At 35.1% G+C, this 72,089-nt stretch overlaps 1 long non-coding RNA gene across 1 annotated transcript; it reads left to right on the forward strand.

The window, feature by feature from the left end:
- The first annotated feature begins 4,264 nt into the window (after positions 1–4,264).
- Positions 4,265–43,484, forward strand: LOC306803871. Its single transcript, XR_013774732.1, has 3 exons — positions 4,265–4,321; positions 13,688–13,763; positions 43,239–43,484. It is a non-coding gene; the product is annotated as an uncharacterized lncRNA (long non-coding RNA).
- Positions 43,485–72,089: the final 28,605 nt, after the last annotated feature.

The following is a 72,089-nucleotide window of genomic DNA, read 5'->3' on the forward strand; positions in this document are numbered from 1 at the left end:
GTTAGAGCCTAGCAATAGAAGTGAAAAGTATCACAGATAATTTCCTTTTCTGTCATATGAATATAAAATAGTTGCAGTTCAAATACTGAATGTCTGTGGAAGACTGCATTTCATAAACCTAATCTGACAGAACACATCTTGGGACAAACCATGTTGGGTTTCAGTGTATAAAAATTGATATAATGTTAAGGTTTTCCCCCTTTCATTTCAAACAATGTGTGGGTAATACATAAAAAAAAAAAAAAAAAAAAAAGTATGTAACATATAATTGAATAAAAAATCAATAATTTTTTAAAATGGCTTTTAGCATACTAAATAAACACTCATTCAGTGAAACATATTAAAACATTTTAGTGTCTTCCCCTCTTATTTATGAAAAGATAACAATTTCTTCCTAGTCACTATTTTTTGAATATTCTGTCAACTGAAAAGAATGCAGTTCTCTTATCAAAATTTTTGTAGGCATTGTCAGTATTCAGTCTTTAATAATCTGAGAATGGTCAGAGCAGTCATATGGTGTTGTTTCTGTTCTGTGGGTGCATAGATAAACATGACATTATTGTCACTACTTGGTTTCTGCAGTTAGTCACAGACAGGGTTTGGAAGCTGCCTTCCAGAAACATTTCAGACAGCAAAATTCAAATTCAGTAGAAAATGCAAGTCTAGTCGGTGAAAATATCATTAAGAAAACCACATTAAAACCTCTTTTGAGCAGCACAAATTATATAAAAAATGAATTGTGTAGGCCATAGAGGTGCTTGTTGTCTTAAATGTTAATGGAGCAAAACAGAAAAGAGTAAAATTTTAACACCTCTCTCTCTCTCCTAACTGTAGAAGTCACATGGGAAATGTGTCAGCAGTGAATGATGATTTCTACTATATATTTTTGCAAGAAATCAGATTTTCACTGATTCTAGAAATTCTAGATTTTGAAAGCATTCATCTAGAAAAGAAGGAAATATTGATGTACTTCATCATCATCAAGGAGAGAAAATCTCTAAAAATATGATTTTCTCCCCTTCTTAACATACACACAAATGTCAAGAGAAGCAAAAAAAAGCAATCATTGATTTCTGACAGCAGAAATTGTCCCAAATAACTTCAGTTATTAGTATTTTCCTTCATGATTACTTACTTTGATAATTTTACGGTGGATTGTTGTTTGGTTGTTTTTGCTTGGGTTTTTTTTTTTAATGCCATAATGCCTAATAATGTAATATTACTCTAAAACACAAGAAAATACCTTTTAAGTTTCAGATATTGCAATTAAAAGACTAGGTGGGTCGTTAGAATTTTCTGATATGCTAGAACCTTTTGTAGGGATCAAACCTTGAATTGTGCATGAAAAAGACAATTTTTTATAAAAAGGTGAGGCTTGAAAGACAATCCACTTTGATATATTTTTCTGATCAGATTTGCTATATGAAGCATTACACTACTCCCTTATCTGCTCTGAGAGGACTCCACAAAAAGAGAAAAACAAGAAACACAAACCAATATATATCTTGTACTCACAAGAGCAATTCCCAGAATCAGGTGTCAAGGCAAATAGAGATAGTCAAAAAATTGTGGGAGTGAGAATTAAATTTGTGATCTAATGAAAGAAGGTAGAAAAAGTTCAAAGAAACAAGAAAGTAAATAGCAATTAAGACAAAACTGTGATGAAAACTAAAAATTAGGAAAAATCAATGTATTTTTCTGTAACGTATGGAAACAGGATTTATCTCAATGGTTCTGAAGTCAACTCTGCTCTGGGGAAAGTCTCACTGCATGCTATACCTCAGTCTCTTAACCCATCACTAAACACATTTTTTCAAAAAAGGGAATAACACATTTCCTCCTTGAGGGCTCTGAAATGAAGGAGATGAATCTACATGCATTTCTTTCTGTGCAGTGGTTTGTGTGCTGATTGAAGTAGACATGAGGAAATTGGACCAAATGGTGGTGTTAAATCCATTAGCAAAATGACATGTTCATATGAAAACAAAAAAGGCCTGAACTTTAACAGTTTGTACAAGGAAAAAATGTACAACCAGGACAATTAACTCCCTTGTGAGTTATTATCCTACTAAGTATTTGTTTAAAGTTTCACCATATGTAGAGACTTGGCACATGTTACAACTTGTGTTCAGAAGTTATTTAACAAGTGTCGTCCTAAACCATCTTATAATTGGAATTATACTTATTTGATAAATAGAGCTAATTTAACAGAAAAGCTCTATTCTTGGACATGGATTTCTTTGTAAACCACAGGATTTTAAACGTAGAGCATGTGATAATTTTCAACAGAAAAGATATTCAGGTGTAGAACCTACTTCAGCAGACCTCATTACTGAAAATACTTTGGAGAATGACCTGAATCCCTCCTTGCATATATTTCCAGAACTGCATACATAATTCTAGAAACCTATTTCTAGATTAAAAAAAATGTAACTGTTGAGGTGTAAGAGACACATAAATACTGCAAATTGCCTCACAGTAGCTTATCTTCTCCAAACAGAAGATGTTCAGGGCTTGAATGTTTCAGCTGCTGGTCCCTTGGGAAGCCTTTGCTGACACCAAGGGAGCCATTGACAAAGGCACTGTCCAGTCTGGGCTTGAGGGTAGTGAAGCTGTTGATGGTTTTGTGAATACTCTTTATCATGCTTACATCATGAACTTTGTCGAAGAGGGCTGGAAAACAAATGGAAAACAAAATTGGGAAACTGTGCCTGCATGAACTCACTCTCATTTCTGCTACAACAGAAGGAGCCCTTGGTGCTTGGCCACAGCACCAGCCACCCCAGTGATGGTCTTGGTGACCACCCTGTCAGCTGTGGAGCCCTGTGTGCCCCTCCCCATGGCAGGGCTCTGCAGCATGGCTGGGGTCAGGCCATGGAACATCTGGTTTGATGAGGAGAAAGGTGCCACAGTCACTCCTGAAATGGAAGCAGCAGGGATGTGCTGCTGAACAGCTCCTCAGGCTTGCTGAAAACCAAATCCAGCTTTGGACAGAGGTATGGACAGGAGATTTGTTATTCTTCTATCTGATGTGCTAGCACCCTGACAATGATTTTGGTTAAAATTATGTTTGGGTATTTTAGTTAGCATTTTTAGAAAGATTTTGAGTTATTTTTAGCAATTCAGAAAATGAATTTTGCTCATAATACCATATTTCTGCCTATCTGTCCTTCACTGTATCTTACTGACACATGGAAGATAAGTTTCAAGGAAATTAAGTCCTTATGAATTTAGTGAAAATAGACAAACATGTAAAAGAAGACACACTGTCTTTCTCACTGACAGGACCGTTCTGCTAATTAATGTCATTGTAAGATACAAGATAATCCATATAGGAGGAAGATATTATAAATGAAAGCCACAGAAAAGGACAATCCTTAGGTTCAGCTATCTATTATGTGAAACTTTAGACTGCAGTCAGGTCATGGTGATGTTGACAGAAGCATTCCATTTTGCAGGATTTCTCTGGAATCTGATACTTGACAGAGCTGCACTTTTTGGCAACTAGCTGTGTTAATGATCTCCTAACATGAGCTCACTCCATGCTGTCTCAGTCTTGTAGCTGGCAATTGCCATTAAAGGGAATTAGGTGATTGCTAAGGCTAAGTGCAATGTGGTGTAAAACATCCTTGTTATTATAATGTCGGTTTCGAGGTTACATCTTAAGCCTTTGGCAACAAGCCTGATGTGCTGCATAAACAAAATGTCCTATTTGTAGAAAACACACAATGTCTGCTGTCAGAATCAGCCTGTCAACACATGAGCAAAAGTCAGGTAGACATAATTCAAAAGTAACCTAATTTATTGTACAGTAGTGCTGTTTTATCCCACTAAATCTATGAAATGCTATGGCTGCCAAAAAAAAGGGCCTTCACACAATGAAAGAGGCATATTTCATTACATTTACTATTTTCTATTTTCTTGAAGGAGGATTTGTGTCATGGATATTTGATTGTGCATGGGGACTGTAGAGGAGGAGATCTATACACAGCAGACAGCTCCACACTAACTTACGTATCCACATCTAAACCATAAAATAACTGATGCTATTGTAGCTGATGTTATCTTCAGTGTCATTCAAGTTCAAAAATGTTCTTGGATGTTGAATAGCCCTTGTACCTATGGCACCAAAGGGTGTAAGCCCATTGCTTCTTCTTCCAGAGACACTGCAGGATCTTTTTGTTTCCTACACAAGCACAGTTAATTTTACTATAAGAATTTATTGTTGACTTGCCTGTTATATGAATTTCTGTCTTTGTGGCTTGGCATGCTTCACAGATCATCTGTATTGAGAAGCTTTTGTTTACAGGAGATTAAGCTGGTGAGTCATGAATTATGCTTCTTCATCTACCCTAATGTGGCATGATTTCTAGTTGTACCCAGACAATACAGTTCTGTTTAGAAGAAACTGAAAAATATATTGAAAAGGTGAGAAAATATCCTCTACATATCCAGTTAGACAGTGATTTCAATTTCAGGAAAAAATAAAGATGGTACAACAGAAATATTCAAGCCCCTGTGGCAATATTCATGTATACAGTGCCATGCAATTCTGAGCCAAGCCATTATTATCAACTAAGGCAGATTTGAAACACTTTGCAAGTATTTAACTAATTCTGTTTCTGTATGTTAAACATAAGAGGTTCATCAATAATGTAATTAATAGATTTTAAAATCACCAATAAGAAAACCTACATAGGTTTTCCTTAGCTATCCTAAGCCCCCTGTCACAACCATATTGATGAAACTTGTGGTAGTCATGGAATTATAATCATAGAATCAGAGAATGGCCAGGGCTGGAAGAGACCTAAAAGATGATCTGGTTCCAACCTCCCTGCCATGGGCAGGGACACCTTCCATATCAGATAGCTGAATGCCCCATCCAGCCTGGCCTTGAACTCCTCAAAGGATGGGCCATCCATGGCTTCTCTGGGCAAGCTGTGCCAGTGCCTCACCACTCTTAGAGTAGAGAATTTCTGCTTAATATCTAATCTAAACTTGGTCTCTGAGTTTGAAGCCTTTTCCCCCCTGTCCTGTCTCTCTATGTCCTTGCAAATTGTCCCACTCTGTCTTTCTGGCAGGCCTCCAGTCTCGTGGGTTCTCCAGCCCTCTTCATGACCGACCTCTTCTGGACTCACTCCAACAGGTCCAAGTACGTCTTCTACTGGGGCCCAGACTAGGATGCAGCACTCCAGCTGGGGTCTCACAAGAGTGGAGTAGAGGGAGAGAAGCACCTCCCTTCTCCTGATGGTCACACTTCTTTTGATACATTTTGATGGTTTTCTGGGCTACGAGCACACATTGCCAGGTCATGTTGAGTCAACAATTGAACAACATCCCAAATCTTTCTCCAGTATTAAATGCAGATGAAGAAGATAGTACAGTGCTCAGCCTTCATCAAGGAGATTATTCATTGATATTAGACAGCGTAGATAGCATGACAGTCAAGAGCATCAGTCTGAATTTTCCTGAAAACAAGTGAATCTCCAGTAGAGCCATGAAAATTATACCTTTGCAAAACACACATGCACCTCCCCTACAAGACAGAAGTATGAAGATGGTTAGAATTTTCTTATAAGCTAAAATGTGAATATCATGTCAGGTATATTATAATAGGTTTCATTGTCTGGGTATAACATATCAACCAAATTACAAAGTCATCTTTGCACTTTTAATCATGATTGCTCGCAAGTAGATAAATATGTAATAATCTAAATATTAAAATTTTCTCTTTAAATATAGAAAAACTTCTTTAAATTACGTTTCTGAAATTTGAATTAATTTCTAAATTCTTGGGGTTTTTTGATCCACTCAAATGTGGAAAAAAATTCCTTGAGTTCATACCAACTTAATTTTCATAGAGAACTGAGTGATAAAGGGGTCAGCCAATTGGTGGGAGTGAAGCCCCTTGGTGGAATGTGCTAGATCACACCATTACAGTCCCCTTGTTGAGAAGGAGCATTCTCACCAGCCCAAAGACACACCAAAGGGTCCCAGGAGAAAGAAATCTCTCTCTAAGCTGATACACTTTTAGTCTTTATTTTTTGATTTCTCTTTTACTCATTTCATAACAACACTTGCAACAATCCTGTGTCTTTTCAGTACCAGTTTGGCTTGAGAGCAGCAAGATAATATAAAAAATAGAACTTGTTTTCGATTTGCTGTTTCCAAAGTTTTATCTGAAACCATAATATTTAGAAATGTTACATAGAAATATTTAGAAATCTAATACATTATTTCAGTAAGAAACATAGGATCTTCCCATGAGCATTGCCAATACTGATATCTTACATCTGGTCGTCTCCTGTGTCCTACTACTTTTATGGGTTGTAACCTCACTCTGAATTGTGTGTACATGACTTAAAAAAAAAAAAAAAAAAAAAAAAAAAAAAAAATTGTAGCTGAGGAAATTATGTACTCAAAAGGAAGAGGGCTAAGGAAGTGAAAATGATTTTGCAAGCTAAATGACAGGAATTGCAGTCTCCTTGCAGTAAGTCACAAACAGGATATAAGTTTACTGTCTTGCTTCTTATACATACATGCTTGTCTTTGAAAAGCTCAGCTTAGTGACTTTCTGCTTACAGCTAACTGAAATTGATGATTGACTAATTAATTCTCCATCCATGCCATAGAAAATTATTTAAATTTTCAGGATATTTTATTCATTTGAGTATATTTATGTAAATATATGTTGTCAAGGCAAAGAGAAGTTTTGTCTCAAAAACTCTGTGGATGTATAGTTAGGAAGTCAGATGTATGTTATCAAGATTTTGTGATTTCATAGTACATGGGATTAAATTAAGATCTCCAAAAATGTCCCACATTTACTGGATTAAAATATGCTTTATAGTAACAGACAATTGAAACAGTCTATGCAGGTTTATATGTTCCAGACTGGCCCATCCAGTTTTTAATCTAACCCCAGAGCATTCAAGATTTTTTGGGTGACAATAATAGTGATTTTATAAGTACCTCATGGTTTGGAGTCAGATGAGCCAAGCTAGTCAGCTGGAAGCCAGGGATGAAGCCTGTACCTGCCTACTCCATCTGGTAACTCTGTAGCGGTTATCAGTTCATTTGTGTTTACAGCACAAATGGGAAAACTTGTTGATGTTGCATGTAACTTTTTAATATGCTGTAGCATAGAGACTGCATAATTGTCACGTTTAAAAGAATGAGGTTTTAGTACAATTCTCCAGTAAAAGACAACTACTCTAGAAATAAGTTCCAACAGAATTTTCATATTAAAAACAACGTGAAAGGAAATAATCCCTGCAAATTCTAAAGAGCAAGTGTTACTTAAGATAAAATCTCTCCTTCTCTGGGTATTTTCCAGGTGCAATGAGAAACAACAAAACCTAGTCCAGAAATAAATAAAATAATTAATTGGTTTGTAATTACTTTCTGTGAATCATTGTGTGTGGCCAAGAATAGTCTTTCCATAACAGAAAGGATCCTCAACCCCACATGATTTGATTCTGATTGCACATTCAGGAAGATTGATATGCATATATATGAAGATTGTGTATAATTGTAAAAGGAAATGCTATCAATAAAAATATTTGCAGCAGTTATGCTAGATAATCTAGTTCCTAAAATACAATATTTCTATGTGAACAAAACAGAACTCATTTGAAAAACATTTCTCAGCCTTAACTGGCATAGGGAAATAAAAATGCACAAGATATCAAATGAGCTCTTTTTCTTTGTGTCTTTCCATAAAATTTAGCAATTTGAATAATGACTGCATCTTTTTCCCACACTTCATTATTCCCCTGCTCACCAATTACTTCAATTTAAAATTGGAGAGTAATTTAAAAAAATAAATTTAGATAAAGTCAATATAGCCTTCAACCTTAGAAAATGACAAGTAATTTTACTGCCCTGCAAAAATCAATGATTTAAATGTGACTATAATTAAACCTCTCTTATTTTTGAGCTTCAATTTCAGTAGAAAAGTATATTGAATATCAGTGAAAAACAATGGAAATGCTTGAGCCAGTTATGGAATTGGTCAACACTGTCAGCTTTTGCATTATAGTAAAAATTTACATATTTTGTCACAACACCACAGCACTGTGTGCCAATCTGCAACTTGCAGATCCTTAATAGTCCCTGCAACAAAATTATGCCTTTTTTTGCTTGTTTGTTTATGTATGGGCTTTTTTTAAAATTCTGGAAATTTTCTTTTTCTGGTGCTAGAAAAAATGATGGACAGCAGTCTGCACCAAAATTAGATGCTATTACCTAATAATTTCTGAGATTATGCTCCTTTCTCTGTTCTCCCTTAAGCAATGCTAATCAGAGCAAAAAAGTTGAAACTAAATCAGAATGGATGAAGAGAAATAACTGGATGCTTACCTTTTCTTTCCCCTCACAAATGACAGCAGAACAGAAAGCTACTTATTCCTGATTTACATGTTGGAAAGTGACTACCTGAAAATTCAGTCCTTAGTTGGTGGCTAAATTTATAAACCTATTCAACAATCTACAAGACCTATGCAAGACCCAGAAACCTAGGCAGAATTCGAGTCTCTTTCCCCAAACCCTTTCTTTTTGTTATCATCCCCACCTGGCCTCCATGAGACTGCTGTCCCAGTAGGAAGCAGGTTTTGATTCAGAGAAATCCCACCCTTCAGATTCCAAGGTAGAGCCAAAGCACCTTGAGCTGGATGTGAAGCTGGTTCAGTGTATTTATCCCCCTCTGTGTGTGGAGAGCCTGGAGGGAATCTCCACTGAGGAATAAGTTACAGACACTCATATGCTTTACACATAAATATCACTGAGAAAAACCTTGCTCTTTTTTGGATATGTTTTTCTATATGTCAGGGGACCTTTATTGCTAGCTGAATATACATTATTTTCTCCCTTACCACATAGGTGCATGTGACATATTTAATCAGACAGAATGTAATAGTGTCAACTGTTCAATGACTGTGGGTTTGGATTAAAGCAGCAAAACTAGTTTTATTTTCTATAGGTCAAGTTGTCTTGTGCTGAGAATGAAATAAGCCAAATTGGCCAATGGAAAGAATCTATTCTGAAACAGAAAAGTGTCTAAGAGGCTTTTAAAACTAAAGGAAAATACACATATATACCCTTATATGCAAACCCTTGGTAATGTCCCATTAAAAGTACTATATTTTATGTTCTGTTAATATTTAAAACTGCTGTCACAGAGGAGTAGGCTAATTGGTAACTACAGTTCTGTGGGTTTTCAGTCATTTTGCACTGAGTTGTCTTTACATTCACTGTTCTATTTCTCAGTATGGAAAAAATATCACATATGCATCCAGACCAATAAACACTTTTATTTGTCTTATTAACTTACCCATGATGCAAAATGGACAAATTAATTATATATAGTAAGTTAACATTCTTAATTGTTTTTATTAATTTTCTGCTTTTGAGTTCTTTTGGAAAGAAATATGTTCATATCTGGAAATTATATCTGGATATATAATATATATATTGTAACATATAATATCTATAATATCTGGAAATTTTTGCCTAGTAAGCAACTTACTGTTGCTTACTAATCTTGCCAGTTGCTAATTTAAAAGCAGTTTCTTACTTGTTGGAAATAGAAAGAGGAGGCCATTTCAAATAACTTGCTATGCCTAAACAGTGTTCACATAACCCTCATTACACTTTTTATGAAAAAAATCATGTAGACACTGTACTGAAATCTGGAATAGATTCTGTAGATCAGAGTTCTCAAACTTTTAAACATTCCCACATTCGTGTGATGTTTTAATGAGCTTTCTGTGGAGGTGACTTTATTTTTTCTAATAACACTATGGAGTTGGGTTGCACTAGGTCCAGAGAAACACTGCCATTTTTTATAATCAGCATGTATTCTGTGTGGATCTAGCCTTTTATGTCTACAGAATAGGTAATAATTCAACACTCTGTTGGCCATGCAAAGCATAGAGATAAGGATAGGGGATTTTGCACTGACAACAAAGCAATTTATTTTTACTTTCATTTGACAGTGTCTGCTGTACCCATGTATGCATTTCTCTGTATGCATAACAGAACACACAGATCTAAAGAGAATAATGAATTCTAATGTACTGCATCATTAAAAGTGCATCTCTCAGACATGATGTCTGTTTTATATGCTTCAAAGCAGAACATAGTATAAACTTCAGTATAACCTTTCATTCAGTTTTACAGAATAAATTTGTATTAATTAACCAGTGCATAAATGAAATTAATTCCATGTGCTGTGGCCAATGATAATAGATTTATAGCAATGATTCATTTAACTTTCAAAGCCTCTCTCCACCCAGAAAACCAAGCCTATAAAAGAGAGTTGGAATACTCTTGAATTAAGAATTTTCAACCTCTTTTAAAATAAGTAATCCTAGAGACAAGTTCTCAAGAAAAGACTTTGTTTGCCACATCCTCAACAGGAAAGATTTCAGACATTTTTCGTACATTTTTACCAAATTTTAAAACTCTTTAAATGAAATGCAGTTATAACTGCATAACTGAAAGTCAGCTAGTAGACAAAAACCTACCAAAGAAACATAACCAAAAAAGCTCAGAACGTGAGATTTTTATTTGTTTTAAAGTTGTTTATGCCAACATAAATTAAGAATAATTCTACAGGTTTCAGTGTACTTTAACCAATATAAAATAAGCATTACATTTAAAAGAGTGCCAATATTTAAAATAATCAACTTCTGTATTGGAACTAAAAGTGTGTGATGGCTGAAAAGATCATTCATTCATTCATTCATTCAGTTTCGTGTTTCATTAAATAAAAGAATATCTGGTTCCCACAAATATTTATGGTATTATTGACCTTGAAATATTCTTGTTGTTCTCTGTTCAGGAAAAGATTTAATGCATTTTTTGGGTGTGGCCAGCTGAGTCCCCAGGTCAGTAATGATGCCATCCACAAAATCCTTTTGCCTTTGTGGACTACAGTCAGGCCAGCTCAGGTTTTCTGCTGACCTAAATTGCTGAAATTTTGGTTGTTTCCAGACTCATGCCAGCATGAAGAGGAACCTTGTGTATTGCAATGGAAAAGTGGTGGTCTTGTGGTGGTCACAGCTTCACAGGCACCCTATTATTTCCAGCCCTTGTCACAGGAAAAGAAAAAACCTGGAAAGAAGTGGCAACAATTAATCATTCATTCCCTCAAAGTAAAGTTGGGGATCTGATGTCCCCGAAATTAATTACACATAGTTCACATATTTTTATTTTCCATATTTTATATTGTATATTTTTTGTAAGTATAATGACCTGGAGTGGGAATCTGTTTAACCTTATGCTTAATCCAGTCTTTCCTACAGGTAAGCAGAAGTTATTTCTGGAACTGCTCCTCCTGGCTTATTCATACACAATACTCTTCTATATTTCCTATAGTCTGAAGTGATTTTCCAGATTTTCTGGCACTCCACAGTGTTGTTTTAACGCTCTGTTGGCAAATTCTTCTCAGATGGTTCCTTCTGTTTCTATCTTTCTGAAATAAATTCCTTTTCTTGTAAAAGTTGTCCTGTCTGTCCAGTGATATCCTATTTACAAATACGCATCTTTCTCTTCTTCAATTTTAACAGTAACGTTGAACCATATTACCACGACCTAAACTGAAAGATGATTTATGCCTACTGATAATGCCTAGAAAATTTCTGATTATATGTATAGTTGTTGAGGACTAATTCTAGTTAACTCATGCTGAGGTCAGTGATAAATATATAAGGAAGACTAAAAGAGTACATACAATCATAGAGCTCATGTTGGGCTACAGCTGAAAAGTGATTGAAATATAATATTAGTGGGCACAGTGGTGTAAATGTTGAGTAATAAATTTAAAATATTTAGCCCTTCATTATGATGTTTTCCTCATTGTCTTTGATTCTATCTTCAGGTTATCTGGTTTGATTTTAAAAAAGCACATTGACAGCAATGGATTGCAAATATTCATCTATGCAATGGAAACAGCCTGGTATTCCCTGGTGCATGTCTTTGGAGACCTATGACCCCAAGCATTCTTTGGATGGATCAGCAAATTTCAGTAGAATAACAGAAGGGGCAATGTCAAGCCACCAGCTTATCAATTGCTAGTTCAAATTTGGCTAAGTCATGTCTGATGGCTTCAATTTCATGACTATATGATCTGACCTGTTCAAAGTCCTTAATGTAATTTGTTGCTGATTGCAATTCAGGTCCCAGTGGAGCTGAGTCCAAGCCACAACAGAGATCACTCTAACTGACATCAAGTGTCAGTTTTCTTGGCAGGCGTGGATGGCAGGTCAAGGATTAACTACAGTGTGAAGACTCAGTTCCTTTCCCAAGAAAAGAGCTCACAGAGGATACTTTGAGTGCTTCAGGGAAAGTCTCATCTTTTGTCTTTTGTGAAGGATTTGATCATTTATAGCAACATGTTGATATTTACCACATGGTTCATCCAGCAGTACATTGCATTTCAGGAGATAAAATCACCTGTCCTCATATACACAGTGATATCTTCTGATTTTGAATTACTGTTTTGTTAACCAAGGTGCTTCCCCAAAATCTATTTCCTAAGATTTTTGTTTCAAATGTTTTCGCTGAAATATGTCTTAAGTTTTTTTCCCATTTACTAGAATCTTGGAAGTAACATTATGGGTTTTATCACAGTATGCCTTTGTATAATGCTTTTGTACTTTCATCTAAACATGTATTATATTGAAGAGATGTTGACTTTGAAGATCCCATGTATATATTGTTATACTCTTTGTAAGTTCATCTGTTTTGAGATTTAATTAATGATTATCCATACTGATGCTATTTTCTCAAAAAGTAGCATATCCTACATAAGGCGTTATGAAATCAGAAACCCAAGAATCATTAAATATTATTAAAATAGTGATATTTTGAAATAAAATATATGATTTCCCTTTATTACTATTCATTTTATTTGAATTTTTGTTAGTGCCTTTCTGAGACTGTGAGTCATCTTTCCATTTTTTTCCTCTCTGGGGAGGTCAGACATGAATGCATTCCTTTAAAAGGATTGCTCTTTCTGTTTGTTCCTGTGTCTGAAGAATGCAGGTGACTGAGATCACTAATGATTACCAAAAAATTACTAAAAATCACCATCTATTGCTTAAAAAGTTATAGAAAGAATATTACAGAGGCATTTTTAAACTTTTGCTTTTTCTAACTGGCTTCTTTTTGTTGTCTTTATTGCCACGGGTCACTTAAGTTCCCCAAATCTGTTACTAAGTCCTGATGATACAAGCAAAATACATCCTTGAAGAAAATTGCATAAGTATTTTTATGATAAGTTGTTTATTTAAAAGCCATAATATTTTTACAGTAGTCGGAAAACCAATCCAATGTATATACATTAATCTGTATGTTTATTGGTTCTTTCATTTCTGCCCAGCCCTTAGCCCTTTCTTGTCTTCCATTTGTGATTTCAGACCAGGGTAGCAGTATAACAGATTTTCCAGTTCTTTCTCTTGCCTGAAAACCTGAAACTTCCTTACAGTATGCAAGTTCTCATGGCGTGTATGCCTCTGCAAAATGAACTGGAGGATTTTTTTCAAATGGATAGTCACAATTAAATTGTCATGTGAGTGTGTCACTGCAAACTGAGACTTTTGCGGGTAAAATATAGACTAATTCTCCCTGATTTCTGCAATCATAGGATTTCATAAAGATGTGTTGGGAGTTTAAAGAGGAAGAGAAGGATACAAAAATGTGTAGGGAACAGGGGAACTGCAAGAAGAAAATTTGTCCCTGTCAAAGTTTGGAGCAGGAAGGTAGGCCATTTTCCAAACTTTCCTTTCACAGTTTGACAGATAATTTTACTTGTGTGCTCACCACAGTACGTATTTTGGGAGAATTCCAATGTTTGCCTCTTTAATAGTCCTTATAAGAGGGATAAGTGTGGCTGAAGTCCATTTCCAAAAGACCTGATAAGGTTCAAAACTTTTACCTCTTCAGCCAATGAAGTGCTTCAGCATAGCTATGAAATAATGTAAATGTGCTGTGAATTTGGCCAACCAATGCTCTGATAATGGACCAAGTCATCAGCACACTATGAAAAGGTTTCTGCACATCATGATCCTGACCATGAGCTAGAAGCAATACTTTTCTTGGTTTTAGAGGTTAAAGGGGTTTCAAAGGTGTTAAGAGATACTTTTAACTATTTCTGTTACCCAAAACACTTTTTTTTCAGAGAGATAAAAATCAATTTCCTGCATTCTTATCTATTGCCATTGTATTATTAAATGAATTAAAATTTAGATTGTCTTAAGTTTCTCAGAGTAAGCTATGAGAGTTAGACCTTATGTTCCTCACACAGAAAAGTAGCTGCTAACAAATTATTTTACTCTGCATCCCAGAATAAGGTCAACCATACCTGAATTTCAACTGTCTGATTCAGATTGTCAAAGAGCAATTGAATTTCTCTCAGCTTTCACCTATTGCTTGTGATGTTGCTATAATGTTTCATTAAACATTGCTCACAAATAAATTTACTGAAGAGATCTTGACCCTTTTAAATGAAATATCTTGAGATAAGATGTATCACTAACCTGAAATAGTCAAAAGGTGAATTTGACTAGTAATTGCAAGTCTCTTCTTTCCTTGTGTCCTGTTCCTCCTTCTATCATTTCTATGACTGTTCATTTATAAAGGCACTTAGGCAGATACTCTTTATGGCTGAGAGTATGCAGTGAGCCAAATGCAGTCCTCACATTGCTTAGAAAATGCAGTAATAAGTAGGAACAATAACAAAGAAAAAAAAAAAAGAAAAAATATCCACAAATTTTTTTAATGTGGCAGCATTTTTCAGAAAAAAATTGCTATATTCTCACAGATCACTCCAGCTATGGGTATGTTTGATTTATTGTGAATCTACAAAACTTTACTCCAGTAACTGTAAACATCTTTTCTGGCTGCTTTGCACCTCCATATCTTCAAAAACATCATGTACCTGTAAATTCTTTGTGCTCTTAGTACAGTGGATCAAAGAAATTCTTGATGCAATGACATTGAAGAAGAAGGAATTATATACAAGTTCAACACATCATATACTATTGCCTCCTATTCCATTTGCAGCTCAACACCTTCTGCAAAGTTTTAAAATATTCTTAATGTAAATATCAGAAAATAAAGCAAGGTTTTTTATTACTATATTTTGCATCCCTTATCTCAAACTTTCTTCACATTCACATTATGATCAAATTAAGTTTAAGAATTCCTCAGATAAAGAAAAGAAGACAGAATTAATTAAGTATGGAAAAAAACCTCTGAACTGGAGTCTATAAATATTTTTCACAGATACAGAAGAATATCCATATCATGTAGATAACCAAACTAAAAAAAGTTAAGGTAACAGTCTCACTGTGCAGCAAAAATATATAGAGCAAGTTTGATATTAGTGCAGAGGGGGAGAAAGTCTCCAGTACCTGAGATGACAGTTTTATAATTACACTTTTCAAGTTTATCTATCAACATTCTAGAGGCAGAATGAATGAATACCTCTTAAAAAGTAAATCTCAAAATTTTTTGCCTAGTTTCCTTAGAAATATTTTCTTTTCATGGATATTTTTGCACTCATTAAAACTGAAAAAATTATGAAAAACTATGAGTTTCATCAGATCTTTCAGAGAAACCTCTGGGTTTCACATCAGCCCTCCCCCTCTTGTGTGTCTCCATGCTCTCCCCTTTCTAAGCAGCACTCAACCTCTCTGACAATGAGTTCCCTCTGAATTTCAGCCCCAGCCTTAAGCACATTTAGTTTCCACAATAAGTAGAAAAAGACAGCTTCTTCGTCTACAGGCATCTCAAAAAGTCTTATAGATTTATATTTTCATTTTTCTTATACCAAGATTTGAAAGTCTGAGGATTAATTTCAATGCAGACAGTTCAAGGCTTGAAGATTTCCTGTGCTACAGTGTGCCAGGGATGAATATCCTTAAGCAACCCTCAGAGACTTTCAAACATTTAATTCCAAATGCTTACACTTCTGTAACATACTTCTTTATAATCCTTTTTCATAGTACAGCTCAGAAGAAATGGCACCAGTTTGTTACAACATGCAATTTGAAATACAGCACCCTGTATTTTCAATAGATAAATTTTGCTGTAATATGAAATCTACCTTTCCAGGAATTTTTGATTCTCTTTGCTATGGTATCTCACTGCATATGGTAAAGAAGGAGAAAAATCCTAAATAGATTGCTCTATTTTAAAAATTATTTTCTATTTCTTCACTTTCAATGTGAGTGCCACCATTCATTATTTTCCTTTTATGTGTAGCTATTTCAATTTAAATTCTTGCAGTAAGTACTTAGACTCTGGGAAGGCACCTGGACACTTTCCTGAGCAGAATTTGTTTTTCTTACTCTGTTTTTTCTTTTCTTGATACCAGCAAATCTGTGCAATTTCAAACACCCTGTGGTCCATTACTCTTGGGATGTACATGAATTCCACTCTGTCCTTCTGGCTGCTTGAAATGAGATTCCATGTGAGGAAATTTTCCCTCTAATTCCCACACTCAAGTAGAATGTGAACTGGGATTTGAGTTCTTCCTGGCCAACACTGCTCATTCTGTTCTTCATAAATTGTGTTGTTATTTCTAGACCACTTGTAATTGTATTTTTATTGGCCTTCTTCATATATGTTTTGTTTCCACATAGTCCTCAATTTGGTGTGTTGGCTTACCTTCTGATGTAAAAAGAGAATAATACACTGTTTTTTCATCCTCAATCAAATCCTCATGTACTTCTCTATCATTGGACAGACCCTAAGAATCTACTCTTGGGATACTTCATATTGTAACTAATTCATTAGTTGTAGTAAACTTCTCAGAGATCTAATTTTTCACTTCTAACTTAACAAGTCATTGTTAGGTGATATGATGTATTGACTTGGAAAATAGCAGCAATGTTTTGTCAGCCTTTAATAAATTTAAATATATCTGGATCCCAGTGTTGTACTCATGAACTCTCCTCTGTGTGCCAACTTTCAACATGATGCTGAAGCTGCTTTGCATTACAGTGTGACAGCAGTATCCTATGGATAGATAAGAAGGTTAGCTTTTGCACAGTGCTGGTTTTCCTGTCACAGTATATTGAGAAGCATTAATCCTTCTCACTTGAAAGAAACCATTCCTCTAATCTACATCTGTGTCATGTCAAGGTTTTTATTATTTTTCTCAACTTTTGGCAAAAAAATTATATACTTATTATATCATTATAGCATTTTAACTCTCTAATTTAAAATTACTTAATTATTAGGTTAAAATGTGGTTTTGTTTTGTTTTTTTTTTAATTTTTTATTTTCTAGATTACTTCTTACAAGTTCTCCTTATTAGAATTTCCTACTCTCTTTAGACTATTACAAAGTTTTTCCCAAAGTAAATCCTCAGAATACACACATGACATTTGTCTTGACTTCTTGTTGTACATTGCCGTGTATCTTTCCTGTCTGCTATTAGAATAGCTGACAAATTTGACTCCAGAATGCACTTCAGTGATGCACGAGGGAATGTTCCCATGAACTAGATTATGTTGTACTCCACTATAAACTTGGCTCAAGAATTTGAATACCAATCAAAATCTTTCCTACAGCTTAACAAGTTCATGCAAAAAAGTAGGGAAAAACAGATAAAATAAGACAAGTTTGTAATGATGTAATGATGTAACAGGACTGTTTGGGAGGATTTAAAAAAGAAATTCCACTCATTGGTCTGGCCAATGTGTAAATCAGTAGTCATTTGGGTGTAGGTCTGCTACATAGATTGCTTTTTCACCAGAAAGGGCCCATTGTAGGCAGCTATTCTCACTTGTATTATTCTTCCTTAATATAACTTTGTAAAAAAAATTTTAACCACACTAAGTGGATATATTTGGCATATTTTGAGGTTTCCATGTAATAATTTATTATTAACTATCTATTATTGGAATTTATAGATTCTTGCAGTTTAACCATGTAATTGGAAGAGATAATACCAAGAGCCATCTATTCTGTGGAAAATTTATAAAAAGTAGGATGAAATTTCAAATTTTGAAATTTATTTCAGAGAGATCAAAAATACCAGCTGTTATCATGGCTGGATCATATTGTTTGAAAGTGCAAGTTTTATCTTAAATGTAAAAATGCAGAAAAATGCAGCAATGGTCAATATGTTATGGAGAGTAATCTTGACTGGAGTGAACTGAGGTGATTTCTTAACATACTTAAATTCTGTCTGATGGATTAATTTCCCTTCAGTTCTCTGGCTTTAAAAATTCAAATAAAATTCTGAAGAAACTACCCTAAAGCAAATTCTGCAATGTCCAAGACCTTACTTGCATGTATAGCCTTACAGTGAATTGGAGAATGAAACCTCAGGGGATGACTAATGGTCAGAAAAGAGAATTTGTGTCCAAATTCAACAGACTGACACTGACTCATGTGAATATTAGTTGACAATTTGTGTATGTTTTGGTTATCCACCTAGGGACATTACTGTGTGTCTGTTTTTTTTATTTAACGTTTTCTCTCCAGTATTCTTTCTTGCAGTTGAGGAATAATTAATGAAAAGTGAATAAATTCAGTTAGGAGCAGACATCTGGTGGAATGAGAAGTGCCTCAATTAAATAACTTCTGTCAATAAAACTCTGTTGGTATGAAATCTAAATAATCTGTGGAGGAAGAAAAATGCAGTGAAACACGGCTAGCTAAAAAGTTAATCTAAGAAGATTCTCATTAAAGTATCCAGAATTTTGTGAAAGCAACATTATTTAATCTTATTGATTGATTGGCATACCTTATCACATCAGATGGACAGAGAAATAGAGTAAAGAACAAACAGCTATTTTACTTGGATATGTGAAGCAATTGCAACAGTCCCCTTAAATGCTGCACATTGAAGAGTTAATGAAAAAATCTGGTCAAGGTAGAATATTGAAGCATGGCCTTCTCTGGTAGAGAAAGCAGCAGATCCATTAACATGACAGCTTAATGTTCAAGTTAACATCTCATTCCAACATATTTTGCCCTGTTTCTGTCTATGCATAAAGAACAGACATAGATTTATTGCTTCACTGTTCTTTTTGTTGGAAGAAGTGAATTTAACTAATCAGCAAAGTGAATGGACAGAAACCTGTGCCTTACTGTTTTGCACAAATGAGTCAAGGAGCCATCAGAAATTTTTCTCTGTCTATTCTCTTCAGTGAATCTCATAAATGTATCCTGGTTTCTGATTGTAATTGTTCCTTAATTATTCCAGAAAAAGAATTAAAAAACTGAATCCCACTACATTATTTCCATAAATGCCTCAAAAATAAGAAAAATATATTAATTTGGCCCAAAGTCTTCTATTTGGTTAATTTCTACAAAAATTTTCACTGTGCTTAGGAAATAGTAGTGCAGTAAATTGCAATTCCTGTTACTGCACAGTAGAGCCCATATTTTAGTCAGACAAGATTGATGGAAAGTATTTGGAAAATACTACCATTGCCATTTTTCTGGTAGAAAGCTGAAAAAAAGAAATATTAAATTTCTTTCCCAAGAGGAATTCTGTAGCATGGTCAAGAACAGATACATTTGGAACATACTCTGTATATAGTTTTTTTTTTTTCTGCAAAAAGGTATTTCTTCTCATTGTAAACTGAAAATGTTTTACTCTGCATCATTGTACTACAAAGCACCATACTCAAACAATTTTAAGTTAAAACAATAATTATATTCCTGGAGACTGGAAGAAGGAAGACATGATTTCAGTAAGACAGTTCTGGGCCTAACTTTTGTGTTCAACTTCAGCACTCTCATAATTGAACAGGTATCTCATGGTGTTTCCAAGTTCAGAGTAGGATGAAATGTGACTACTGCAGTGAACAATACTCTAGGAAAGCCATGTTTGCCAATAAAGCCTGTTTGATTTGCTCTATCTTCCTCAAGAATTTTGGACACCTAACAATATATTTCCTGCGGTATTTGTAGGAATTGAATGTTCTTATTCATAGGTGATAAAATCTAAAATAGCAGATCGAGACATTACAGAATATAAAGAAAAAAAACAACAACAAACCAATAAGACCTAAGAACAGCGTCTGGGAATTTTACAATGGGTGATGCTGTACTTTTACACAAAACTAAATATTGCTATCTTATCATTATAAGATGACAAAAAATACAAACTTGGACAAAATGCATGGCCACTTGCCCCTGTACACTTGTTACAGGTTAATGCTTATGTCTTACAATTTTTAGAGTATCCCTTTAAAAGGGACTTCACTGAGACTTCCCTGTCAATCGATCATGAGGTCATTTGGTCAGAAAAATATTGTCCCACCATCATGCATATACCTGCACTTAATCATGTGCCCAGTTACAGACCAGAGTGAAGTACATTAAAGAAAGCATTTATTAACTTTAAGAGTGAGCTGTTATGTTAATGGACACACTTCTGGCCATGCAAAAGAGGATTATAAATTAATAGATGATAGAAAATGTGTTCTCTTCTTGAAAAAAAAAATAAAAAAAAACAGCTAATATTTAGTGCATGGTCTTTATTGCTCCAATTAAAAGAATAATCATTCCAGGCTTGCCTTAACTGGACAGCACTTCTGCTTTAACAGTCAGCCAACTCTAGCATAAGCTAAACAAATCTATTACTTGCACTAATTCAGTTTGGAATTTATTTTTTTAAGATTTGAGAATAATAGTGTTTTTATTAAAAAAGGTAGAATAAATAGATTATTTCTAAGGTTTCACTGCTTTAGTCATTATTGTCCAGACAGTAAAGGGTGGATTCGAAAAGGAACTAGGGCAAGACTGTCTTCATAAATCACACAGTTGGTTTTGGATCGGGTTTTGGCAGTGAAAAAAGCAAAAACTGCAGCTAGCAATTCTCTTTCATTAAAAAATGATAAGCGTTTTTCTTCAAACCAGAAATAGTGTTGGTTAATTTAATTTAGCCAAAAAACGTCATAGACCTGAAAAGTGATATGAAGACGAACTATATTCAACAAAAATATTGATTCAGATTCTTCACAGTGGAATTAGCACAGAGAAACTTTGGACACAAATTATTTCTAATTTATGAGACTACACCATATGTATGGACATTGGCAGCCTGACCATTTGCAATAGAGTCAAGTACTTTGGAACACCTAACAAGTACAGCTTATGACATAATGGGATAACATTTGTGATTTGTTTGCTTGAATGTGCATATTGGCATGTAGCTTTGAGATATTCATGGCACAAGCACACGAAGGATATCCCTTTCAAAATCTGAGGTCATATGTGCAGATGATTGGCATGCAATTTTCAGGCATTGGAGAGGAGCAAATGGAAGTACTCTAGAACTTTATGTGGTGACTGAGTCTTTCTCTGTAATGTTTCCCAGCTGTTCCCTTCCCCAAAGAGAATGCATGACCCAAAATAGAAAGCAACCTCCAAAGATGCCTCTTCAAAAAGATAGCCCTACCTCACTGCTCCACAAAAACCTTCCACATCCTGAAAGAAAACCCTAATCACATTCCCAAGGAAAACAATGATTTTAGTATTTGGTCCAAACATCATGCAATACAGAAATATTTTAATATTAAGCTAGAAACATTGCTGAGCCAAGCTGTTGAATTTTGAGAGTGTTTAAAATTTTACTGTAAATCACTCCCTGACCCTGGTCACTGGCCTGGGTCCAGACCAAAGCTGCAGACCATGTACCTTGGAAAGGAGACAATCCTGTCGCTGCTCTGCACTTCACATGTTGGGATTTCTTTTTTTTTTTTTTTTTTTTTTTTTTTTTTAATTTAGGGAAAATTTAAGGCAAAATTTAAATACGTTTACATGATCTACAAGTAGAATACAGAAATTACTGAAGAGCACAAGCATCCTTTGAGAACACAGTAAATTTACAAGGTGGTCAGTTTTTTCATGCTATACTGTTGTTCCATAGAAAAATATTAGTTCTCTAAAGTGTCTATGCTTTTCCCAGTAACACATTTTTATTCCTTCTATAATTTCACAGGAATATAGCTCAGAATTTCATTGGTTAGGTGTGTTATTGCTGCTGTTGTTATTGTTGTTTTGTTAAGGGAAGGATTTCCTAACCTAAAATGAGAAGTAGAGCAACAATGATAATGTCTGGAGTGCAGAAGTCAGAAAACATTGATTTCATATTCTGCCTCTTCCTTTATGCCTACTGTTATGAAACAGAATGAGAACAGCTCCATGATTTAAGAACAAAATGGAAATCCCTCCTATCATTTTAATTATTTTGGAACCTGCTGAATGCTTGACCATTGCAAAAAAATAAAAAAGCCATTTTTCTCTCTTGCCTTGTGACAAAACATGGAAGAAATGACATGAATTCCCTTATATATTCAGTATAAACTATTTCAATTGATGTTTGAGATTATATGTCTCGTTTTAAGATGAATGCATCTACTGTCATTCCCTTTTTTTGCTGGCTTAATTTACTAATTTAATTTGACTCTTGATTAATCAATAATAGATCTATCCCCTTAACTATTTCTTAGAGTGTTTTGGAGGTATTTGTACAGAAGTAATGATATTGAAAATGTCTTGTATATGTATAAACTTACGGATTTTATCTCATTGTCATTATTTAGCACTTTCTTTTTACATTCAGAGGAAATACATGGTCTCATTGCTCCCCTGGCCTGCCTAACAGTCCTGAAGGGTGTACTGGTTGGCTTCTAGTGATTTAGTTCACCTCTGATCTATTCTTTTTTAAGGGCACTTAAGATCTCTCTAAAGAAAATGATAGCTCTATACAGGAGGATTATTAAATAGCTACAAATTCACTTTCTTTCAGAACTTCAATCTCTTGTTTGCTAAATGTATTTCATCTTGATTACCAAAAGTGATTTTTCTAATGCAAAGAACACCATGAATATAGTGACATCCTGGAAGAGCTGGGCTATAGGGTAAAACAATAATGAAGAAAATCTAAAAGCTGGTATGGAACTGGTTAACTGCTTCTGAAAGTGACTGAAAGCAAATGTTAATATTGCCCCTTGAAATAATCTCATCAGGAAATCTCTAAATGTGCATGTGCAAACTTGTATATGCTCACCAAGATGATTGCTAAGCTTAGATTTTGTCAACTAAGATTTTTGTCATCTTGATTCTTCTTAAATATAGTCTTCAGCACTACTAGCATTAAAAGAAATCCACTTCCCTACTGTTTGGTGGAATGAAGGGAGGAGCTGGGCAATAAATCAGAATTGCTTTGTTGTACTCTGTACATTTTTATATTACTTGTGGGCATTGCCCAATAGCAACTCATTTCTACCAGAGAAATTGTGTAGTCTGCCTCAGAGATATCCAAAACCTGCCTGCATCTGGTCCTGAGTAAACTGTTTTGAGCAGAAGAGTGGGGTAGGGTAACTCCAGAGCTACCCACCTTCCTCAACTGTTCTCAGATTCCACAAACCCTACAGAAAAATTGCAACCATTTCCCTTCTAGCCAAGCATATTTAAAAAGAAAATAATTATAAAACTATATGTGCACTTTTAATTTCCACAAAAGCCAGGAGAGCACCCTTTCAGATCCCTTGGTACCATGGTTTTACTTCATAAACCAAATAAAACTAAAAGCTCACTAACAAAGGCAAGTTAGCCTTTCTTTACAACTCCATGTTCTGTATATAGATAATTAGTATTTGTTTACTTTTGTTGTTGAAGCATTTAGAAGCTCATACTGCATATTATCATGCCACAAAATGTTGATCTATGTAGAAAAGACAGAAAGTAGAAATATTATAGTAATATTTAAGAGTTTGAAGGGCTGGATGTTGGAATCATGAGGAGCTGTGAATCTCTGAGTTTCAATAATATCCATGAGGTCTGAAAGCTTTTTTTGTGAAATTCTCAATTAATATTCACTGACAAAATTCATGCAAGAACCACCCACAATTGATAGAAAGAGCAATAACAAATGTTTTCTGGATCTTATTCTGTCTTTATAAAAGCTTATTTGAGTCAGGTTTAATACAGCAAATATATCTTTACAGTAGCTTAAGCTCACTAAGCTCCCCACACACAGCAAGAACCTTTCCTGGAGTCACATCTGTGTAGAATCTAATTTGGTGTGACCAGATCCTAGGTAATGTTATGTGAACCTACTCTGCATATTTTATTTTGTTTTTTTTAAGTATAGACACCAGTAGGCTTCAAAAGTCTGCATTTTATAAGGGTGTATGTTTTGGAAGTCACAAGCATATATATGGGAACAGGAAAGCAGCATTTTAAGCAGCATAAACCCACAGCTGTTCAATGAGCCAGAGTAAATAAAGTTCTGAAAATAAGTCTTCCCTTCCTTGTCTCCACAAGATGGGTCCTCTTTTTTTATCCACTTTGCAGTTAATTGTGTTTAGTTCTGTCTTTAGCCTCACAGCACTATCTAGGTGACTAGAAAAGCATTTTGCTTTTTATCACTTTCGAGAATTTGTGTTAGATTTATTTGTTGCTACAAGTAAGAAAGACCCACTCAGGCTGGAGCTGATCCATCCAGATCTAAATATCCACCTCCCATTCAGCTGTCTTTTTTATAGTGGAGACACCTAAGTGTTTTTACAGTGTGATTCATGTTCTTATAGATGTGATTCATCTATATGTGGTTAGAATAATACACCATCTCCAAAGACTGTCTTTTTTTACTCTGTTTATTTTAACAAGAGATGAGGGTACAGAGCTCATAAGGCTCTATATGCATCCCAGATGCCTAAAACCAGACATAAGGAATACATATATATATATATATCATCCTGAACTTCTGCTGCAAGCTTTCTGCTTTCCTCATGCTTACCTGAATTTAAATGGTGGTCCTACCAAATTTTTCCTCCTCACAGAAGGGTCTCTGTTGAGCTAGAGCTCAGAGGACAGGACAAGCCACAATCTCATTTGGTGCTGCCACCCTTCCCTCCAAGTCTGGGAAAACAACACCACAGCCCAGATTAAACAATGAGAAACCCAAAGGACCTATCAGCCATCAAACATGAATTTAATTGACCTCTGTTGAATCTGCCATCACATGACAGTCTTTAATTAATTAGATACATATTTGTGCCAATTACACATTTGCAGTTACCTAGTGGTTCATTACCAGCTCCATTTTTTTTTGGCTATTGCTGAGTTCATGAACAGAATAGGCAGAATTATGAGTGTGTCTCTAGACAGAGGTTGTCTTGTTGCAAGTTTTTTCTTGTCTATTAGATCATAGAGAAAAAGAGTTTTAAGATTCTCATATTGATTTTGGAATGTTTATTGACAGAAGCATTGACTGATAGACTATTTAGTGGAAATTATACTCATATATTTAGATGCTAATTTTTTTTCTCTTTATTTGTACAAAAGAACACTCCCGTGAAAGTTGTTTCTTTATTTTCTTTTCATGAAATACATTTGAACTTTCTACTTCTGTTTCCCACTAAATTTTCCATTCTCAATAAAGTATTTTAGTATCAGAGAGAGTCTGAAATCCAGCAGAACCAACTTCAAAATCCTTACAATGCCAAACTCTAATAGAAGAGGTTGGTAATATTCCAGTGAAAATGTTTGTGGATATATATTAGGAGACATATCAGATTCTCTAAGTCTCCATATGTTCCAGAAAAAAAAAAAGTTATTTTAATTTTCCCTCAAAGATACCTTAGCAATATTTCTTCTGTTATCTCTTTGGCTTTCAGCAGCCTTCTCTGCTTCATCTTTTACATTAATGGAAACATATGACCACATAATAAAATAAATATGCATCTTGCTTTCACATTTTATGCCCTGGAAAACTCACCAGTCCACATACTTCAAGTCTTTCTCTGGCTTTGTCACAATGTTCTCTCATTTGAGTAACAGTTTCTGTTGTATCAGTCATCATAAAAAAAATTTCTAACAAATTTTCTTTATTTAGTTTAAAAAAAAGGCTATTATGTTGACCTGACTAATTTGCTTCATTCTTTCTAACATTGACTTATTTCTACAATACCATCCAAATTAAAGCTTTTTAGGTACACATGCTCTCAGAACCACAGAATCAAATAGAATCATTGACCAGAGTACACTGAGTTGGAAGGGAGCCATCAGGGCCATGGAGTCCATCCCCCAGCCCTGCACAGGATATCCCAAGAATTGACACATGCCTAAGAATATTATCCAAATGTTTCTTGAACTCTCTCAGGTTTGGTGCTGTGACCACTTCCCTGGGAGTCTGTTCCAAGGTCCAATATCCCTTTGGGTGTAAAACCTTTTCCTGATTTCCAGCCTAAACCTCCCCTGACTCATCTTCAGGCCATTTGCTCAGCTCCTGTCGCTGGTTGTGAGATTGAAGAGATCAGCGCCTGTCCTGCCCTTCCCCTCACAAGCAAGTTGTAATTGCAATGAGGACTCACTTCACTCTCCTCCAGGCTGAACAGACCAAGTGACCTCAGCTGCTCCTCATATGGCTTCTTCTCCAAGACTTTTACCATTCTCATTGCCCTCCTTCGGACAATCTCTCATAAGACAATGTCTTTTTCATACTGTGATGCATGCAGGACTCAAGGTGAAGCCACACCAGTGCAGAGCAGAGAGGAAAAATTCTCTCTTGCTGGCTGGTGATGCTGTGCCTGACTCACCCCAGGACATGGCTGACCCTCCTGGCTGCCAGAGCATTTTTCCTTTTCATATATTTGGTTCCCCCCCTCTTTTCTCATTCCTCTAAATGAGGTGTCTCTTGTTTCCTATCAGCTAACAGGACAATCAAAGCTGCTGGAATTTAGCCTTGACTTTTAGCCAAATTTTCTTTTATCTCCTTGTCCTTATTCTCTTTAACTTTTCATGTCTTTATTTCATAAAGGTTAAGATGCTACCCTGACTTCAGGTAAATGACTCAAATCTGCCCAGATAAACCAAATGACCCTGCTTTTCCCATCAGGAAACTTTTGAATATGCATCTTGTACAATTCCCTGATAACAGGCATCCAGCCAAGACAATATCCTCTGGAAAATGCCTAACATTCAAATATGTTATCCCTTAGATTCATGAAACTCTAATTTCCTAAAAAAACTTCTGTCTTCTGCATGGGCCTGATGTGAAGAGATTTCCACATCTACACTTCATGTTCTCTAGAGAGTATCCAAAAAGGGAAAAGTCTAACTTCTGAAGTTGGAGATATCATTGGAGATATCAACTCTGGTTGTCTGAGCCAGAGTGAGGAGAAAGGGGCAAATTTCACTGTGCAATTTGTTTATACTTTAGAGCCAGAATATAGTAAAAGCCTACCAGAAGTACCCCAGACATAATGTATTTGTGTGATTTATAAAGATGGATGCAAAGAATTAAATTCTAAACACCTTTAATAAAGCTGTGGGTTTTTTTGCAATTGATAGAAGCAACCAACTTGTACTGAGGCCAAAATTAATTTAAATTTAAAAGTGCAGGTATTATGTGTTAAAATACAAGATTATCCTTTTAAGTTTCATATGATAGTTGAAATCCTATGGTAGAAAATGACATATTTAATACAAAGCTTTGTCTTGCTTTAGTAAAAGTAAAAATCGGATAATCTGTTGAAAAACTATCATTGATTATACAGGTACAATATTTTAATATGACCTGAGAATGCATATTTAGAACATGTTGAAATATCAGTCCAGACTGAGGGGCTGGATGAAGCATTTTGTAACCTCCTGTCTGTCCTCCCACCTGGGTTCCATTTGTGCAAAATCCAGGGCACATAGGATGAGGCAAATAGCACAAGTCCAAACCTCATCCTGATATGAGGCAGGATACAGGATGGCTGGGAGCCCAGAAACTCTCCGAGGTCTCACAGTTTGCACATAGCCTGAAACAACACAGAAATGCCAAAAGTGATCTCCAAGACAAGGAATATGCCACCTTCTTATCCCACAGAGAGGATTCTTAGAAACCAAAACAAAACAAACTTTTTGTGAATAACAGTGGTGGTGAAAAGCAGCTGCATTCCTGTTCTTTGCCATTATGTGGAGTACTTTCAGCCACAGTGCCCAAGTGTTCACGGCATGCTTTTCCGATTTGGTTCTTTACTGTGGTGTGAATATTTTCATGTCTGTTCTAGTCATTGCATTAGTAGTATTTATGGGTTCTTTGCATTCTGAAAGGTGAATCTGAAGATGTTTCTGATTATCTGAAGAACATAGATGTATATCCTCTAATGCAGAAGGGGAAATGTCAGAATCAGATTCCATCCTCTACAATCTGCCAGCATGAGTTCATAGGATGTCTGGGCCAGATTCTAATATCTTTGCACCACACTAATCATGGCATTTTGGCCAAATGTGAAAGATGAAAAGAAAGTGAGCATTGACACTTAGGGGACTATTACCTTTAAGCATCTGAGCTTAGGTTCAGAAGACAGTTCATAGATGTTAACCTGTTAGAGATGGTAGATCACAACAGGAGCTATGCTTTCTCCCTTGACTGCAGCAGGAGCTCAGAGAAAAATAACCTAATTTCGGCTGTGGCTATATGGTCACTTGAACTCTGCATAAATCTCCATGAATATGGACAGACAGTCTGTCTGTCTACCTGCACATATTTCAGAAGCTGGCAAGAAACTAAACTGATTAAAATGGGGAGATGTGTGGGGAAGGGGGGAGAGTAAAAATTTGGAGATTAGTTTTTAGTCATGGCAGTTCCTGAATCCTAGCTTGGGAACAAGAGCCTGCAAGAACGCCCTTGCTGACAGAATCAAAGAGAAATACAAGAGGGAAGAGAGGCCTGACTCTTTAGACAGTACCATGGTGGTGTGTTATAGTAATGTGGATGTGTACAACAGACTTAATTCACTTATAGACAATATGTTGCACTGAGTCATGCTAATAATGTACACCTTGGTGGAACTGGAATAAATTTCCAAACTACCAGAAGGATGCTGGTGTTTCATTACATTTAGGGAGTACTGCCAATACTTTGTCCTTGGTAAAAGACTTCTACCTGAAACACAGGCATATTCATTGTATTAACCAACCTTGCTCCTTCCTGAGCTATCAAAACACTTCAGGCAAAGAAGGGAAGTGCCAAAGAGTGTGTGAATTGCTGCAGTCTTTGTGTCTCAGTTAAGAGAAAGGTGTTCAGATGTTACAGAGCTGGGAAGCAGCTCAGCCTCTTAAATACAGTATTTGCTTTACAAGTATTCCTCTTACTTTGAGTAGAGTGACTCACAAAACATGTCTCAGTGTAAAAAGCTGTTTTACAAACACAGGGTGTTACAGGTGTTACCAGGCTGACTTCTGACCTGCTCAGTTTGGGATTTTTTGTGGTGGAAAGCAACTTGTTTTGGCTTTTGTTACATACTGACATTTTACTTTGTTACATACTGATATTAATCCAGGATTTTAGGCCCCTGGTCTACAGTGTTCACAACACTCAGGAGGATCTCTGACTCCTACTTTAAATTCATAAAATAAATATCAGGTACTTGCAGACCAGAATCATGCCTTGAATTCAGAGTATTCCTGTTTAGTTCAAGTATGCACACTACTTGTCCTTCCACAAGAAACTACAGTTAATACATAGATACAAAAATAGATATTTTGGACAAATTTTTCAAATTAAAAAAAAAAAAAAACCAACAAAAACAACAAAATGCAACATAATAATGAATGAAGGTCAATAGAAGCAGTTTGTGTAAGCTTGTTTGCTGAGGACTGAATATGACAAATAATATATGCATGATATAAGGAAAATATGGAGTTTAGCTCCTGTTCATCTGTCTTCTAGGCCACAAGTTCAACACCAGAATACAGATATTTAGTACAGATATTATGATTATTTATTGTGTGTTTTGGACTGGTTTTTACTGTTTCAAACAATATCTGGGCCTTGTAGTTCTTAACAACTTTGAGTTCCCAGTTACAATGGTTTCAGTCTCAAACTCAGCTGAAGAATGTTCATACACAGCTGAATGCTTTTTTTTGTTTGGTTTTTTTGTTGGTTTTTTTTTTTTTTTGTTTGTTTGTTTGTTTGTTTATTATTATTATTGTCCTCAGCATTATGCTTTTATGATTTAGGATTAAATCCTTGTGTTCTTACATTTTCCCCTTTTATTCTTTTTTGCTCCCATTACAGAAAGTGTGATTTTTTTTTTTCTTTCTAAGGGATTAAATTTTAAAATAAACTGCTTGATTTGTCCTAGCAACAATAATGTAAATGTTCACCCAGTAATGGAAGAAAGAATAAAACATTACCTCCTTCTCATTTCCCTCAGAGAATTCAGCAGCCTTAATTTTGCATTTTTACCTTGAAATCCTGAGCTGTTTTGAATTTTAGCATTCAGTGACTTTGTTCTATTTGTTCTTTTCTCCTTCACCTAGCACTGAATTCCATTTATTTCATTTATGGAAACATCTGAATCAGTTTTTAAATTGATGTAGTACTCTAAACTAATGGCTATATTCAGTTTTTTCTGTATTCTGTGTTTACATAAATTTAAAACAAGCAGTCTAAACTAGTATAAGTGGAAGAAGAATAAAATAGCTTCATGACAGATAAAGAGAGTAAAAAATCAAATAAACCTTTAAAATAATTAAGTGTTTGTGTTGAAATATGCTGTTATTGTAGGCAGTGGAATGTTAAATCACTGCAGAAATCCTTGGAAATGAATTCACTCAGAGCTATTACAAAGATGGAGTAAAATACTCACATATATGAACATGCATACTCACACAGAAACACAGACACACAGACACACAGACAATTTTGCACCCTTTTTTAATAACTCAATAATTACCCACAGAGAAGATGGTAAAATAAAGCTCTATCACCAAGAAACAGCAATTATACTACAATAAGAACAGAGATTTCCATGACAAAAATGCACCCTCCAAATACATTTTTTAAAAATCCGAATAAATACAGACCTATCCAAATTCTGTTGAAACCAAAACTTTAAAGGGTTTGAAATCTTAACCTTCCAAGCTGTCTATTTCTAGCTTTACTGTTCTCCTCTCCTTTTGAAACCTTTATTGTAAATGGTTTCTATTTCTTTCCAGGTCTGACACTGAATACTCAGGGTTAGTTATCTGGCCAATTAAGAGCTATGGGGAGATGGATGAACCAGTGAATGTGAGGGAGGGAGAGACAGAAAGGGAGTGAGGAGTGGGGAAAGAATAAGAAGAAGGAAAATAGGAAGGAGAAGAGAAACAGGATCAACATTTCAGCTGTACTACCGTGGTTAAAACGTGGACTCCCTGAATGTGCCAAGTGCTGCTGCATGCTAAATTCAGCATCTTATGTTTCCAAGTGGAAGGATATTTACAAATTTATTTTTTGCTTCTGATTTCTTTTTCCAGTCTTTGCAGGTCAAAATGAATTTTATTCATATATAACCTGAAATGAGATAATGCAGACCATTAGATTGTCCTGTCAATCTATATCTCTGTTGGCCATAAACAAATAGCTATAAGATCATCTCTGTGAGCATCTAAATGGCATGCTTATATTTCTAAGCACAATATATTTAAAATAAGAAAGATTGATGGAGATGAACAGCACATTAATGAATATATTTTCACAGGGAATAATTGTATGTGCTAAACATTAAAGAAATTTTAAGCTTTCATATTTATATTGATATTCAAAAGCTACATAATCAACAGAATAAAAATGAAACAACTGCAAAATCTAAACTAATTGCTAGTCAGTGGTTTAATATGTCAAGGCAATAAGCTGTTTTATAAATAGTCTTAGTGATTTTAAAGTAGCAACATGGCTGTGTCTTACCCATGAGGAGATTTAGACATTTAGAAAGTCCTATCACTGCCTAGCTTCATAAAAGTGGTGCACAAACAAGAGTTTCTGCACTTCACTGAAGCAGGAGTGTCTTCCCCAGCTCTGCACTCACTGCTGTGAGACAGGTGCCTGCATCAGCCCTTCCCTTGGATACATAAAAACTGGAATGTCTGTTCAGGTAATAGTTACCATGCTCAGCGAAGGTCTGGGCTGAAATCTTATTTGTGCTTATTAGAGTTTTCACTGTTGTGAATTAGGATTAGAATTACAGAATTAGCATTCTATACCACCAGATTGCAGCAAAGCCCAGGCTCTCTGCACACTCTGGAAGATCATTCCTAGGACAGCATGATTAAAAATTACTCCATGATCCAGTGACAGGAATGTTCATCAAAGATATAGAGGATAATTTTAATTATTTTCCCTTCTGAATATTTAATCATGAATATCTATTTAGATTTCTTGGAGTGACTCCAATGGGTATGGTGCCAACCCAGGATAACCAAGGAGTTAGAGCACTTTGGAGATTGGGAAGAGATTCCTACCCAGGTTCTGGGTTAATTTAGGCAATAAAGTGACTGAATCCTTATCTTTCATATGCCCTGCAAGTTAAGGTACCACTGAACTGTGTCACATAAAATACAATCCTCTTGTTTACTCCAAATATGCCATATTTACTGAAACTTGGCAAGCTATTATGTCTGACAAAATAAAGTTGATTTTGAGCAGAGAGGCCCATCTCATTTCATCTATGTTAACAGAATAATTTCTTTCCCTGTGTCTTCATCATGTTTTTTCGGGATTTTATTTTAAGAGCTCTTTTTTTGCACAGTTTTCTTCCTTCCCAAATATTCATCTGAGGTTCTGTTTTCTTCTGAGACAGTAGGAGTCTTCATATGGAATTTGGCATTGAAATAAAGAGATGCATACAATGATTAGAAATCACAATTTAGTTAAATAGTAACTAGTTTATATTCATCTAAACACTTTAAACTGTACTTGTAAGAGGGAAATGAGCTTACAATCCTTAAAATATGTCTAATTTCCTACGATTTATAGAGAATAATGGAAGCTACTCCAAGAGGAGACATTAAGAGAAGCTTTTCCTGTCAAGGTGGATATGCAATTGTTCAGGGCAGGCACTCCAAAATTAAAATAGATTTCTGTTTTTATCTGCAGTGTTTTAAGCCAATTTTCTGCCATTTGACTTAGTATTTAACCTTTTTATTAACAAGAGTGAGCTTTGCTTTCCATTTGGCTCCAGTTCCTTTCCCAAAAATAATCCAAAGTGCCACAGTCATAATATTAATTGCTCCTTGGGGGGTTTGGGTCCTTAGGGGGTTTTGACAATACAATTCTATTTAGAATTCTGTCAGGAAGACTACAACACTATCTGAAGTTGTCTTCAACATTTTATGATCTTACAATCTGATTTCTTGATGAAAGTCAAAGCAAAGTGTTCCTGAAGCAGACTTTATATAAAAGCATTCCAACTTTAAATGTTCAGAGTTCATATTATTGAAATTTATTATCATGTAAGAGGTGATTGCTTCAGCTGCTTCAGGCACTTTGTAGAGTAAGATGTGACTAATACAGATATAGAATGAACACACATCTATTATGTGGTGGAAACTTCCAGTGAAACATCAATTTGGCATAGAGAGGGTGTTTGACAGTCTTTCTATGTGCTTATGTGAAGCACTTGGCATTTTCATCCTAAGCAAAATCCCACATTGTCATTCTTATAGAATGGTAACTTAGTGATTTTTGTACATGGCAGATTATTGCTATTTCTAGCTTCATCGGTTGCTTATTCTTAGTAATGGAGCAAGACTCTGATAGTTGGTCCTAGAAGATATTACCTATCAAAAACATCTGTTTCTCTGGTGGATTTCTATTTAACTGTGTCAATCATGGAATTTGCTTTCTTCTCTAGCAGTAAGGTAGGTTAAAAAATAAAAAAGCCACAGCAAATATAATGCTAAGATGACATGAGACCTTTCTGAGAAAAAACTCTGCTTTCCTTCAGACATTTAGACCCTTCTATTGATGAATACATTGTGAGGTTTTTCTGATTTTTGTTTTTTGTTTGTTTCTGTTTATTAGTTTACAGACAATAGAGCTTTTTAGTATGCAATTCTACTAGAAAATTGTTCAGCATCTTAAAAGATAAGGAACCATCCTTAAATATTTAAACTCTTATATTTCTGTAGAGAATATATTTATTTTTTTAACTCTTTCAACAGACTTGTTTGAGGTTGCTATAGATTTTTTGGCTGACTTACATCAGTTAAGTCAACAATATTTCACTAAGCAGCACATGAGAGCAATTCAAGAGAATCATGAATAATAATTAACATTGGATAATTTAATGCTTCTGCATAATTGTGCACTTAGCGATTTTACCATACTCATGTCACCTGTATAATCTGACTATTTGGAATCACCAGAATGGACTGTAGAATTTCCTAAACTTTGAAATCTTGATCAGTCTATCTCTTCCAGGTGTAAATCCATTAAAAGATATGGGAAAGTATAAAAATATCAAATCGATTGTCCTGACATTTAAATTTGGAAATAATTATAAATGTAAGAGAGTTATATTATGTAACAGATGTCCCAATGTAAATATTCACACATATAGATGATAAATAGATTAAAGATGTGGCCACTCCTTTCAACAGTATATTTGTTTTAGATACACTCTAAAGGCAATGGATAGCATTATGACAAATGACAGAACATATGCAGAAAGGCTTCACTTTATTTTTTAATGAAGAGGTATAAAGATAGGTCTAAAACTGGTGTGAACTTTCCAACTACCCATTCAGGCTCTATCTCCATCAGCTGAGCAGCTGCTCTCTACATGCTGTTGTTGCCTTCCTCACCCAACCCTGTGTAACCTTACCCAGAGTGATAAATCTGCCAATGCCCTAAAATCAATAATCCAATTCCAGCACATGAGAAGAGTTTAATCTCCTGTTGTTGAAAACACCTTAAGAACCTGGCTGATAAAATACCACATAAGTGTCCACATTCCCACATATGGATAACAATGAAACCTCAATTCATTCAGAGGCAAAATAAAGGCTGGAGACCACACAGGAGCAGAAGAGGGATGTGACTATTCCTTTTTAACTCGAGCAGCCAGCTACAGACATACAAAGGAATAGCAAAGTGACAGAAAAACAGTGTCAAATTGCCACACTTTCCATTGACAAAATGTATGAGATGATGGGATTTAAGACAGGAAAGAGTCAAACCCTCTGTCTTTTCTCAGACTTTTCTGTTCTTCCATCCCCCACATTTGCAAGTACCTGCTTCAGTCAGGACTCTTCTAACCCATCTCTAATTAATACTTCACCTAATCTTCTTGTAACTCTGCTAATTGTTCACAAACAGGCGATTTAATCAACACTCCACTAACAGACAAAGCTTTATTCTCTTCACTGTTTTGTGCTTTGACACAAGGAGAACTGAGGCAACTAGGTCCCAATTGCTTTGTTTCCATGTAATTTAACAGCAAGACATTATTTTCTCATAAGAGATGCTTTGAATTTTTACTGCTAATGAATAAATTAACTAAAAAGGTTAATCTGCCTACATGTTTACGAAACATTATGCAAATTGCTCTCAAAAAGGTTTAATGGTAATTGAAAGCAATTGAAAGCCATGGTACATTTCACTCAATTTTAACTTTTTTCTTTTTGTTAAATTTTAAGTATACAAATTGCACTCACTTTAGATTTTACAGATGTGTAGGGCAAGAGATCCTTTTTGTAATTTGAAGGAGCTTTCTTATAAATTCCCAGCTTTCTAGATTTCCAAAATCATGGAGATTCACCTGAAAGTGGATGAATGAATATTGAAATATGATTGTCATTTACGATTTTAGTCCACAAAATCACAGAATATGCTGTGTTTTTACTAACCCAATTATATTCATTTAACATACATTAGAGAAATTGCAAAATATTTGTCGTAACTCTTTTTTATCACTAAGATGCTGTAAGATCTATTATCCACTCCAGAGCAGTGTGGGTTTATAAGGGCCGAGTCTTGCAATTTTGAAATGGCAACTCTAACACTTAAATAAGTTGCTCTATTCTAAATTCAACAAGTTAATACATTAAATAAATTCTCAAGAAGATGAGGCATGTTTAGAAGTACAAAGCAAGCCCCGGTTTCTGTATTTATCAGCAAATGGTCTGTCCTTTGATTGGAAAAGAATGAAGAAATAAAGAGAAGGAAGGGACAGAGAGAAATGTAATATAGCTTGGTCCCCTAATTGATTTTAAAAGGTATTAATGGAAAATAAGAAGAAAAGAACTTTTACTCAAACTGTGAAATAAGAGAGTCCCCTGGCTTAGGAAATTATTATCTGCATTTATTTCATCTCAGAGTTTCCTTGTTGGGTTGGATTTCAAAGCCATCTGAATGTTTGTTCTGTGACAGAGGGAAATGCATTTCTTGAAGACCATAATAACATTACCTGGGAAATTATTACTTGATTTACCCAGCACTTTAGGTGTTTATTTAGGTGTTTATACAAGCATTATGTTTTAGTAAAAAGATGAACATTTTTTCTGCTTGGGATTTCTTTGGGGGTTGGATTTTTTCAGGTTTTTCTTTTGGGATTTTTTGGTATTTAATTTTAGGGGAGGGTGATTTTGGTTTTGGTTTTGGGGGATTTTCTGTTTAGACCTTCCTAAAATTGCATAAAGACACACAGACTAACAAAGTGGATTTTTATAATGTTATCAATTTTAATTCATTGATTTTTTGGTGAATACTTGTCTCAATCTGCTCCTATTTTGAAAATATTCGCCTTTTTGACTAGAAGACCCTACTGGTCATTACCATTTGAAGAGGAGAACAATTTCTACTTTCTACTATCTTAGTTAAATAATGAGGGTTCTTTAAATTTTTACAGTAATTTTTAGTATGTTTAGTTATGTTTAGTATGTATAGTTAGTTATAGTATGCTTTTACTTTTTAAAAAATAGTCATAAATATGAGAGGGGTTTTTTGCTTAAAAGCAATTATCATTCCTCCTCCTACTTCTCCTGTGTGGTGGCTCTCATAGCCAAATCTCTCTGACAATGTTTTTCTGATATCTCCCATAAATGTTTTCATGGATATTTTATAACCTTTTCTTCTTGTACTTCAATAGGTTTTGTAAATCACTGGTGTTCCCTGATTCCCTCCACGTAGTTATAAACATAAATCTCCCATCCTTGAGCCTTTGCTGGCTGGTTTTGTTCTGCTCTTATAAATTTTTCTGTACTTTATCCTTATAACTCCAAAATGAGGATTTTTGAGCACAAGGAATCAGAAATACTTCAAAGAAAATAAAATAAATTTATTTAGTATTATTGATTCTTCCCTTTAATTAACTGAAGTTGATTAGCTGGTGCACAAAATTTGTTCAAAAACAAGTGAACTGTAATAATTCAGAGATTGGGAAACTGATCTTGTTCCTTCTGCTTGGGTAAAAGTAAGTTCCTCCATTTCCCACATTGTAAAGCACTTATTTGTCTGTGAATATAAATTAGAGAAGTCTTAGATATGCTCAGAGTCACAACATCTTGTTGTGGCAGGTGGTGAAGATTGTTGATGCACTTCCCACTTTGGCAATCTCCTCTCATCTTATTCAAGAGGATAGATGCAAAATCAGGGTGGCTGGGAATCAAGCCCCAGCTTCTGATACAGTCAATAAAGAACTAAAGGCTGTCTTCAATACATAGGTCTTCATGTTTGGGGTACCAATAATCACAAAATATTTTTCCTCATAGAATTTACATAATTTCCTACTTCTTCCACAGAAATACCAAAAGAGAAAATGTTCTTTCAGCAATTTTCTTCCCAGAATTGGCTTGGAGCCAAATATTCACAGTTCCACATTAGTGGCAAAACAAGCTGTCAATTATGTCTCCTGTTTCAAGAGGGGGAAGAGAAGTTTACTTTATATTTCTGCTTTTAATCTGGATGACTCTTGACTGAGCATTGAGGAGCTTGTCACCTGGTTACTCCCACCTCTTTTATGACTGTCTGGGAATCTGGCAGAAAAATATTTACCTGTTTCCAAATCATGAGCATGATTTGTGGTTCGTGGTTTATACTTTGTCTATTTGCTCTGGGTGCAATATACTGCAACCCTCTGTGCTTTCCCAGGAGCCAATTGTGTCATTACTCATCTCAGTAGCCCAAGGAGCAGTTAGAGGGTTTAAAAGCAGCACTGCTCAGACCAGGATTGTTTTCCACCCTGTTACAGTGTTTGGCACTCTTCAGAGGCCAAACTTTCCACCTAGAGACCTGGGCAGAGCACCAGACCAACCCACAGCTTCCAGCTTGGAGGGCAAGGACAGGTCACTGCACAGGGACAGCACCTACAGCACGCACCAAACAAGTGACCTCATGCTGTAAGATTTCTCTGCTTCCTAAAATGTTCCTGCTCCCAGTACCAAGAAACCCAGACAGCAAACAAAAAGCTGCCAGTAAAGTTTGTTTTGCAATGATAAATAGATAGTATGTGCTCTCAAGTATTTAATAGGTCTGAACTGGAATATCAGGTTTTCCTCATCTCTTCTGATCAAATTTCATACCTCAAAGACCTCAACAAGACCAGAAATTCAGTTGGCTAGGATTTTTTACTACCAGAATGTTTTTTTTAAATAAATTAAACTCTTATTTTCAATTTGCAGAAGTAGACAAAACATTGATTGTTTTTCCTGTATATTCTTGTGTCTCAAAAATTTTTGAGCATTTGGGTGCTTTATTTTCTCTCAGACCTGGGAACTCTTATGCCAGCTTACCTCAAGAGAGAATTTTTACCTGTTATAATGGGAAGCCTGGCAGCTTTAAGACATTAATCCAGTGTTTGCCTCTTTTTATATCTTATTTCTGTGGTTACTGGCACATTTCAGGTAATTCTTGACCATCAGACCCTCATAAACTTATTATGCTCACAAAGTTACTCAAGACAATATTATTGCAGAATGATTTAACACTCTCCAGAGAGAGCACATTAGCAAAATGTGACTTATACTTTTATAGGCATTAGCAAAGTTACTTGAATAAAATAAGAACCAGCTTTCAGTTCGAACTTTGTTTTCGGCTTTGAAATTAATTACTTAAATTTCCAGTAATTTTATTGGCTTTTTCTCATTGCCATTTTATTTATACTTGCAACTCTCACAGACCTCCATCCACTTCAGCAGAATATTGTTTGGAAAAAAATTGGGTACAGAGTGACTTGAAGTTAAAATATTTTCAAAGACAATGTCCATAAATATGCTGGGCATAGATATTAAACCTTTCATACATTTATTTTCGTATTTGTAAATGATGGATTGTCTGAGTTCAAACACAAACAGGGATACCAAGAAAGAAAAGTGGATAACCTATAAAGGGAATAAAATTTTAATGCACATAAATTGCCGTTAATAATACAGAATATGTGTTCAATACCCACTTCCAAATGTTGGTTGATAACTACAGGTGTGGGCAGTTTCACCCTAATCAGACAACTCCTTCCCCTAGACCTGACTGGGCTGTGGATGGTAGCTGGGGTGACACGTAAATTTCTTAATTGTATGAGCAAATGAAACTCATATTTTTGTCACTGAATTTGGAGTCCCCCATCAATTGCCACTGAATGTTGATGGCACCATCTGACTGTCACAGAGTACTTTTATAACCAGAGCCCTATCACTGAAGTTTTTCCCCTGAGTCACCTAAGAGTGGATATCTCCTACTTCTCAGAAGAAGGCAGGAAAATAAATTCTAACTTTGGTTGGTATCTAAGGGTTCTGACAGAGTTTTTGCTTCTGCTCTAAAGCTTAAGCACACGCATACAGGTTAAATACCAAGGTGTTAGACATAGTGGCAAATCTTTGCTTAACTCAGACCTGAGACACAAACTGCTTGGACTGTGTTTGTTCAAAGACTGGACCTGGATGACTCATTTAAAAAAAAAAAAAACTGAAAAAACAAAAAAAACCCAACAAAAATACAAAACAAAAAAAAGTTGATCTTGCCTTTAGTATTCAAACCCTGAAAACAAGGCTAGCTTCTCTTCTCCTCCATCTCTGTTACTGTAATTCTAGAATCAGCTTTGATTGAGCTAATGATATGGCCCATAACATCACAGAAAACAGTCATGGCATAGAGATGGAACCCCTTGGAACATAATTCACAGGTAATCAATGTATGGAATTTAACACTAGCATAAAGTATGCAATTAAGCACCTTTAAAAATCTGATGTGCAATTAGTAAGCATTTCACAGTAACAATCAATAAAAGTAAGTGAAGCTAACAGTTCAGAGTAATCATGTATCAGCAAATCAAATGCAGACTGACATGCTATACCAGAGTAATTTATTTTTGCTATTGATTTCAGTGGAGGTCTTGTCTGATGACCTACATATGCTATGTTGAATTTAGCCCACAGAAATTAACAGCCATATAGGTTGACATAGAATCAAGTAATCAGGTTCCAAACAAGCATCAGAGTGAACTTTTATTTCTGAATACTTAAGTACTCACAAACATATTAGCAATGTATTAACAATGGAGGGTCACTGAAAATATATTTGGAACTTTGGATTTCTGTTTTCCAGAAAGACAGAATACCAGAACAATCCTCCACAGCAGCACTCCATGTGTTAACACAGTGAAGCACTTTTCTTGCTTGTTTGTTTGTTTTTCTGCTATCATATTTGATATTTTGTTTGAAGGTAAGTAAAGGGAGAACAGAAGAATCCATCACTTGGCAACTGAAAATTTTTAGAGCAAGTTACATTTTTGGTTCTGATTTCTCTTACAGTTAAGTTGATAGGCAGGACTCACTCTCCACTCACTCTAAATGAAAGAGTATGAAACTGGCCTAAATAAAATAACATTTGACATGAGCTGTGTTGCTCTGCACCCTTTCTCTCACCCTTTGGACAAGGAGCAACATTTTTAAACTAAAAGAGGATAGAGTCAGACTAAGTAAAAGGAAGAATTTTTTTACAAGGTGAAGCTCTTGCACAGGTTGGCCAGAGAGGTGGTAGATGCTCTGCCCCTGGAAACATTTAAAATCAGATTGGATGGAACTCTGAGAAACCTGATTTAGTTGAAGATGCTGTTACTCATTGCAGAGGATTTGAACTAGATGGTTTTTATAAGGGCCTTCCACAACAACATGTTCTATGATTCTTTCCTCAAAATCTCCCTATTTTCTTTAATTTTATATATAGGCTGTTATTCTTTTAGAGCAGAAGATGTCATATATAAATATGACAAAAACCTGTCAGAATGAAGAAAAGTGTGTAGCTGCTACCTTAAATGTTTGCTCTGATGGAAATTTTTTTCTTTGATGTGTTTTACAATGTTATGCCTGTAATCATGGAGTTTCGAAATAATTTCTCTAAGAGGAAACCATTAATATATATTTGGAACATCCCTTCCACATCCAATTAACTGAGGATTGCAATGAATATTGTGCAAGTATTAGCCTTGAAAGAAATTTGTATTTTATTTAGGATATTTTTTTTGTAGCCCACTTGCAGGAGCAAGATGAACATTTAAATGAAGCTATAGAATATGTAGAAAAGCAAGAAAAAGGAAGGGAAACATTTAGGAAGCACAGCAATGCCTCCAATAGCACCATAATAGCCTTCTTTACCTTATAAGAGTACTGTGCTGAACTGTGAATAGCTTGCTGTGTGGATCTAGAGCCTTAATGGCTTGTGACTACTCAAGGATGACCTTACATTTTTTAAATAAAATATGTGCAAGGGATAGTATGAAAAAAAAATAGAAATTATAAGCTTTTCACAGTCACATAACAGAAAGTTTTTTGAGTTCCCTGAAATTCCAGATGGAGAGCAATTCTATTCAGTCTGTAGGATGTTGCCCTGCAGCACATATTAGAGCTGCCACTCTGCTGCTTCACTTTTAGTGCATTATATATGTGTACAATATAGTTCTGCTCCCTGAGGTTAAATTTTGCTCATTGTACAACCAAAACCCTGAGGGCAAACATACAGTTGAGAAAGTGCTATTTTGTCAATTTTGCTATGGAACTCTATCAATATAGCCATATGAAGAAATTCTTGGTTTACTGTTCTTCTTGCCCATTTGTTCTTTCTCTGAAACAGATTATTTTAGTATTATAAAATTTGAAAAGGAATTGAAAATTCATCTCTGAATAGCATTTTCATGTTGAATAAAAAAAATAAAAGAAAAAATAAAAGGAAGGACAGACGATGATGGAGACAGAGATCAATAACATTCTCTAATCTACAGCAGACATTTTCTGCATGACTGAGTGCTGCAGTCAGGACTAGAATCCTTGATGTCCATATTCATTATACATATGAGTTCAGTTCAGATACACAGATTCAGCTGCTCTGATGTGTTTGACACAGTTAAACCCTCTAAAATTAAGAGTATAGACTCCTGTGCAGTGTATTAAATGAAATGGCTGGTTGGTACTAACCTAGCCCTTTGCCATGTCATTTTACAAGAGTTTAACACATATAGTATCTTCTCATTTATGTCTTATGCCCCAGTATTAAACAGAAAACATCAGACCTTCCAAAATGATATGAAAGGCTAGCCAGTGCTACATCAACAAGAGTAAGTCATAAATAAAATAAAAAGAACATGATGGAAGGCATTCATCTTTAAGATGAAGGGGCATCAGAATTCTGATATGTTCAACTGTAGCAGAGATAGGGGAAATGGGGCCTGTCCAACACAGGGCCAGGAGGTTTTCAATATTTTATGTACAGCATCTGTATTTCTATTACTGACTGGACATAAAAGTTTTCTTACGAATCAGAAGTTTGGTAAGGAATGTGTCTATAATAGAAGAAAAGGTTGCATTAAATATTAATTTCTTTCAGACCTTAGTCTATATGCCAAGTGTCCTAACCTGAGGCTTTGTAAAGTTTTTTTTAAAACCCTCCTTTTCCTTTTATGTAAGTGAACTAACCTTTTTGCAAAGCACACTGAAAGCTTGCCTTGAACTGTGTATTGTACAAAAGATGTTATTATTGAATTGTTCTTTTGAAAACCAGTAAGTAGGAAAAAAGAAAACTCAGATACATCTGTTGTTTGGTCAGTGTTATTTTTTTGGATTTCCAAATAACACATTTGCTTCCATAAAAAGAGTTCATTGTGTTGTAATTCAAAAGCAAATTACCTTAAGAAAAAACTTCAATTGTATCCTAAAAAAACTATGGCTTGTGTGAAATTGATGAAAGGGGGCATACAAAGGAGATCAAGTGTGGCAACAGCCTTGTGGAGGAGCAGTGAAATTGTTTTGATTATCTTACAACTAACCAACTCTTTGCAGTATTTAATATTACACATTTGAAGGTCTGAAAAAAAAAAAATAGTGAGCAGATTGGAGATGGACTGTAATATATAAGAAGATTGACTCATCTATACTCCTTACTTTCTTTTTTACTGTAGTGTAGCTTCATATAATTCCTAATTTTATTATGAATAATTTACAAACTTCTCTTTCAGGAGGCATGCAAGGTATTCTAGTGGAGTCAAAGCAACTTTTTTTCTCTACAATGTGTTTGATATGTGAACAGAAATCCCTCACCAAACGTCACACCAAGGGAGCAGCTTTTCATCACCTCAAACTTCTATGATAAAACAACATATGTGATATCAAAAATAATATAATAACAAATCTTGAATAGGTTTCCAACACCTAAATGCATGTCAGAAACTCTTTGCTGTTGAATATTTGTGGGAGGCTCCACAATCTATATACATAAGGAAGCAAAAGAAGTCTGTGATTACCCTTCCCTAGATTTTGAAATCAGAAGATTAGCATCCATGAAATCTTCTTTGATGCTCTGGCTTTAGATAACAACATTGTAATTAATTAATTAATGACTATTTTTAGCATAGTTGACTTATGTCCCCTTACCAGGTTAAGTGCAGGTGCCTATCAAGCCCTCATTCAATTCACTTTCACTGCTCTGTCTGCTAGTGGACAGCATGCTACTTGTCTGCAAGCTTGTGCCTGGAATTATATTCCCATGGACAGAAAAAACAAACTATTTTGGGTTTTCTCATTAGTGTGTATGAATTAATAACTCAGAACAAAACAAGGAAACATTCAAAATATATCTCTTATTCAAAAGATATTAATGAATATCAGTATTTACCAGCAATCAAAAATTAATTTTTCAAAATGTTAGATAGATATTCAGGGTTATGTTGAAGGATACTAAAATTTTATCTGTTTATGTCTACAAAATTTTTATTACTATTTTTTTTTTTAAACTGACTATCAAGTTCATGTATATTTGAATCTCCAGAATTGTTCCAGAAACATTTCAGAATCATAAAGATATTTGAAGTGATGTCTTGGAACAACCTGAATTGAAAACCTTCTGGCTCTGTGTTGGACAGGCCCCATTTCTTAGAATTATATGGATTAAAACCAGAATTAATATAAGGGATGAATCAATATGGACCAAACCATTAAGTGTATCTTGCTTTCTTGAAAATCATACAAAAATTAATCTGTTAAAATTGAAAATACCCATTTAAAATTGTACAAGCTTAAGTTTTGCCTAATGACAATTCTAGCTGATTCCAGAAAGGGATTGTTACTAGGTGAAATCATAATTTAATTCCAGAATTTTTTAATTGAAACTGAAAACACTTAAGAAAAATAATTTATGTGAAACAAGTCACTAAAAGAACCAAGACATAGCATATCCCAAGTCTTTAAACTATTAAATATTACAAAGATGAGAAGTTAATCAATAGACTTCCAAAAGAAACAATAGAATCTCACCAAACTCTTCACTCTGTTAGTTCCCTCAGTGAACTGTCTTGTAAGATGTTTCTTTGCAAGAGAAAAATCAGCCCTTAGTCAAAAGTTTATTTTAAAAATGAAACTAAAATCAACAAACTAATGATTTCAGGGTTATGGAGAGCTAATTAAAGCCTGAAGAGATTGCAAATAATAGCAGAAGTTATTGTGTGAGATAGTGGGAAAGGTTAGAGAAAACATGGATGACAAAATAAAACCTTGTAACATTAAGAAGCAATTTACATAATCTAGTAACTATTGAGATCTGCTTTATCTGTTGGTTGGATTGGGTTGGGTTGGGTTTTTTTTTTCCATGGTATGACCTTGTTTTTTTCCTGAAAAAACAATTATTTGAATAAGTACTAGTGCATGAAAATGCTAGCAGGGCAGGTAATATTTGGTGGAGTAACTCATGGTTTCATTTTGAGAATCATGACAGATTTTAACTAGATTCTGCAGTTACTCAAATGCATATAGAATTTTTTTTATATGAACTTAACATATCCAAAAGTGGAAAAAAAAGTAAAGCAATTTGATTGCTCTGTGCCTACTATGCTGAGAAGAACCTACAAAGTATTATCTGGAACAAAAACATAAAGGGTTTTTTACAGTCTTTTGGAGTCAGGAGTTTTGTACTTTTACTCTTTCAATATATGATATTTAGAGAAGGCCTCAAATCCCTCTGGTCACCACATGTTGAGCCGGATCACAAGCACTGGTGTAAACAACAGCTTATGCAAAATCTGTATTACTTCAAACTAGCACCATTGATCCTGACCCTAGGACAGGCAGAACTGGGATAAAACTGGCATAGAAGTGGCAATCTGGGCAAAACTTCTGGTGACCTGTGAATGTATAAGTTTTCATATCATTCTCTGTCTGTCAGAACAATATAGAAACATAGCAATAATTACATAATTTTTCTAGTGGTCAATTTAAGGTCTCTTTTGGGTAAAGCTGATGCTAGCTTTGCAGATACATTTCCTGATCAAATACACATAAAGTCTCTTGAAGTTCAGGATTTCAAAAAAATCTTTAGTACTTTAGATTTTCATTTCTAGAATTATTGATATCAATCTGTTCACATGGATTTATACATTTCAAGGTATGTGATGTAAGGTAATAATGTAATTTGTTCATGTAAAGTCAATATAATCTCATTATAACATAGCTGTTGATTTTACTTAATGTTTATAAATCACATTGTAATGGAAATTAAGTCATGACCATAAAATTTTAAAAAATAATCAATATGCCTTTTTTGTTATTAATTATTTCCAAGGGGGAAAAAAAAAGTCTTCTCTAGACTTATTAAAAGACCATTATTTTTTTCTCTCATTTAATGGTGTTGCTGTCTCTGAATCATTAAGACAGCTTTTCTGCTGGCCACCATTCTCTGTTGAGTTCCACCAGGCTGGTACCTAATTCTGTAAACTGAGTATGTGGTAGAATTTTTTTTCTGTTGCAGTTCTCAAAAAAAAGGAAATAAAGTTCAAAGGTTTAAAATTATCATCTCTCCTACAAAACCTAAGTACAGAAGTTTGGAAAGTTTCCAAGAGTGGCATGAGAAGCACTTGGGTTTTCTTATTGGTTTTTTTCATATGCTATATCAATGTCTCTGTGCATAATTTTATACAGACACTCTCTGCCTGTTTCTTGTTGAACTGAATGATATGAAAGAAACATTGGATACAGCAACATTCACTTCTCTGGTTGTTACTGTCAGTCTTTGTTGTACAGAATTATGTTGGACAAGCTCTCTCACTGATGTACAGAATATAAAATTCAGGTTTGCTCTTTTTCCTGGATCAGAGATCAGACGTAAACAAAAATCCTTGTGTTTGAGATAAGGGGGTCAGCTGGTACCAGTATAACATTTTGAGAAAAATTTCTGAAGACCATATGAAAGACATGATGATCCACTGATACAGTTAGGTGAGACAAATGTTGCAAATGTAAATTAATAATCCTGGTAGAAACTCTAGGAAGATTAATCCCAATTACAGACATTAAAGAAAAAATCTTGGTACACAGAAATAACGTTCTTTTGACAACATGAATTTCCTACATTTCACAGATACATTATACCTAATTTAGATTACTTTACATTGGACTGCAAGTGTACTGGCTTTTGCATGTGTTAAAACATATCCAAATCCCAAAGAGATGACAATCTCAAATGTCAAGAAAGATAAAGTGAGAGTGAAAGGAAAGGTTGTTATATCTGTTGTGTGTGACTGAGGACTAAGGCACCAAGAGATTGCATGAAATGAGACTGGTCCCTTTGATGACAAAGTGGACTGATCTCAACTTGCCTGAAGCCCAGAAAAGTATCCTAATTATAATAACATCTTTTCCCCCCCAGTATTACCCATATCTTTCTAAAACAACCAACCTTTGCATTGGTAAATTGATTTAAATTTTTGTCAAATTATTGTCAGACCATGCATGCATATTCCTTATATAATTTCTGTGGAAAGTTGTATGATGCACAAAGAATTCTATTCTTCATTTTTGATGTTAATATTTACACTCAAAGCTACCATAGATGTCAATAAGAAGATATATATGTCAATCTCCCCTTTCCCGAGTACTGATGGCAGAACTACAGTAAAAGTGTACTCTATTTTTTTCCCCCTCAATGATTCTGTTTCAGCTGTAACATTAAAAAAAAATCTCTGGGACTGGAATAACTCTAAACAAAATAGAAACCCTACCTTTTCCAAATAGCTATTTGTCTGTTTTGCTTTTTATCTATTCTCAGAATCACTTTTTTGTTTTCCCCAGAGAGGTAAAAAAGTATAAAGCGAAAAACAAGACATGCTTTACCCCAGTAGAAATCCCACTTGAAGTACAGCTTTACATTCCTTTTATATTTGCAGAATTTATAATGAAACATTTCCTTGCACGAACTGTTTCCCCTGAACCTTTCAAGGTGAAGTTCATGCCATGCTCCACTAGATTTCCTTTTAACTTCCATTTGTTAAGTATGACATTTCTCCTAAAACTCATTGATTAAAATCCTATGCTCTGCAAACTCAGTCACCACCTTATTTAATTTCACCCTCTTTTGGGCATTAATTTAACAACTGATTTAATGATTTTTTCTATATGAGACAACACCAGGGCACAGATTTTGAAGCGTAGCTCCTGGAAAGGAATATCCCTCTACTCCTCTTGCCCCACACACTTAAACACTGCCTAGGTACATCTTTATGAGAGCTTTGGGATTATGAAATGTCTATAAAACAAGGGATACTCATGAGATTCAGATTTATAAATATCCAGAGGTGTAGGTAGACCAAACCCAGATGGAATTTAAGGATCAGATGTCTCCAGGTCTAGTATTGCCACAACTTCTGTTGATCATATAATATTCCCAAAAGAAAGAAGTAGGAGGAGATGGTCATGTTATATAACATGGTGTCAAAGCAGGTCTGGAATATTCTGTAAGCACCATAGTTTACACAGAAAAATGCCTTGTAGATCTCCCACATAGATATCTGCTCAGTGGCCAGTCCTGGTTCCATATGTGTGAGGTGCTTAGGCCTCCAGCCCTGCCCAGTCTGAAACACTGTTTTTTCACAGCAGTGTAGATGTACCCCATTATTTCATATTAGAAGGACTTTTCCAGTCTACTTTGGAAATGAATTAAAATAAGTCATGAAGAAGTTTGGAGAAAAGTCACCAGGGAACATAGCACAGAGGAATTGAACCTTGCATTTTAGCTTTCATTGGAAATGTCTTATTCTGCTACTGGCCAGATAGATAAATATTTTCTGAAGTTGTGCATAATTCAGAATATCTGCAGGCTGATCACAGATTGTCTTCTTCAAGCATTTTAGAGGCAACTATTTTCTGCAAACTGTATCTCAGCTCCCAGTTGACACTTTTGTTATTCTCTCAGGATCTTCAGGTTTATACTGATATTGAGTAATTTGTTATAAACTGACATACAAAAAACCCCCCAAACAAAACTGAAAAATGCCTCTAGAAGGTCATTATAAACTCTGCTTTGTTGAGAAAGGTGAACTTTAGCTCATTTGTAAAGTACCACTATAGAGAAAGCAATAGAGTAAATGAATTCAGCTGTCACTTGTGATTAGGAGTTTAAACATTGTTGCTTTAAGGCTGAACATGAAAATGCTCAATGCTGATTAAACTACCATAATTCCTCAAGGTTGTGACATATCTGAGAGCTATGGGAAACTATGATCAGAAAATCCAAGCAAAAGTATCTACAATGGAATGGGATTGTATTACTCTCAGCCAGCCCACAGAAAAGGTAAACAAAACAGAATCTCTAGACATTTAAAATGTCTAATTTCTCATTGTGTTTTGAGATAATGTCAGTTCATTTAGAAAGAAATTTGATTTGCTATTGCGCTGAAAAAGAAGTACTTTCCACCAATTGCTCATTATACTCATTAGCATCCTTAGAAACTAACTGCTTGCAGTGGAAATGTGGAGCTGGCATCATAACATATCAGGTGATGCTTGCTATTGCTTCTGGCCTCCAAGCCTTCCAGGAATTCTGGATTTGAACCTAAATACTCCAGCCAGAAATCAACGTGACTCAAATCAAACAATACTGAATAGTCATATTGGCAGCGCTGCTCAAGTGAAGCTATGCTGCCAGTAGGAACAGAGCCAGTGGGCAATCACAGAGACAAATGCTGGCTTTAAATCTTGCCCTTGAGGATTGAATGAGTCCTTTTACCTTGGGAAGATTATGTATATTTTTTACACAAATGCCTTTCTAGCAAAACCAAGAGAATCCTAATAGCTCTTCTACTTCACATAACCCAAAGCTCTAAGCATCTAGTAATTTTCTGAGATTAATTCTGAACAGCTTCTTAATATCCTATTCATAAGAAATGTTGATTCCTATCCTACTTGCCCTCATTTAACAGTACTACTCTGATTTAGACCATGAGATTTTTTTAAATTTTTTTTTTTGCATGTGCATGGGAAGGTAAAAATAGCTTTAAAAATAAATCAACAGCATGGGAGGAGATAGTAGCTGGGCTTAAATTTATGGGTCCCTGATTGATCCTGAGTAGGTCAGAGTAATCACAATATCTAAGCACCTGCAACTCATTTGTACTTTGCAATCACAAACCTTGGTGGGTAAGTGGTTTAGGGAGACACCTCAGAGAATGGAAAAGTCACAAATTATTGTAATAGCTTACTGAAACATAGAACTGAATAATTTTCCCTGTCTTTCAAGAACTGAAAGATCTTGCATAAGGAAATGCTTTCCCTTTAGAGGAAACTGCTTTAGACCTATTACTTTAGAGATTACTCATATCAAGACAGCTAAGGTATAGAAAACTCTACCAAGTTCTTTGAGGCAGAATAATCTTCTAAACTCTTGATTGAGAAGGGTAATATGTTATACATGGATCCATCTACTTAAATCTGGTGGTAGTTCTCAAGCCTGTGTCTTGAATTGTTCTTGGATGGAATATCCACTGGCCTTGCTAAATTGAGACTTATCTTTCAGGAAAATACACATAATGATAGCTTGTAGGAAAGCTTCTCTGCAATCTTCTTTCTCTGAGACTATGTTTAGAAACATGGAATGATTAGGGGAAAGGAAAAAAGGCAACCTGATTTTGTCACCTGGAGTTGTATGTGTGCAAATATCTGTTCTCCAGAAAATTCTTGTAGGTTCTCAGGTTTTCTAGAGCTCTTTCATCATGAAACATGCCCAGGCTCTGGTAAATGCTGTTATCAATGCCTTCCTGTATTTATTCTGCTGGTTATTAGATTGTATGATCTTTGTAGGCTTTATGCACTTCCATTTTGAGGCATCTAAATTCTACCCACTGAAACACCAACTGAAAATTTTAGATATCTGATTTGGACTTTTGGATTCTACACCATAATCCCAAGTCCAAGTGTCATCAATTTATAGGGATTTTTCTTATTATCTAAATACAATTTAATGCATGCAGTAAGTAAAGAAGGATAATAGCTTTAGAAAATTATAGCATGACATAAAGCTACACTGCCATCATCACTGGGTCAACTTCAAAAAAATCCATCTGTTTCACTTCATGATATAAGGTGGCATAGGCCGCCTGAGGGTGGCAGGTTGGAAAAATGGTCCACACCATGTTGTAGAATCAATGACTCTTAAATGTGCTTAAGTGTAAGAATAATCACAACCTGTCAGAATTCACAGTTGTTTCTTTGGGGTTTTCTTTATAATTGATCTAAATCTTGTTTCAAATTTACCTGAGCCTGCTTTACCCCTTAAACCTCACCTAGCAGTTTGTCCATCCTCAGATATGTCAGAGGGGTGTGACTAATGCAAGGGTATTTATTGTAAGAGTAGTCTTCTTATTCCCAGCTATTCTCAATGTGTAATACAATGCCAGAATCCCTGGGTTTTCATGTAATTTTTTTAGGAATTGAGTGTCTCTCCTAAGTGTTTCTTCTGCTTAGCAATGGTGCAATTATTATATTCCTGCTTCTTAGAGAAATGTTATTCCTTTACTCTTCTGTTTGTGAGGCAGTCTTGTCTCTCTGCCAATGATCTGAGTCATGAGCTGGAATGTATTCCAGCATGAATCCATGAGTCAACAAAAGTATTCCAGTTCTGATATCATGATCAAACCTGGCATCCTGTCACAAGTGTGAGGTTTAGGCTAATGACACCTGTATTGCCACTCTGCAGGTGATCTCACTATTCTAAAAGCAAAAAAAATAAAGAACTGTTTATAAGAAGGGATAAATCTATGTCATTTGGAATTTCTTTGGCCTGAGATAAAAAAAACCCAAAAGACTGCTCCAGATGTTTGACAGTCATTAGAAGACAGGTCTCTGACAGAGGAGCAAAATGAACTAACAGCATAAACTGCCCTCAGGAACTGGGACAACTAAGAAATAAATGTCCTGGCTTTGCTGCAATGGAAGAAGTTTCATGACCAGAAAACACAAATTCTCAGTGTAGCTTTCTGCTATGTTGGAAAGATTTATTTTGGGTAGTATCTGAAGGAGGTGTGCAATTACAGTCCATCAATAAATTGGGAAATGCTTCACAGCAGCAAACAAATAATGCTATAGATAGCAATACTCCATATTTCTCTAACTTATTTAATTTTCAGTTTTTTAAGTGCTTAGCATGGCATTCCTTAATTAAACTCCTGAAATGCCTCCTAAACTAATAAATAAACTGAGCTCAATCTTAGAAAGGGATAACTAGGATCAAAACATTAGTATGATTTACCAAGATCATGCCATTTATCAAGGCAGGAAGACAGCCAAAGTCACTAAATCCCAAAGCTTTGTTTTTACCACTGGTGACTGTGTCCTGTATTATTTTTTGTTTCATAAACTACATTTGAAATGGTTTCAGGAACCACTGGAACCAGCATTACACACTCTACAGAAATGTAGTCAAAATGTAATTTAGTAAAGGAAGTCAGCTGGAATGAGTCAGACCACAGTTCTAACTCAGCCTAATTACCTGGGTTGTTTTCCTCTGTTAGCAAAGAGCAATGATAGGTTTCACAGGAGTCAGATGGCAGCTACAAAAATAGACCTTGGGAGCTGGAGTCAGAGAACTCAGTGTGGCTGCCACTAGATGGCAATGAGATTAAATGCTGCCCATTCCCATGGGACTGGCTCAACAATCCAGCTGGGGGAAATTGTCATGCACCATGGTACAAGTGGTCCTGATCCTAAACTGCAACGGGATCCTCTGGTGTACAAAGGGAAAATGGAAAATGATTCACAAAAGCTTGTAATCAAAGCACTGGAAACTGCAACATGATGTGCTATGTTGATCTAACACAATTATGTGCTATATGTTGATATTTGCAGCCTAGATGTGCACAAAGCTTGTGCAACTAAAGCTCAAAGTGGGCTGAGTTTCACCAAAGTTTTTTCTTAGGTTGAGGGCTTGTGCTCAAACGATCACAGATTTTCTGTGTAATGTTTGTTACCTTATTTACATGTGGACACATGCTTTTTCTGTAAAATTCTCAGCTTGATTTAATGGTAGTCAAACCTTTGTTTTGAAAGTGGCCTGTTTCCAAGCCAACACTGTTGTGAACTAAAGCTTGGAAAAAAGGTGTTCTAAAAGGAATAAAATGAAAAGCTGATAAAATATAACCAAACACCAAACACACAAGAAAAGAAAAAAAAAAGATAGAGTGAAAAACCCAAGAATACTCTGATTTTTTGGTTTTAATTTTTTTTTTTAATGAAAGATTAGATTTTGAATACCTAGCAAATAATTTTGTTATCTTAAGGAAAGTGTAGAAAGTATAGCAAGACTCTCAAGCTCCCACTCTAAGAATCTGGCAATTCTTTCAAACTGTTTATATATATATATTTCTAAAGACTTTTTTTTACAAAATCCAGCTGTGCTACTAAAATTGAAGTGAAAAGTAAGGCTTTTCCCATTCTTTACCCCTTATAAGTGGCAGCTGCATTCTGAATCATAGTAGCAATAAATTTTGTGATCCAGATCAAAATTTTTACCCTTCCCACCACCCCCAGTGAATTTGAAGCCTGAAGATCTTTCAAAAGCCTAATTTATGGACTACTAAAATGCATTTTGGAGCCAGAAGTAAAATATATAGGGTGGGAATCCTTTGGTAACTGGTGTCTACCTCAAATGAATAGAGTTTTTGCAATACATCAAATGCAAACATTAACTTTCAGCATCAAAGGACAAGACAATGTCTTCTGACCAAAAAAGTAGTGGGCTGAACATTTTTATCATACTTCATATTTGTTTTCTTCCTGGACTAGCCTCTTCCTTCACAGTGTTGTGTCATTTTTTTCTTTCTAACTCTTAGGCTTGTTTCTCAACACCATCATTTTTCCCATGTCTCCTTGTCACCTTTAGCAGAATTGTGGTCCTGGTGAAGGGTCTCCATAGGAAGACTTTGATGTCTAACAAGGACAGAAAGTTCTAAGAAAGTTGTTTAACATAGAGGACAAATCATAATCATTGCATAATTGTCAGTCAATTTCCTGGTGTCTCTTAAGCTTGAGGTACCTGGCTGATTCACCATTCTTACAAACAAGGAGTGGAGAGAGGAAACAGGATGGCTGAGCTCCCACCATCTGTGACAGCATGGCAGCAGTGCTGCAGTTGCTGATTCTAAAGGGAGGCAAGGGCTAAACCCCACTGTTGGTAAATCTGCATCTGCAAAGATAGCATTTCCACATGTACCAATAATTCATAAGTATTTATATATGGCTGCTTTGGACAATGATAAAGCACTACCTTCCTTACCAACAATGAGAAAGCATAAATGAAGAATTCACAGTAAGCATTAAATAGCCTAAGCATTTGCTCCCAAACCCTCTTTTGGCTGCTAATTATACAAAGGTTTGTTTTGTTTTTTTTTTTGACTGCTTTATTCTATCACTGTGTCTACCTGTTTCCTTTCCCTTCCCTTCCCTTCCCTTCCCTTCCCTTCCCTTCCCTTCCCTTCCCTTCCCTTCCCTTCCCTTCCCTTCCCTTCCCTTCCTCCTTCCCTTCCCTTCCCTTCCCTTCCCTTCCCTGTCCCTTCCTTCCCTTCCCTTCCCTTTCCTTCCCTTCCCTTCCCTTTCCTTCCCTTCCCTTCCCTTCCCTTCCCTTCCCTTCCCTTCCCGTCCTTCCCTTCCCCTTCCCTTCCCTTCCCTTCCCTTCCCTTCTCCTTCCCTTCCCTTCCCTTCCCTTCCATTCCCTTCCCTTCCCTCATAAGTAAAACAATGAATGACTGGTTCTACTACAATGTTTTGCCACAGTGATGTGGAAATTTAAATTAAAAGAATATGGTCTCCTGGCTAGCTTCTGAGACCAACTGTCTGGATTTTTTGCTAATATTGAAAATGTTTTCTCTGTCTTGTGTTACACTTTCTGTCTCTGCTTTATCTGTATAATGAAGACAGTAATATTTCCTGGATGCATAGCGAAACTATAATGCTTAGATCATTTGTTAGAAAAGTACTTTGAGACCCAAAACAAAATGTAAAATATTCCCCTTCAAAGTGACAGTGTAATTTCTTCCATCATTATTGATGTCTCTGGAGATATTATAAATCAATAGCTGAAAGGGAAAGAGTATGAGAAAAAGTTCTAGGAAAATAAACATTGAAAAAAAAGGTAAAAAAAAAAAAAAGAACAACAGAATTGTTTAAATGAATAAAGAAGGTTAACTTGAATTCTTAAAGGGAACTATCTGTACTTACGTGGGTGTTTCATCAAGGGGTCAAGAATAATATGAAAGGAGCAAAGACAAATTGGAACTGTAGAATACTAGTGCAATAAACCCAAATAAATCAGTTTTAAATGACCAGATTTGTGATCCTCCAGAGAGCACTGTTGCAAGAAATCCCAGTCTCATCTCTTCCTGCCCACACGCATTCTTTCTAATAAGATCAAGAAGACACAGGCAGCTCCATGGCCTATTTGAGATTTATGCAGCTATCCAAAGGAACAGCCCCATTTTTCATTCATTTTAACCCTTCCCCTGCCCTCTCCCCATTGCACTCTAACAAACCCAAGCAATATAATAATGGCAATATCTGCCATGCAGTTATGCAGCATGAGATCTGAAAGCCTTTGCTTTCCAGGTGCATATCTGCAGAGCACAGTGAGAGGTCTGGGATTCCAGATGCTGGGGATCATCATCATCATCATCATCATCATCATCATCATCACGGTAATGTAAGGTCTAACATATGCCAGAAATTATATACAATTCACAGACATCCAGTGATGAATTATATATAACACTGAGAAGAACAAGCTGCTCTTCACCTCTAAGTATTTTTTCACAAACACTTACATTCTTATATCAAAGAATCAATAGTTCTAGGTAATATGAAAGACAAATTATTTGAAAATAATCATGTTATCTAAGTTGATTCATTTCTGCAATGAATTAGCAGCTTGTGCAATTTTTTTACCAAACTTTTTTAGACAAAATATTTTTTAAAACCTCATTTGACAGAAAATTATTCATCACTGTATTAATAACCAGCACATATGGCTGCTGAATTGCACTATGTCAGCTGGTGGATCAAAATATAGGACCCTACTGATACAACTGGCCTAAGCCAAATTCCTCTATATCAAAACAACCAAACCAAATAAAACCAAAAAAGATAACCCTGATTCTAAATTAAATTAAAGACAAGAGATTGAGAACAGTTTCCAAGTGAGGTATAAACTTTATAATTTAATATGTCTTTCTGTGCAAGAGTTTACAAAATAACTTTTGCTTTGTGTCTGATCTTCTTCAATGTTTCCTCTTCTTTGAAATATATAAAAAACTGAAGGAATCTCCTCTTTGGTGAAGTTCAGTACTAGCTGGTGGTGTCTCTTAAAAGAGAGATTTCTTTCAGTTGTAACTAAAACAAGACCTTTACCAAAATACTCATATGGCTTTGGAAATGCTCATTCCCTCCAGTTGTTTCTTTCTCCTCTCCTCCTGATATGTTGTTTTCCTTTTTCCCATGCACTATCTGATTAGGTTGAAACAGCAAACACTGAAGAAATCTTGCTCTTGTTGTACATGGTATGACTTAAATGAGGTCTTATCAGACCCTTGTGTCTCATTTGATTTCAAATCAATTTTGGCTAAAGATAAAATTGTTTGGCAAAACCTCACTCAATCCAGCAAAATTCTGGATACCCCAGAAAGAGTTCTGGTAACAGTATAATCTGGTAATTTATATTATTGTCATTTTCTATAATATTTATGTATCTCAACCTAAAACTTTTAGTTTATAGAAATGACAGCTAAAAACATAGGAACAAAGGAGAATAAGGATAATTAGATCAAGATGCATCCAAAGGCAAAATGTGTGGAAAAGACTTCAAGTTCAAACTCAAGTTTTGCAAAGCAAGTTTGACATGGGAGAGAAGAATTCAATGTCAAGAATTAAAGATGATTTATTCACCAGACCAAGAGGGAGGCAGAAAAATGCAGCAGCTGTATTTTGTACTTCCAATGATTGTGAGAGTGCTGGAGAGGAGAGCTAGCTTGAGAAAAAGGTTTGTAGAATTCCAATTGAGAGTAAAAATACAAATTTATGAACCAAAGTGTCATGTAATTAGAGACTAAAGACCCTGATGTGACCTACTCATCAGAATGAAGAAAACAATCTCTCACCACTGTGGGATTGCTATGCTCACATTGTTCTGTCAGATATGAGTGAAATAGGATGGTCATATATTTTGCTGAGTTCTACTCTGTGTCAGTATTTACTGCAGACACAACATATTGAAATCTTGGCACAGTTGTTTTCTTCATATAATATCCAGATCTACATTCTATTCTCAACTACATTTTTTTTTTCTCACTACATGTTTCTGTTGCATTGGAAAAGAGCAAATAACAGTCTTCACTTGGAACATTGAATTTATGTGTTTCCAAGGCTTTCATTCCATGCAGATATATCCTCCCACCACCACTGTAGTTGTTCTTCCTATCTGTCTAGCTTATCATCTACGTTCTAAAGCACTTACTAATGAAAAATGTGAAAAAATCATGGCTAAATTTAATGACAATATCAAATACTTTGGTACAGTCAAAAGAGAGAATTAACATAGACATCAGAAATAACTTTGAACACAAAGAGCTTCAAAGTTTTATTCTTTTAATGTTTGGTCTACAAAGTATCTTTCTCAAAAGGAAGTTATAGGTACCTAATGTGCTCAGTCAGGCAGACATTTTACTATCATGTAAAAAAAAACCACACACAATCTTCATTGCAACAGGTTAATCTTCAAGGGTTCAGAGATTCAGTGCAGATGCTTGAACAAACAAACCCAAGCTTCTGGTTTAAAGTTTCTAGCAATCCTGTGGGTAAAAGTTGCCTAGAACCATTTACAGTATTTCACATTTTCTTTCTGTTCAAAAATACACTGAAGATAACATTATTTGCTTTCAGCTAAGACCAAAGCCAGAAAAACTGGATAAATCTCTCTGTGAAAGCCATAGAAGTCATAGAGTTCAGTCGTGTGAGTTACTGGCTCAGATGTCTTCCTGTGAGATATAACATTCCCTCAGTGTAGTCAGTGGGAACCAAAGAACTCAGTGTTATTTTGTCTGATTTTCAATTGCAAACATTGCAAATTAAAGAAAGTAAAACTCCATTACATCCAGGCAAAATCTTTGTGTCAAATTACTTAAAGCTATTGTTTTGAATGAAAAATGATATGACATAATTTTTGTGATAAAATAATTAATTTTGTGATAAAATAATTAATTCCGGGAAAGAAATGTTCTTTTCTCATGGACCCCAGTTCTCACCCTTCTTGAACACACGGATGCTGACTGGTGTTTACCAGCCATGTTTGGGCTTCTTCAGTACAATGGATCCTGATTCCAATCTTGGAAATAAAGTAAAAGGGAGACAAAGCCATATTTAATTATTTTTTAGGAAGATCATTTGTATTATGACTTAAAGATTCAGGAACCAGGATTTTTCCTGATGATACCAAGACAAAACAGATTTCTACAATAAAATTGAATAAATAACAGAATTACTAAAAAGTATGTCAAGGAAGACCCTGAAATTATAGGTAAAATAAGAAGTGCAGTTATATATAACTTTTGGTGGCTTCTTTTTCTTTTTTTTTTCCCAAAAGACACTATTCATCACTGCGAATTACTCCACATCACTTGGCTTCCAAGTTTAAGTTTGCACTTCAGAAATCCTGAGAAAAAAAGACAGATCTTTGTCTGGGATGATGAATTAAGGATTTGAGGAAAGTATGAACATAGACATGGGGAAACCTCTTTTTATTAAGAGGTCATTTTCTGGACTATATTTCTAGCATACAGAAAGAGCTTAATGCCCCAAGCTCTGTAACTCATATTCAGCTCAAAGCATTTCAAAGCAATCTACAACTTTCAACACCCAAATTATGTAAAGCAAAATCTCTAAAGACATGGGAACTCAGATATTAAAGACTCAATACATGAGTGTGATTGAGATTTTCCTGATAATGACTGATTTTCAACAGTATTCTTGATACATACTTGTTATTGAGAGAACACTGGTCTTACATCTAAATATGCACTTTATATTTGTGATTTGTACTTGCTGATACACAAATGTGGTCTCTGGTTGGGTAGTAGAAACTTGAGGTTAGGCAATTTTTGTGGTCCTACATTTAAAAGTAAAGGACTAAGTAACTCCATGAAGTAAAGGAGACAAGAGTTCAGCAGTCTCATCACAAGCAGATCAAGCAGATTGGTTTTCCCTTCATAGTGATACCATGATTCTGAACATCTTTTTTATCATTCTTACCTAGCCCTCATTTTTCAGCTCTATCACTTCCCATTAGGGTAACAAGTTGTTTGACCTCTTGCTATTTTTATTCATTCTATGTAAGTTGAACTAAGTATCTTTCAGGCAACAACAGGATATGATTCTTTGCTGAACAATTCCACTGAGGCAATATCCTCAAAGACTCCTGAATTAGTCTTAAAATATTTCGTTTATTGAGTAAGTTTCTCAAGTTATTGAGTAAGTTTGAAAGCTACTGAGTCTTAACCATAAATGGAGCAACACTGTTTATAAGACACTGAATAATTGATCTTCTTGTTTGTATTGGATAGAGATTTTTGATGTTGTTTAAAATTACGAGTTTTTTGTGCGTTTTGCCCTAATTCCCTGTAGGTGGTGTTTACTTCCAAATCCATGAGATTTCTTAAACAATATGAACAGCTTTTCATATTTATCAAATTACACCTGAGTATGATTTGCAGATTAGTTTAAAAATAGATAATCAGTTAATAAATTGTATTCTAATTGGACATTTTAAGTTACCACCTAAAACTGGATAAGTAAAAATTTAGTTTCCAAGTCTGTTCAGGCAGTTATTGGAGTTGTAGATGTTTAGAATAGAAATCAAGTGTAAGGAAGAGAATATCAATAATGTAATTTTTGTTATTACCTATCACTGAGGATTTTTTTTCTCTGCTATAGCTTGGCCATAGCCTGCCAAAGTAATTTCAGGTGGTTTCAAGTGCAACATTAGGTAGAGTGCATTCTAACAGCTTGACAGATCTGTTTAAATAATTTAACATCGCATTTAAAATTTAATGCTAACAAATGTTTGTCCAAAAATATTTGAAAACACTTTGCATGAGCATTTAAACCAGTCTTACAGACTGAGCATGAAAATGTCACAGCAAATCTATCACAGAATGTGCAGCAGTTCAGGGCAAAATGGATTTACCTGTCTTTTTTTTTTTTTTTTTTTTTTTTTTTGGAGTTATCTTGGAGAAAACTCATTTTTAGAACTTTATCTTTTTTAGCACTTGTCTTTCTCAGCTCAAATGCTTTTATGATCTATGTAATGCCCCTGATGCTTATCTCAAATGGAATTGTCTGAGCACTGCCAGGACTGAGAGACTCAGAAAAATATATGGTTACTTGTTTCCTCCACACCCTCTTCAAACTGAAACTGAACCCTGTGTCATCTTTTAATGGAAAGTTTTTGGTTTGAGTTTGTTTTTTTTTTTGCTCAGTTGACCACAGTGCATTCACCAGGTTATAAAACACCTTTTAAAAGAAACACATGAGGCTATATCCACTGAACTCCAGCACCATTAAATATTTATCGATACAATAGTGCACATTTCAGTGTGAAATAAACATCAGGCTCTGCAAATTTAATAGTTTCCAGTGGAGGAAATAAAAAGGATCAAAAAAGAAGAAGAGAAAAGAAAAAAACCTCCCAGAGTTTCTGTAATCTCAAGAACTTGCCTTAGCAAATAAATAGTTCATGATGTGCCAAAACTGAATTGCCAAATGATTGACCACATCCTATATTGCACAAGGAAAAGGCTGCTGTTGTTTTTACAAGTGTGTTTCATTCAGAGTTTGACTTCATTGTGTAAATACTATGGAGCTCGCTTTTCAAAATTAACCTTTATTATAGATTAGCTGTAGACAGGGTTGGAGGGGGAAGGAAGCACAGAAATTAAGGGACAAGAGCACCCCAGAAAGTCTTAATCCCATATTTCCTGAACTGGAATTGCTGAAGTCTAAAAAAATGTTCTAGGGGACTTAGAACAAAGAAATATATTTTAAAAACTGCTTTCTCTTACATCTGAAAAGCAACAAGGAAAAAATACCCTCTCTATATATATATTTGCACCAGACACTAGATGGAATTTCCAGGGTAGTGGATAAATATATGTTACTAAAATCTTGCTGCAGTGGAAAAAAATTTAGATTCATTTTTTCAAATCAAAACATTCAAACGATATTTAGCAGTTTTGAATGGATTAAAAAAAAAAAAAACCACCAAAAAAACCCAAAAAAAACCCACAAAAAAAAGCTTAGATTCTGAATCCAAGTCTAAACATTAACCTTAATCATGACTTAAACTACCATTAAACCATGTCCTTAACTGTTGCATTTACCTGTCTTCTAATTATTCCCAGGGACAGTAATTGAACCACTTCCCTTGGCAGCCTGTTTTATTCTGTCAGTGAAGAAATTTTTCCTAATATCCAATCTAAACCTCCCTGCTTGTTACCTGGGAGGAGACTGACCCCCACCTGGCGACAGCCTCCTTTACCCAGTTGCAGAGAGTGATCAGGTCCTCTCTGAGCCTCCCTTTTTCCAGGCCAAGAACCCCCAGCTCCCTCAGCTGCTCCTCATCACACTTGTGCTCCAGACCCTTTCTCATCCCTCTTGTCCTTCTCTGGACACACCCCAGCACCTCAATGTCCTTGCACTGAGGGGCCCAGAACTGAACACAGGGTTTGAGGTGTGGCCTCACCAGTGCCAAGTGCAGGGGAATTATTCTGAAAGTTTTTACTGCATTTGAGCCAGAAATATAAAAAAAAAAGCATATTAAGTTCCTAAAATTCAACAGCTTTTCAAATTCTTTGTACGTTCTGTGTTCTTCCTGTTTTGAAAAGTGGAGAGCATGAAATAGCAATGAATTTCTGCAAATAGCTCCTTTCCAGCCTTCTGGACTCACAGTCTGCTCCAGCCAGGATGGATTTACAAAGTATGAAGAACATGGGGACTGATTCGCTTTCCTCCCCTACTTTCCTGGGAGTAAATATTTCCTATTTTTGGGTCACAGACCATAGTCATAGATCACAGTCACAGATCACAGCCATTTTCCCTTTTCCCTGATTCCAGCAGATCAGGCCTTTCATCCAGGCAATTGCATTCCTTTATTTCTTAAAAAACCATGAATACAAAATTTAGCAAATTATATACAATGGTTTGATTGCTTATTATAAAGTCAAAATGGAAAGGAAATGGTATACTCATTTTAGGTAATTCCTTGTTTTAATGTAGTATTTGTTACTAAAAAAAAAATTACTTTTCCTAACCTTTCTTTGCCTTGAGTGTCAGATCCTTGATATAAACCAGAACTAATCACACTGCCTAATGTCACAGACTATGTATGAGTATTAATTAATTAATACATTAAAATCTGTTCCGAGAACTCTGTTAATAGAAGTGAGGGAGCCAGCTATTATTGTTGGTATATGCTTTCCAAAATATATATACTCATTTACCTGGCTTTTGGGAAATCTTTTAAGCAATATAAAGAAAATGAAATCATATATTATGCATGTGCATATATTATTCAGATTAATACATCTTAAGGTCACTGACACTATTCAGAAAAAACCTAAAGGAGCGAATTTCTGTGTTGGAAATAATAACAATTCCTGCATTCTGAAAGCAACCACGCTGTGTTGATTAAGAAAATGTGCTGCTAATGGTATGCTTTGCACAGGTTAACTATGCCCAACAGTTCATATCCCTTCTGAATTGTAAAGACTTTTCCTGTATGAGTGTTAGTTTTTGGTTTGTTTTTTTGGTTGATTTGGGTTGTTTGGACTTTTTTTTTTTTTTTTTTTTTTTTTTTTTAGTCATTATTTGCAGGGCAGAACTTTGATTTGTGCAACATTGTTCTTTGAAAATGCAGAGCTAGTGTCTATTTCAGTTGCATATAACAACTTCCTCCCCTGGGCTCAGCTGTGATCCAGTGATAAAAAATTGATGATAAAGGTAGAGAACTGCTGGAAACTGTAAATCATGTTGGTAAATAAATGGTGAATGGGTGTCAGTTCTGAAGACAACAAAAGAGATTATAGGAAAAGCAACATACTGGATTTGGGTTTCATGGTAGCTGACTTAATATACATATTACAGAAAAAGATGATAAGGCTGCAAGCTTGGAATGTGTTAGTAAGAAGTGGAGTTTAGTCTAGTCGTTTATAGAATTGTAAGCTGTGGATAGAGCTTCAAATTTCAAAATGAAATCCAATCAAAATTCAGATTTTGAGATGCTCCATTTTAAACCCAATGTCATATTCAAAGTGAAAAAGTTATGCCTGACAATATATTGGCCTCAAATTTCTGAAACACCTGGTTAAACCTGACTTTTGTCTAGAAAGTACTCTGATTTTGCTTCTTTGCATTACAAGCAATTACAAAACAAACAAACAAAAAAACACATCAGTACCCTGCTACTGTCCCAATGAAGGGACAGGGTACTTTACTGTAGAAAAAAATGACATCACACAAATGTGCATGTCTAATTATTTACATAATTTAGAATTTATTTTTAAACATATCTATTTAAATATTATGCTAATGTTCTTTTCTTCAGCAGGTTTAGTCTTCTTTCTCCCTCATTTTTCCCCATGTTCAGCATTTTATACGGCTTTAATCTAAATCTTCTCAATCCCAGTATGAACATGTAGGTTTTATGAATATAAGGGAACAAAATCCAGTGATCATTTGGTTTCTAAGAGGAGTCACAGAAAATCCATGTGGATACCCAACTGGATAAAGACCTGACCAGCCTAAGGTAACATTGAAGTTGGTTCTGCTTTGCTGTGGAGACTTGGAATAGATGATCTTCAGGGGTCACTTCCAATCTAAATTATTTTCTAGTTCCTTTGTACTTGAATTCATTTGCCAATATACTCAGTTTGTCCACCAGTCTATTCCTATAAGACCATTAATTTTAAAATGGTTGGTTTGAGAAGCCAATCACTAATTATGGGAGTGACTTGATCATTTTAACACAACTTGATAATACCCTGAAGGCAGTCTTGAGTACACAGATTTTGTGTGCCTGATACCAGGTGTAATAAAATCTATAGTCCCTCTTTTCCATCTGAGTGCAGATAATAATCCAGCTACTGTGTAGTCTGTGGCTAGTAGTGCCCATTATAATATTCAGAAGTAATATTCAGTCAGAAATAAGAAGACTGTATAAGATTATCACATTTTAGTTTTTGGTTGTTTTTTTTTTTTCTGGTAAATAAGCTGTTTCTTCAAAGGTGATGGAGGTCCATTTATATTTCATGTATCTCATCATGGCATCATGGTTCATCTAGCTGACTCTAAATGAAATCATTTGCACACAGTGAAATCTGATCTTTTCTCTAAATTCACAAATTATATAACCTTGTTCATCTTGATAGGCAGAAAGCAATTCAGGCCAGTGTGTCCATTTTTCTCTTCTTAAATTAAACCACTCTGTAATTTTACAAAATTCTTACCCATGCAAATTTGATCCAAGATCTGTATTGCAAGATTCAAACCACAGCATTAGCAGGAAGACTTGAGATATATCTCTGCTGTGAAGGATTTTGGTAATCTCTTGGTTATGTTTCCAGTGTTTTTCATAGAAGTAAACCAAATTTTAGCAAACATTGAATATAACTGAAACATACTTGTGTGTCTCACTCCATTCTGTTCAGATTCCCTGTCCTCATCCAACTACAAAGGTGAGTTTGCACAGACCTCCACTTCCCTGCAGCCCTTGTAGAATAGCTGTTGTGCTCTGACTTCAGCCAACATTGGAAACAATCGAGTTCAAAACAATAACCAATGTCTCTTACACTTCTGCTCACAATAACATTACACACTGAAAAAGCAGCAATTTATCTTAGCAATGAGTGTACAGCACAGGATTCTTAAAGAGGCACCTCAAAGTATCAAAATAAAGTAAATGGTAGTAAAAAATAGATACATTCTTTCATATGATTTCTGTTTTGACAATGTCCCCATTTTCAGGACAGAATACACAATCAAACTGTTTACACAATCAAAGCTCCATGGAGCATTTCCTTTTTTAAAGTATACAGTCAGTGTGACATATTTTGGTAGCTGCCAAAGGAACTTTTTTACTACAACACCTCAATCTGAGAAGAAAGTATAAACTATCAAAATACCTAGAGACTGCAGTCTGAAGAAAAACGGGGTGTGTAGGGGCAATGAGGGAAAGCTGCAGTAATATAAAGCCATGAACACTCATGTTTTCATTTGAAAGTACATGAACAAGACTGCTTATTTTAGCCACTTAAAACAACAATAACTAAGTCAGGAAAGATCATTATACTGGAATTAAGGAAACTATGCATTTATAAAAACAGTCTCCAATAACAAAGTCCCTTCTGGAGAAATGCTACCTTCCCTGCTGAATGCTAAGCAATCATTTTGAGCTCAGCTAATTATTAGTAGCTTGAAATGGACAGAGTTATTAAAGTGCAGCCCTATAAAGTTTTCATTGTTGTTTGTAGTTACTCTGTCCCTAAATATCTGGAGATTTTCTTTCCTCCCCCTGCTGTTTCTTTCCAATACATTTTAACAAATAGGTACATTTGATTACTGTTGATATTGTATAGAAAGAAAAACAATGAAACAATGAAAGCAACTGCCAACTAGAACTGGAGTAGATCTCATCAGAGAATGACAATCTTACAAAATTAAATCCTGTGTATTTAGGAAAAAAAAAAAAACAACCCACAATTCCAAACACATACCACTCCCCAAAAACAACAACAAAAAACCAAAAAAACAACACCAAAAGTAAGGTGTTGTAAGAAAGTAAAGACATAATTGCCAAATAGTGGATAAAGATTTAGTGTATCAGTTTGGCATCACCAAAACTGACAGATGATGTTTCATGTAACATCAAAATTCAAACAATGGTGCTACTGAAAATTGAGCAAAGCCAAATTCTTTGCAAAATTACATAAGGTGTTGGTCTTTAAATTTTTTCCTAACTGTTAGCAAGCAATCTGCATGCTTTTGGAAGCAATATTTCAAAAGGAAAGTTTTTATTTCATGTAACCATGTAAAAGATTTTCCAAATATCTTAGCTTAAGCATTTTGGTCATCAGTCAGTAGCAAATCATATAAATTACACTTTCAAATGTTTGAAAATAAGAAACATGTGAGTCTATGCTTTTCTGAATAGAGATCTAGTCAAATATGCATGCCAAATTAGAGGAATTTCTCAAAGTACCTGAATTCTGAAGTTAGGGATTCAGATGTATCTTTACATTTTTAAAGGGAATCAGTACATATCAATTCAGATGCCATTAGTTGCTATTTTATGGAAAGTATGCTTGCTGGAGAGTTTTATCTTGGTGTGTTTTCTGAAATAATTGCCTTGCTATAATTTGCTTCTATTGAAAACATGCTTGTTCTGGTTTAGTGCCTAAATAGGAATTAAAGCTCTTATCCAGAGGCACATATGTGTGAAAACACCAGCCTATGTAATTTCCACATTGTAAATGTACTTGTTTTCTCTGGGCTTGTAATAAATTCTCTAATTCACTTTTAGAAAGTGTTTTTCCAACTTTTCCAGCTATTTTAAAACTCTCACTTGAAAGCATTTTTTTTAACTCCTAATAATAAAACTGCTCAGAAGAAAAGACCTCTATATTTCTTAACAATTCTACTCACAAAGCACAGTAAATGGAAACCTGCATATTGGTTTCTTGCAGATAATGTAGTAACAGGTAGACGTGCACACACAATGTGGGTACACATATTTTGTGCATTTTTAATACATTATGAATAGCACATTTTATATTATTTTATATTTTATATAATAATAATTATTATATTAGCTATTATATTAAGATGAACACAAGAATGAATTGGGAAAAAGTGAATGGAGAGGGATCTGGGGCTGCTGGCTGGCAGCAGCTCGGTGTGGGTCAGCAGCCAGGAGAGTGAACTCCATGCTGAAGTGCATCAGACCCAGCACAATCAGAGATGGTTATCCCACTGCACTCAGCAATGGTGTGGCCTCACCTTGAGTCCTTTGTGCCAGAAATTCACAGTTTATAATGATGTGAAGATACTTGAATGTGTCCAGAGGAGGACAAAAAATCTGGGGACAGGGCTGGAAGGAATGTCCTATAAGGAGCAGGGGATGACTCTGGATTTGTCTGGTTTGGAAAAAAGGAGGCTGAGTGGTGACCTCACTGCTCTCTACAGCTCTGTGAGGAGAGAAGTGAAGAGGAAGGTGCTGGCTTCTCTCTGGGATCTAGTGATAGGACTTTTGTGAATGGTTCAAAGCAGTATCAGGGGATGTTTAGACAGGACATTTAGAAGTTAAATGCTGCAACAGGAGGGCAAACACTTCCTAGAAGGGTGAGCAAGGCCTGTCAGTGCTTAAGAGCTATTTGGGCAAGGCCCTTAGCAATAATATGACTTTTGATCAGCTCTTAATTGGTCAGGCAGATGAACTAGATAATTCTTATAATTTCAACTGAAATTTCTATTCTATTCTATTCTATTCTATTCTATTCTATTCTATTCTATTCTATTCTATTCTATTCTATTCTATTCTATTTCTATTTCTATTTCTATTTCTATTTCTATTCTACTCTATTCTTTCTTTGTGGAATTGTATTCATTTCACTTTGGTTCCAACCATAGCTTTAAGTCTAGTGCCCTTCTCCAGTGAAAAAGTGAATAATCTCCATCCTTACAGTACAGTTCCTTCTTTGAAAGTGCACTCCTTCTTTTAGCATGCATTTAGCAGATTAATCTATTAACTTGTTGCTCAACATATATGCACATTTTAGACATTTTTATATCAAATACTGGGTGTATATGTGCTTAAAGTTGGATGGAAATAATCGTGATCATCATTTCTATCTTCATATATAAGAATTTCTTTCAATGAGAGGAAAACCAAGTAAAGCAGAGCTTGTGCTGAACAAGAATGTAGAAAATGGTGTTACAGGACAAAGATAGGCTCCTTTGTTTAGAAAAGGATGGCTCAGATTCAGTGAGTCCTCTTCTGGTTAACAGTAGGAGCAATTAAATTATTTTAGTGGTCACAACCATATTCTAGAATTAAATAATGTCTCTCTGTACCTCCGTATATCAATTTCAGACTTTTCTGTGTGCAGACAGGGAGAAGAGGTGTACATCACTTAAATCTAACCCCACCAGTATGAAAAGAGAACTTTCCTATTCACTTTGCTCAGTTTAGGATGAGCTCCTTGCAGTCCTTTTCCTTCAGCCAGAAAATGTTATCATATCCTTAACAACAGAAGTTGGTACAAGTCGTGAGCAGAAACGAAGGTCTTTGTGTGCCTGCTAGATTGGATTTGTATCACACAGTACAACAGAGATGGAGTTTAAAAATGTCATCACTCTTAATGAAGCCTGGTAGTGACAAGTTTGAATAAACACAGCCCTAGTGTGCTCTGCTGCTCAGAGGCAGCACTTTCTCACTGTTTGTTGACTCGTTTGTCCAGAGTCGGAACTTGCCAACACTGGATTTCTTTCTAAGAATGATGAGAGTTTTAAAGATCTGTCTGGCAGAGGTTTTCAAACTCACTGCCAGGATGAGGAGAAGGATAAAAGAGAGAAGGAAAGTGACCCCAGGAGGAAAAGTTTTGAGTTCTAATGTTTAGTTTCTATGATGTGGTAGGAAGCTTGCTCCTAAAAACAGGAGCACAAAAGGAAAACCAAGCTTCCTTAACAAACATTTAACTTTTATTACTTCCTTCTCATGAATTCATTCTTAACTCCTCTTTTCCATGAAAAAAGATGGCAGAAATCCACAAGATTGCAACAAATTCTGCCTTTATTTACAAGGGACAGAGAATTCTTTAAAGCTCTTCAGACCTCACTACTGGTAAATGCAAGGAAATCCTGTGAGTTGTCTGAGGGTCTGAAGTACAAATATTCAGCCTTTTTTTCTCAGCCATGAGAGAAGACTGAATATTATAATGGACTCCCGAATGGACAGCTGGGAGAGCCTTGATGAGAAAGTACATCCAATGGTGCATTTATATTCCAAATGTATTTATTTTAATTGACCGGATATAAATTTTTATGTGTTCACATTGCAAAACTATACTGTCAAATGCATTGTATCTGGAAGAATATTCTTTAATAATGCATTCAACCACAAATGTTTGAGAGTTGCACAACTAATCAACAAAAATGCATATTCTTAAATACCTTTATAGTTTATTTTACCCTTTGAATAACAAAGAAAATCAAAGCCCATTCTCCCCAACTGTATATGAATACAAGCAATCAGTGAATATAAAAAATAGTATCTATATAATAAATTATTATATAATTGATCAATTAAGAAATAGGTTATACCTCATAGTGACTGCTATTCTGCTTTCTTTTGCAGGTACATGGATTGTAATGTCTGACCTATTTCATCTCAGCTCCAGCTTCACCTCTGACCATCTATTACTTTCCAGAAAATTTTGATTTCTCCATTCTTCTACCTCTTCTAAATGATCTGTCACAACACAATTGCATTATATCTTCTCCAAACCCATTCATCACTACTGATCAGCAAACTTCTGCTCTTGCCCTTGTGTAGCTGAGATATCTATGTCTCTAAATGTCTACAACACAGCCACAGTAGTCTCTCTGCCATCTATATTAAAATAGTGGCTAAACTATAGGTTTTCTCCAAATATCACTATCACTTTTTCAGAAAAATTCATGGTATCATTTCCTAAGACAAAAAATTTATTTTTTGCTTGTGAATTTGTCTAACTTTTCTCCCTTATCTTCAACATTGCCTCACACAAACATAGTGAAAAAAAGAGAACATTTTATACAGAATGGTTTGCAAACAATTCTCAGACAAAGAGTAATTTGTTTAAATATATTTAAAATAGTTTCTAATTAATGAATTAGTATTTCTAAAAAGCTTGTGGATAATTTAAATTCTCTGGATAATTTTTCTGACAGCTGAGATATAGCCCAGTTTTTTTTAATCAGCCAAATCTGCAGAATAGTTTTACTGAGATAAATGCTGTTCTAAAACATAATAATAATAGAAAAGAATGTTTATTTTAAATTTGTTGTTTGGGTTGTCATCATCATCATCATCATCATCATCATCATCATCATCATCATGAATGAGATAAAGACCAGAGCTGCACTGTGATAAATAAATGGGCCCAATCTACAGCTCAGGAATATGTTGTAAATGAGGGTTTTGACATAATTCTTTGTCTTGGGTAATTGAAAAGATAAAGTTGGGGCTATCATTATCACAACTGAGATCTATGGAGATAGTAAGTGTTTCAGCAGTTTCTTTAGTTGCTCAACAGTTGACAGCAGTCTACAAAAGACTTTGTCTCCTGGATTAAATGATGCATAAGAGCTGAACAGAATCACAGTCTGTCTTGAGAGTCTATGCTCTAAGATAAGATGGGGCAGAAACAATACATCTGCACACATAAACAGTATTTTCATTAGAAACACCTATGGTTTTGTCTATAGTATCTTCTTTTTGCAAGTAACTGCCTATTCCTAGTTGTTATCATCATCAATGCGAATCAGGTACTGGTGAAATCCTCAATTGTTTAACCACTGGCCAAAGGGCCGCTTGCTTACATTATAATTCTGACTTTCTTACTTGCTGTAAAATGATTTTTTAAAAAAAAGTTATGTTTGGGTTTTTTTTTTTTTTTTTTTTGTTTGTTTGTTTGTTTGTTTGTTTGTTTTTTTACAGCATGAAATACAGATGTTTCAAGACACAAGACACTTATGGAGTGATTGTCCCCATGGTTAAGGATTGCAGCAGTCTGCCAAGGCAGAAATAATTTTTTCTTGCATGCAGAACATACAATACTACCTCAAGCTTTGTGCTATCCTGTAATTTTTTTTTTTTAAATAATCAGTATATACATATAAAGATACAGTAGTTTGCATTCTCAACTGCACTACATGACCATGAAAAACCTAAGATTAAATCAGGCTGTCAGTCAAATTCATAAGGATATAGTAGTGATGGGAAACATCAAAGTCTAATGTTTGAATTCACAGGTTTTTACATTAGGCTTATTTATATTCATCATAATATTCAGTTTTAAAATTTCAGATTTTTTTCTACAGTCTTACAAAAGGAAAGTATTTCTAATTCCCCTACACTCATAGTTATTTATTGTCTCAAGGGAAATTAAACCTTTAAGTATGCTCAAATAATTTCTAAAAGTGATAATTTTGGTTAGAATTAATTCAGTTTCATAAGTTAAGAGAGAGGAGAAAACAGGAAACCAGAAACCTTCAACAGTTCTTTTTACCCTGCAGTTTTCAATCTCATTCAAACACAAAACAATAATTCTCAGTAATGACGCTCACAGAATTTGAAGATAGAGACAGATTGAAGCTCTTTGTCTAAATATTCTAGTTGTTATAAATTTATTTATCTTGGGTCAACTGGTCCATGGTTTCTCTTTGGTGTAAACTTTTTCTTTTAAATCTAATATAGCAGACACTTACTTTAACCCAATATTTACTTTTATTCTCTCATGTTGCAGCTAGTGTTGTATTTGCTTTTAATTTTTAGGTAAGTCTAGCCAATTATGATATCCTCATCACACCTGCCTCATTAGTATTCCCAGTTGCACATATCTAGCCTATTTAAAGTATTCTTGTAAATTATTCCTTCCAAACCCTAAATACTTGTTCTTTTTCCCTAAGCTACTTCCAGTTTGGTGCCAGAATTTGAGTGAGGTGCCCCAGGTTAAATAAACTTATTCAGGGACATCTCAGCAGTACTCATCTTGCTTGGCAGTTGATATTGTAAGCCAAATATTCAGAATATTTCATATTTCATATTCATATTTCCTGAACACATTTGTGGTAACATGACTGCTAAAGAAATGGAAATGATTACATTTGATACAAGGTGCTCTTGACCCAGACAATTTGTAGCATCCTTTACTTGAGGAGTCTTTGTCTTGAAATACTCATTTCTTACACATGGGTAAGAAAGGTTTAGTCAAACTCTTAATCATCAGTTTTTATCTGAGAAGAATGGCAAGAGATAGAAACCAAAAGTCTTCATTTTTTGAAACTTTATTATTGATCCACTGCAGTTGTAGCCCAATATCTTAGCCAGGAAGCAATGATGATTTCTTCATTTGAGCTCCAGATTTTTTCTCACTAAAAATAGGCTTTTTAAAATGCAGAAACTTATGACATGTATGCACATTTGTAAGTCATGAATAAAATGATTGATAATGTGTCAGAGCTCTTGTTTCTCCTCTCTAATTCCTATTTCAATTTGAAGTATACCTGAAGATCATACACATCATAAGACAGCTCATCATCATTAGTCTGCTGTGATGCTGTTTTATAGCCACTTCAACCCACATCTACTTTGAGTTGCTAAAAGAAAAAGTACATTCTCTTCTGACAGTTCATCACTTCAGAGCATAGGCAGAGCCAGGAACCATATCTGCCCTAGAGTTTTACCTTGAGTCATAGAATTATAG

The sequence above is a fragment of the Erithacus rubecula genome (genome assembly GCF_903797595.1).
Source record: "Erithacus rubecula genome assembly, chromosome: 6".
Lineage (NCBI taxonomy): Eukaryota > Metazoa > Chordata > Aves > Passeriformes > Muscicapidae > Erithacus > Erithacus rubecula.